Below are 72,089 nucleotides of genomic sequence, written 5' to 3'. Positions count from 1 at the left end.
TCAGCAAGCTGCAGCAGGCAGTGGTCTTGTGGTCATGTGATTTCCATATTGCTTGATTCATTTTTGTTTGTCACAGTGTGACAGATAATTACTCTTGTGTATTAAAGTTAAATATTATTCAATAATAATGTGTAAGTATGAGATGTTATTGGACAATGAATACACTGTAAAATCAACCATTATAATACTTAAATAATTGAACACTGCGTTCATACAGTACAGCTCCTGACTCCCCTGTCTTTTGTATAAAGTCTAGAGTGGTATTAATGCTCTATGGCTCCTGACTCGCCTGTCCTGTCTGCAGAATACAGTGGCTACAGGCTGGTGGGCGGCCCTGACTCCTGTTCTGGCCAGGTGGAGCTACAGTACCGCAGTGAATACAGGGCAGTGTGTGACCAGTACTGGGACCTGAGAGATGCCACTGTTCTCTGCCAGCAGCTGGGCTGTGGGGAGGCTGTAGCAGCTCCAGGACAGGCCTGGTTTGGACAGGGCAGTGGATACAGAGGGGTTGATGTGTTTGACTGCCGGGGCAATGAGACCCATCTCTCTCAGTGTGCTGTCTCTTCATGGGGCAGAGCAGATTGCCCTCACGGGCAGGACACTGGAATCATTTGTTCTAGTAAGAATTAACATATATTTATATTTTCAGAATTAATAAAGCTTCAAATAAAAGTAGGAGGTCAAATCGAAATCTCTCCCACTTACTCACAAAACAGCCAAATCTATTTACCTCCAACTCAGCTACACCAGACCAGAAGTTCAAAGTGCCACTGAAAGCAATCCTCTTACTGGAATCACCAAGCCTTCCCTTCCTTTTCAAACTGTCCTGACTTCCAGCACAACCATGGTCACCTCTCACTCAGACCTTTATTCCCATAATCCTCTCTCATTTACACAGAGGTCCAGCACAACTTCTCAAGACCTCAAGACCACCCATTATTCCATCATTTCCTCCATCCTTTTCTGCCCTCTCTTTTCCTTCCATTACCCACCTCTTCATGCTGTTCTACAGGAGCCTGCCCTGCAGCTAATTCCAGCTCCACCCTCCTTGTGTTATTAACACACAAGTCAGTCCACATTCACATTCCTCATTCACAGCCCTCTCCTCCACAGATGCCAATACTGCAGTTTGTGCACCATCTAGTGTCCCAGTCACCTGTTGAGGTGCTGAGAATCTCTCCATCCCCTTACACGTGGGCTCAACTGACCTGCCCAGCACTGGCACATCCTCTTCAGCCATGAGGAAGCTGCTGCACGGATGCAGTTGAAGTGAAGGAAGGGAAACTAGAAAAGATGTGCAGAGTTATGGGCACCCAGCCAGTATTTATACTGAACAGAGAGGAAGTTTGAGATTAGAACTTGTCCAACCAAATGTCTGAAACCATTTTGAAAATTATTAGGAATATGTTCAAAACAATGTGTTCTGATTTAATAAACTGGGATGTGTCATGCTAATTTAATATGAAAAAAATGTTGTTCCCGATAACCCTTATGTTTTATGATTCTGATGTGAGAATGACAGTAAACATTATGATTCATTTTTATAGGTTCCTCCCTGTCAGCTCTAGACGGTGGAGTCCGGCTGTCAGGAGGAGAGAGTCACTGTGATGGCCGGGTGGAGGTTCACTACAACAGCACCTGGGGGAGACTCCTCCAGCACTCCTGGGGCTACAGAGAGGCGTCTGTGGTCTGCAGACAGCTGGGCTGTGGATCTGTAGTGCAAATTTCCAACTCCTCTGTGTATGAGACAGGCGACAGTGCTGTGTGTCTGACAGGTATTCAGTGCTCTGTAGTACAAGTCTATAACTCCTGTCTGTATGGGACAGTGACAGTGCTGTGTGTCTGATAGGTATTCAGTGCTCTGTAGTACAAGCCTATAACTCCTCTCTGTATGGGACAGTGACAGTGCTGTGTGTCTGACAGGTATTCAGTGCTCTGGGGACGAGTCCCACCTGGTGAACTGCAGTTCTCCACATACAGTCAGCTGCAACACTGGACAGGATGTTGCCCTGATCTGCTCAGGTAGGAGCCACTCAAAGTAATTTTTGATTTTTAACATATACATATTGTAGGACATAAAACACAAACACTAAAATTCAAAACATATAATAACAGGACCTGGAAACAACAGTTAAAATATTGTAAGAAGTGATATTTGTACCTATTTAAAGTCTTAAGCCCATTAATTTGAACAGGTAAAAAGCTGGGATAAATGTTTCCTGAAATTTGAGTATGACTGTAGAAGAGATTCCATATGTTGTTCAATCGAATCATCCCATTCTGTAGAGATGCAGTGTTTAGTCATCAGGTTAATCCACTCCTGACCACAGATGTGAGGCCTGTACTTCTAATTCAGTAAGAGCTCCTTTCTTGCAGTTGTGAGCAACAGAGATAAAAACTAAGAATATCTGCATGACAAGTCAAAAGATTAGTTAAAACAGCTGGGAATGATGAAATCCTACAGCTTAAGGAAACAAAAATTGTATGCATTTCTTTTTTGAAAATGAATGATTGGTGGGCAATATCAGAATGTATGGATATAGATGCACTTCCTTCATCATGAGCAGAGTATTGAAAGGAACTGCTTTATTAGGTCCATAAAAACACTCTTCTTAGTTGTACTAATGATTGGTAATGTCTTATATTGATTGAGCTGGATTTCAGTGGATATCACAAGAAAATAAATATTAAAATATTCCGATTTCTAACAACTCTATTGAAGATAGAGTATCATGCTGTCACAGAATCCAAGTGCAATTTACGGCTGGAAGGATGTGCCCTTAAACATCTTGGGATGTAATATCTTGGGAACTATAGACATTATTAGAGGCCTGGTTCAGAGCTTGAATTGAAGCTAATCTCTTGGTTATAAAGCCTGAATCATCAGATTTCTTGTATGTCTTACTGTGTACAGTCACTTGAAAGAAATATGCATAACACGTTTCATTTTTCTTTCTTCAGAATTATTTTTTTTCATGTTGAGGCACTCTGAGAAAGATGAAAACATAAGCCTTGTCCTATGAGTCTACTACCTTAGATAGACATTTGAGACAGATTGAACAAATATCCCAAAAATGTCTGCGTATATTAAATGGAGACATAACCTGGAATGTTTTTTCACTTTCCCAAAAAAATAAAACAATATAAAAAACACTGAACTAGACAGTGCTGGAGAGGCTATATATATAGCATTTAAGCAGTAAAAAAGAAGACTTCTTCCTAACTGATTACTCGCTGATAAGAATCTGATTGATCTTCACTTGACTGACAGGCTGACATGAAAAGTAAAAGTAAGCTTGGCTTTTGCTAAGAATTTCCCTGAACATCTATAATAGGTCCCTAAGCCTGTGAATGGTCTGACTTCACTGACTGACAGCTTTTTATACCTCTGTTTGGATTTTCTATAGGAGGTATAATTATAGGCTAAAAATCTATAGTTTTTCCCTAGTTATAGAAAACTTTTTTTTATTATTTCTATAATATGAAATCCTCTATAATGCATAACCAGGCCAACCAGAGAATCACCCTGCATCCTAAATGAACAGAATATCATTAATATGATGCCTGAAAGAGAATGAAAACCTTTTATTTTAAATCTCCTTCACCAACTAGGGGAGAATGTATTTAGCCTGAGGACCGCACAAGGAAGGAAATCAGACTTTTCTTAAATTACAAGTCTGAGATCCCTCTTAAACAAGGTTCACGTTATTTAACTAGAATGTGAGCTCCAATTCTTCTCATCTCTTCTTTCTCTTATATTATATATTAATATATTATGCTTATATTTTATCCTGTGAATTTCGACTGATGACTCTAATGAGGAGGTAAACCAAAGATTCCCTTTGTTCCTCTGTGCTTACGAGTTCTGCAGCTGAGTAAACTACTACTTTTTAAACTCCTAATGTTTTTATATTCAACGATAGCTTGAATGGCACCACACCACCTATAATGATATATGTGTCTATATCACTGGGTATTGTCTCTCCTAGCCCAGCGCTCCCTCAGGCTGGTTGGGGCAGGTAGTGACTGTGCTGGGAGGCTGGAGGTTTATCACAATGGCTCCTGGGGGACAGTCTGTGATGACTCCTGGGACCTGGCAGACTCTCAGGTGGTGTGTAGACAGCTCCAGTGTGGGATGACCCTCAGTGCCCCAGTGCCGGTCTCCTTCAGCCAGGGAACTGGACCTATCTGGCTGGACGAGGTGGGCTGTCTCGGGAATGAGTCGTCTTTATGGGAGTGTCCTTCAGCAGGGTGGGGACGGCATGACTGTGGACACAAGGAGGATGTGAGAATCCTGTGTTCAAGTAAGTGGGCTAAATAATCCAGAATCTTAAATTCCACATTGGAATTGGATATGGTTTGCGTCTGGAGTGCTTAAATATATCTTATTGAGGAAAAGACTGAACTGGATGCAGAATTAATTTAAAAATAAATATTTATATACTGATGGAAAAAAGAAATGCAACATTTTCTGGAATACATATACTATAGTTATAATTTATGTACAAGCAATACAGCTTCTGCAGTGAGGCATTGCAACTTGCCAATCACACAAAAACCCGTTAGGTGCTGTTTTACCCAACAAGTTCCAGGTGGAACAAAGGCCTTAATTCAAAGGTTAGGTCACTGCATGAAAAAGGCCACACTTAGTCAGTTTTCTGTGCATTTCATAATGCCTCATATGTCACCAAAAGCAAGGAAGAGGGCCATTGGCATGCTGAAGGCAGGCATGTCATATGCCGGCTTTGCTAGACACTATGGAGTAAGCCACTCCACTGTGTCCCAGCTGCAGAGAAGGTTTCAACAGACTGGCAGGACAGATGACCATCCCAGATCTGGTCGCCCTTGAGTGACCACACCAGTGCAGAACCGACACATCAGACTGGTCCATCTGAGAGATCGTTTCAGATCTGCCACCCGTAATGCTGCTGAAACTGTTGGCAGACACAATGCCCACATCAGTGACAGACCCTCTGCTCACACCTCCTAGATGTCACACCCGACTGGCTTCGGCCAGACAGAGGCTGCGATGGACTTGTCAGCAGTGGCATCAGGTCCTCTTCACAGATGAGTCACACTTCAGCCTTTTCAACGCAGATGGGAGAGCCAGAGTATGGAGGAGGAGGTGTTGTGTTTCTTTTTTCCATCAATATATTTATGATACATCTGCACATATTGACATCCCAGTGAAAATAAATAAAGAGATAAAGAAACTCTGGCACTGAAGGTAAATATATGAATCTCGGTCCTCCAGTAAAATCTAGGTGCCAGGTCTCATGGCTCAGTCACTTAGTTGTGCTGCTGCTGAATAGGCAAGCTGATCAGAAAGTTGCTGACATTTTGGATCCAATTATTTTAATTCTCAAAGACTTAATGGAACATTTAATCCTACTGACACATCTCTCAGACAAAGCTTTGTGTATTACACTGTCCAGATTCTGAAATGAACAGGACCACACACTCCTGTCACCTTTATGTCAACTGTGTGATTGTACAGCTGTCCTTGTTTCATTATGTGAGTCAGTTATTACTGCATTAGTACAGGAAATGAGACTGGTAACTGTTCACATTTTTTGTATTCCGCCTCTAACCAGTTCAGAATGAAACTCTGGGCTCTCTTATTAGGGTTTGTTTCCATTGACTTTCCCTGCTGTCTTGCCAGATCACACTCTGATGAGGCTGTCTGCAGGCTGTTCAGGACAGGCAGAAGTTTACTACAATGGCACCTGGGGCAGTGTTTGTCAGAATGGGATGTCTGACATCACAGCTGCAGTGATCTGTAAACAGCTGGGCTGTGGAGACAAGGGCACCGTCAGAGAGACAAACTCCAGGCTGAGCCCAGATCCCAAATGGCTGGACTTTGTCTCCTGTCGCAAACACGACTCCACCCTGTGGCAGTGTCCCTCCTCCCCCTGGGGTCAGAATGAGTGTGAAGACAGGGAAGTGGCTGAGATCACCTGCTCAGGTACAGACTGGAGAGTGATGCTTTTTCAAGCAGTTCTTAAATTATTTTCACATGTTTAGGGCAAGGACTTTAAACAGAATTCTTGTCAATATATATATATAAACAAGTAAAATTAAATAAAAATAAATGTTACACCTTATTTTCAACAAGTTTCATTCTTATATGATTATTAAACTACGAAGGTCCTGGAAAAGAAGCTGACAGAAGCACTCCAGTCCCTCAGCAAGAGCAGCCTCAGCAGTACTGCCCAGGTGAGTCCAGTGAGCAAAACAGTCGGGCACACTCCAGCCCTGAGCTGAGGAACAGTAACTGTACTGTTCTCTTCTAGATTCACTCAATATCTCACTGATCTCTTTGGGAGTCAAAGTCATTAAGCAACAGCAACATTCTCTTCTACAGTCGCTCGGTAACCTCATTGCTCTCTTCTAGAGTCACTAAGCTGAGGACACTCCGTAAACTCACTGCTCCCTTCTACAGTAACTGAGCTGAGGGCACTCGGAAACCTTGATGCTCTCTTTCAGTGTCACTATTCTGAGGACACTCAGTAACCTCTCTGTTCTCTCTCAGTCCCACTGGCTCTGCGACTGGCTGGAGGCACAAACTGCTCTGGTCGGGTGGAGCTGTGGTATGAGGGCTCCTGGGGGACAGTTTGTGATGACTCCTGGGACCTGCAGGATGCCCAGGTGGTCTGCAGACAGCTGGGCTGTGGGGACGCAGTGAACGCAGCAATAGAGGCCTCATTTGGACCAGGGAGCGGCGCCATCTGGCTGGATGAGTTGAACTGCACAGGCAGTGAGCTTCATCTGTGGGACTGCTGTCACTCTGGACTGAATCAGAGCAACTGTCGGCACAAGGAGGACGCAGGTGTTACCTGTACAGGTGAGATTGGAGGGATAGAGGATGTTCAATACATTACAAATTTGAATTCATATCTCTGCATGAGTTTCTTGTTCTGTCATTGTCATTGCTTTAAATTAATCACCATTATAAACAGGGGTACCAATAAGATCCTGCTGAGCTATATACAGTAACCAGATATAATTAGTTCCCTGACAATCTAGTCTTCTAGTCTACATTTTGCTCTGTCTCTGACCCCCATTCATAAGCACTTTTGTCCTCTTGGACAAATGTGAAAGCGTTTCTGTTTGGACAGACAGTCAGACCATGTGTTTGTTTGCTCTAAAACAAGCTTTTTTTTCTTCCAAGGTTTGCCAGTTACAGAAGCTAATCTAACAGCAACAACAGGTAAATAACAAGGCTTTCCTGTCCCAAATCACCTCTTTTCTCCAATCCTGGGTTTTCAAAACTGGTCTGGTGGAGGAGGTGGGTTGACCTTCTGTTGGTTTTTGCTGACATCACAAAACGGGGACCCTGGAAAACTCTTAACAGATAGTAAGAGACGTCTGATCTAAGCTTCGAGGATTTGTATTCAACCAACACTGCATCTCCCCTTCTGAGTTCTTCTCCTTTCCTGGCTTTTCCAGTTGTCACTAAATCACCCAGACAGCCAAAGCAGGAGGCAGGAGGCTGGACTGTCCCGGCTGTGGTCTTCTTCCTGCAGGGAGCTCTGGTCTTTGTGCTTTTGGTCCTGCTAGTTGGGCAGCTGATACAGAACAGGAGACTGCGTAAAGGTAAGAAGTGAGTCCAATTGGGAAAACCCTGAGCAGAGCTTTGTGTTTATTACAGTGATAAGCTCATGCAGGAGGTCATGTATGTGCAATCTGGAGTTATAAAATCCATTTATTTGCAACTGTATATCCTGATAATTAATCTTAATGAGAAATAATCTATTCACATTGAATTTCAAACTATACATCGACCTTACAAGGTGAGAGATTCTTCCCAGGTGAAGTCAGGAAATCAGAGCTTCCAGACTGGGTGTCCAAACCTGTGCTATTCAGAATTCAGCTCTCATCATTTCACAATCAGGCAGTGAGATGTGTGCTGGCCTTCACAGAGCTCTTACCTGACAATAAACAATAAACAATGGTCCAGGGATTGCAGTCTAGTGAGATGATAGGCCAAGGTTCTGGGGATTTGAGTTTTGCATTTCTGAAAAACTGAGCTTCTTCTCCTTGTTCTGTGTGCTGGGAGTATTATAATCCCTGAAAAGTGATGCCATGTCTGTGTGGGGGAGAAGGGCGTAAGAAGATGTACAGTGTACGTTGTGTATTGTACACTAGCCCTGGTGCTTCAACGTGAGGTTCTTCAACAGTCCACTTCATTCTGTACAAGTGATTGTTGTTCTGGTGTGACAATTCTGTGTTCTCTTAAGGATCCACTTGGTCCCACTTGTCATTTTAGGTATTTGACAGACACTTCTGAGTGGTCACTCTTTTCACATTGAAATGACCTTCACCTTATTGCATCAGGAGACTGCTGCTGGTTTCTAGTTTGCCCCTTTTTCTGGAATGGCATGATTATGAATTGCATTGCTTTGTTGTTTTCACATTCACATTGTTTTCACATTCTATGTGGATGTAATCAAAGATCCGAGGTTCAACTCTGAGAAGTAATCAACCTCAATTATCCACAGAAGTATCACTCATGAAGTTAACCTGAGTGATTTGTGTTCCTTTAATGTATTCCTTTCTGCACTACATATGCACTATATAAGATATACAAATTAGAATTTCAAGAAGCAGCAACGGTCTTCCACATCTAAGTAGAAATGAAAAAAAGGAACTTATCCTTGAAAGATATGACAAATAATTTGTATTAAACTCAACATGTTGAATTGCATATTTGCTATTAAACAATAACAAATGGTTTTGTCTCCCTTCTGATAAAAAAATACCCATAAAAAATATAATATTAATAATAAAAATATGTTTTAAACTTTTTCTCAAGATATGCAGCAATGTGTCTGCTTGTCTGTTGTTTTCCAAAGCTTTAGCTGAAGCAAAGGTCAAGCCCATGAATGAAGCTCTCTACCAAGAAATTGACTTCACACTGACTGCAGAGGGAGCCCTCAGGAGAGGTGAGTGGACACACACACTGGCCATCAGCCAAAACAGCACCCTCTCTTGTACAGGAGGCAAGAGAACATGCCTCTCCGCACTCAGTATTACAGTCTCAACACTTGAAGAAACACACTGCCGCAGAATGTGTGTGCACAGGTTGTCATTGCTGACTCTGTGGACCAATTATTATAAGATAAGATCATTTTATTGGCCATATACAATTACTTGTATTAGGAATTTGTCCTTTCGCATACCCCAACTTGCTCTCCATGAGACACACATATACAGGGAGAGAAGCTTGGGATCAGAGCACAGGGTCAGCCATTTATATGGCACCCCTGGAGCAGTTGGGGTTAAGGGCCTTGCTCAGGGGCCATGGGATTCAACCGACAACCTTCCAGCCACAGGTTCAGATCCTTAGCCACAGACCCACCACACCGCCTTCACAGCAGCTGGAGAAAAATCTTCATTATTTTAATAACTGGATGTGAATTTCTTGATTAGCAGTGGATGCACAGCACTATTAAGCAACACATTTGAATATCACACCTCATAGCAACAGTGAATTTACTCTTAGGGGAACAGTGCATGAGGAAAGATAAAGACTTATTCTTGTTTAACTGAATAGAAATAATTCAGTGCAGCATTCATCCTGTCACTTTTTAAAAGCACAAACTCTGAGTTAGTGTTCACACCCTGGTTTTTCCCCAGTGGGAAAAGACATCAGATACAGTGAGGCTGCTATCTGACTGCAGGTATCTCTGCTCTGTCTTCCTTTTCACAGGGAGATTCCTCTCTGATGAGGTGCCCTCTGAATACGACGATTTGGAGGACAGTAAGGGAGACCCAGACCCAGGTAAACATAGCCCCCTTGCACATGTGTTTCTATCAACACCCTTAGAAGAAAACAAGTTTGTTGTTCGAAATCTCGGTAAATCAATTTGACAATGCAAAAGGCTCAGTGATGTCTTTGTAACATGCTTGTTATGTCACAGGAGTGGTAGTGTGATGTTGTTGGGTACATTAATGCCACCTTCAATAGTAAGTTCATTTTTGCAGTCATTTTCACTTGATCACTTTTTAAATATTTCTTTTCACTTAGTGTTATAACAAATCCTAAGTCAAAGTCATAATCCCACTTTCAACCCCAATGTCATAATTCTTTAAAATTGCAGTACATGATATGGGTCACTCATGGCTTTGTGAGTCTTATATCACCGAATCATATACTTGTCATACAGGGATGATGTGTCCCCATCAGTACAGTGGCACTAAGCATCAATCGGTCCATTTCACAGAAACTAAATAACTACTCATGAAAAAGTGTCACACACAGCTAAAGTAACAAATTGATTCCATTCCATCTTATATGTGTTTAATATAGTCTAAAACATTTTCATTTGTATGAAATCAAACTAAAACGTTGCCACTCTGTGGTCAACATAAGATACATATTTCCCCAGATCCTCCTCATTTGTATCTTCCTAGACACAATTCCACAGACACACACAATTATACAGCCACACATACAATTGATGACGACTTGCCTTCATATGTGTCAAGACTGTACTAAATGTGTTACACTTTTTTGCATATAAGTAATGATATTAAAATATTTTTTGTCTGAATAATGGACAGTTTCTCTACAAACCTTTTTTTCTTGGTTTCCTACAACCTATTGAGATATAGTGGGGAACAGATAGCTGCATCTACTAAAGAGTAAACTTTTCATTTTAGAGGATGAAATAGTTTGACGTAGTTAGGAGTAATTAAAGAAATTAAAATATAGAATCTAACCACATTCACAAGAAGTAAGAAGCAGAAGAAGAAAATGGCAGTGTGTTTATTGAAATTAATTTACTAGGTGAAACACATACTGTAAGTAATTGATCTCTTGTTCCCAGGAAAACTCCTCTGTGATGAGCTGCAGTCTGAATATGATGATGTGGAGAACAATGAGAATGATCCCATCTCAGGTGAGGGCTGTGGAAGCCAGGGGAGCTCACAGTAGGCGTGGGAGGTTCAACAGGTCTTCAGATAGTTCACAGGGAACCATTCTAAAGTCAACTAGACCCAGGACCAGACCTTAACTGTGGTTCAACTGTCAGGGGGTCTTCAGGGTTTAATCCCAGCACATTGAGAAAGAGGGTTTCTTACAGTGGGTCTGACTCAGTCTCTGGAGTCCCATCTGGAATCCCTGCTGAGAAACAATACATTTCTGAATAAACATCTATTATTCTATTAGTGTTTTCTATTCATATATTCTGTTTTCTATAGAGTTTATAACAGAAGTTTGGAAGAAAGATTTTATCCTAATCTCACTTGCTGTTCTTCTGAATTTAAATGTACCTATTGGGATGTTTTCACAATTAAACAATTACACAAATACAGCAGGGAATACCTGAGCATTTGAAAACCCTGGTAGGCATGTGTAACAATACTTATACTCATCTGAAATAGGGTATTAAACACAACAAATGTGTCATCATGGATAAAGTCAGAGAGCTCTCTGAAGACTGCATATGAGGTTATTCACCAATCTCCCCTCAGAAGTGCCAGATGCTAACAGTCTATTATAGGAGGTGTTCCGTAAGTGTAATCCCTGACAAGGGAGGATTTACAAAATATTACATGGATGTAAATAAATATGATTTCTACTGGACTTTATGTACAGTACTATAGAAATTACAATATAACATTTTTAGATGTTTTTAAGCGAGACACATGATCTAAGACATACATCTGTTTTTGATGATTCTGTTTCTGTTTCATGGGGGATATGAAAAAATCTGGAGTGCACATATTCTGTATTTTTTAATTTTCTATTCTTGCCCTGACATACTTCTGGGCTTTTTTACATTAAGGGCTACTAGGTCTGAAGCAATGTACCCAGATATCAGAAGCTAGTTACTAGTGATTTTTTGGAATAAACTTTTGTATTCCAAAATGTGTACACTCTAAACAAAAGGCGAACATAGCTATAATTTCCTATATATCCTTTCAGTAAATAATTAATAATTATTAAATTCTAGTATTGACTTCTTTCACTAACATTTTCACATAATGGCAAGAATGCCCATTGCAAGTTTCTCAGTGTTGATTGTGCCACATGTATTTTGTCTCTTGACAGATGCTTCACACAATTTATATCTTTTCCACAACCTTGTTTCTTTGAGTAATGAGATCTTGAGGGTCTGTTTCTGTATGAAATACTCTGTTTTCTGTACCCTGTTCACCTCTTCTGCTGACTGTGTGTCTCTGGCAGGTGTCTCTGCCATTTCTCCTGAAGTGCAGAGTCTCCTGGCCACACAGTCCATTGAAGATGGATGTGACTATGATGATGTCGGAGTCTCCTGACCACACTACCCTCTGAAAAAGGATCTTAGTATGATTATGTCAGAGCACTGTGCAGCTTTGTAGAGGATTCATCCTGAAGTCAGATTAGAGTTTTTAACTGAGTAATACCATTATGATATGCCTTGTGTTTCTGAGTCATCCCTGTTAAAATACTGTTATATTTCCCTTAATGTATGTAGTTCTGTAGGTTATGAGGTGTTTGATTTCAGATTATCCAGTAACTGTACAGCTGAAAACCTGTACAGTACCCACACAGTCACTGTCCTAGTGAGACCTTGTTACTGTGTCTCCTGCTGTGTCTCTCAGGCTGTAAGACTGACCTGCACTTTTATACCTTTACATTGAGAGACACTGCACTACAACAGAAGGTCTATATGTCCTGCAATTCTGAGATAAGAACTGAATTGTGATTGTTGTTTCCCATTGTCTACTGATTACAGATGTGTGTCATTATCAGAACAAGTAGATACAACATTAATTAATGATCAGTTAATCTGGCCTGATTTCATGTCACTGCCACTTACAGAGTGCTACATATGGAAAATAATCTGCATACATTATAATTGCATCTGTATATTTAGATGCATAAAAGCATCTCACACACAGAAAAATGAAGAAAATAACTCTTACCACCATTCAACCCAGGACACAGCAGCGAGGCTCAAATTCTAGACTTTTCAATCTGAACTGATGACCCTTCCTTTCTAATGAGCTTTTCAAAGACTGAATGTAACCTACTGTATATGTTGTTGTTTTTTGTGCTGAATGATTTTTTTTTTAAATCTTAATTACTCGGATAAGACAATAAGACTAGTGTTGATAAGATGATTGTTGAGCAGGCATCTGAACACACAGAATGAAAGTCTCATTCCTGCTCAGTGGCTTTTCTGGTTCTCCTTTTAGTTTAATTTAGCTTTTTATATTTGCAGAGGAAATGTTTAATATGTTGTTAATCTGATTTATTTACTACACATTGAATGTACTGTATCACTTTGAATTAACCTTTTAAATAAAGCTTTACTTTTCATTGATCTGGTAAAAGTCATTTTCCTGGTCAGTAATAAAATAGTGAAAATGACAGTAGAATCTTGCACAACAATGTATCAAGCTAAGATTGTTTTCCTCTCTAGCAATTTAGAATTATGTTTTAGAGTAGTACAGCTGTGAGCTTTTGAAAGGACGTACATTGTGTTTCCACATCATACTTCCTGATACAAATAATGTTTCCATGATGATAGAACTTCACAGATCCAGCAGCTTGGTAAAGAAGTATATTAATACTGTAGCCAGATGATGAATATCAAGGTATTGAGTGCTCAGTGCTTCGGGTTTAACTTCCCTGGCTGAGGAAAGCATAGTGCTGGTAAGAGATCAGTGTCTTCACATCCCCTCCCCAGGGAGAAAATCCTGCAGCAGTGGTGTTGCAGTGGAGGGAGGGGATAGAAAAGAGGTGCGCAGCACCCTCTGTAGCCAGAGAGCTGTTATTAGCAGGGAAGCAGAAGTACGAGGTTAGAATTTGACCTCCACCTAAACTTATCTGAATAACATTATATACAGATGCAGCCACTCAGAACACACAGTATTTCTTCCAGTTAAAGTTGTGCGGTGCCTTATGCAATTCACTGGCCAAAGACGATCAATAGGTTGCACTTAAATGTTAGTGAAACATTTACTTCATTTATTCTGTTTCTCTACTGTGCATGTTTGAATCTACTTAATATTGAATATTAATATGGAATTTTACAACTAAGGCTAAATTTTGGTAGCTGAAAATAAAAACAGAAGTACTATATAGCACAATTTTGTTTTGATTTGAACCAATGTTTGCATCTCAATAATCCATTCATCCTTGAAAGAAGCAAAGACAGATGTGTTTTGAATCTCACAATGATCCTGTTCTCAATCCAAAAGAAAGGTTTAATGTGATCCCACTAGAAAAAAAGTCAATTTCCATCTGAAATGATGTCCCTTCAAACAATTTGTAATATCTCTAGAAGTTTATACAGTAGAAGCCTGGTTAATTGCTTAAATTTAAACTAATCAGGACTATGAGAATGAGATTTGATTTTGAACTGGGATTTAAATAAATAGGAACACTGCACTCCATTGTGCTTTTTGTATGACAAAAGGTGGGATTCCTGTGTTTTTGATAACTCAGTTGTTAGAGCGGAGGAATATAGTGGGAACAGTGAGGAATCCTTCGGTCTCTGGTTTGAATCTGGCTGGAAGAAAGGTGTTTTTTATTTTCTTTAATCAAAAAGTGAAAATTTGTCATTCACTTAGACGTCCAACGAAAGCTGAGTGAAAGGTGAAGAGCCTTCTGTTCTGAATTCTCCTCACGTTTTCTGGGCTTGTAGACTCCTCACTCTTCAGACTCCAGACTCCAGACTCCTCACTCAGATAAAGGTAGTTGTCGGGAGTTCAGTTCAGTGGTAGAGCACATGCCACTCATGTATGAGGCTGTCTCCATTCAGCAGGGTCATCACCCTGGATTTCTTCCTAAACGCGATATCTTTCCTTACTCGTGTGGCTTCCCTCGTGTGTGAATTTCAGCGCGACACATACACATTTATCTGTTTTATAGAGATTCTGTTTTAAATCAGTTAAAACGAAAGAAGCACTAATTAAATACATGTAGAAAACAAAAAGGGGCGATGTATTACTAGTAGTGGAGCTGAGCTCTCAGTAGTGCAGTTGATGTTGTTAAATCACTTATTATGTTTTTAAACCACTATAGTAAGCACTGGCATGGTGGTGTGTGCAATCCTACCCAACCTTTCTATCGACTGTATGAGTCTCCTGTTCCATCTCCAAATCTTTCCACACATTTCGCCTGTTTCACCACCGTTATCATTAGACTATAGCCACTAATACGAGAATACTGTTCTGAAAGACTGTCTTAAATAATAATGTTGAAAAGGGTAATGATAACAGTTTCTTCATTAAGGTAACCATACATTTGCCTGTATAGTACAACTTATTATCTGTATCTCCAAATCCCCAATATTTTCTCATGAGAAACAGAAGTGTAGAGTCAAATCAAATTAAATAATACAACAAATCTATTCAATTAACACCCAGATGTAACAGAACTCATTTAAGACTTACACCCCTTTAAATATGTATTTCCTTAATTTCAGATCTCTCCACCGGGATACCTGGAAATTCACAAAAGCATAATACAGCTACTAAAGTACTAATGTTAAAGATAACATTAAACTTTATTATTTAGATATCACACTTTTATTAATAAAATATGTATTGATAAAATTCCTAATTGTAATTGTACAATTGTAGTGTCTGGAAAGCAATTTTAGTTAAATATAAAAATAATTTTCAAACAAGTGGTGCATCAGTTCATTACTTAAGGACGATATTATTTCCACTACATTCAGGACAGTTCCAATGTAATCTATTGTTCCGCTTAGTCTGCTACTTCAGTAACATCTAATGGGCAGCAGCTGTTATTTTAGGTTTGTTGCAATTGAGAACAGGTTCAGTACAGACCTGCTGACACATTTCAGAGGCCAAGTTTGTTGCAACTGACCCGCTGTAGCTACCAATCAGCAACAAGGAGAAACAAACATCAGTTTTGCCTTTTTTTTAAAAAAAGGGAAACAGAGTAGTAGTTATTGAGGTCATTTCAGGTACAATGTAAGAACTAAAGTTAACTAGTCCCACAGTAATGCGTGGGGTCCTATTAACAGAAAAAAAATAGTTGTAACCCAAAAACACAACAAACACAAAATGAGAAGTCTTCCGGGAACCTAGGTAAATCCCTGTAGTTGTCTAACAACTATAAAAAAACAACCAAACGCAACAACTTCAAAAGAAAAAGAACATTTAAAAACAAATCTGGGGAACAACAAAAACAGAATCTAATGCAAGAGCTTTATTAAGTCTTCAGTGCTCCACTCACCTCAGTAGACCTCTCTCATATATTTGTGTGCAGGTCAACTGGAGGTACACATTCCATGCTGAAAAGAGAAGGAAACACAATGTTTCAGCTGTGGAGCCTTCTTTGATTGTGACTCGAAATAAACCTTTACCTTTACTTGTTCGTTTGATGTTAATTTATCTCCATCAAATACCTAAGAGTATCTAAACTCGACAGTTGCTTTCAGTAGCTAAAGACACTGCGCCAGGTGAGGCTTGAACTCACAACCTCGACATGACTCCGCTGTGCACTGCTGTATAAGTACCGCGCGCTGACCGATTGCGCCACTGGAGCTGTGCGAGTTGTGCTCCTCATACAGACTGACGCTGCAGAAACAAAGGGTGAAAACGGTTTCGGTTGTGGATCCATCTCCTCATGGGGAAAAGCAACAGTAAAATAGCAAGGAAAATACAAGAAAAGAAACTGAAAGAATTGTGCTAACAGCAAAGAGGGACGGAGGGAGGTGGTCGGACAAGTAAATCATCCCGGCGGATTATTTGTAGGGACATTTTTGAGTCAATCAGCACACGGATCTCTTCATGTGCCTTAAGCTGTGCAGTTTGTATTTTCGATGTCGATAGGTTTCTTCAGAAGTCCAGTAAATTGACAATAATGGAGAACTAGCTGACGCACCCCGTCGTGAAGACCCTCTGTAAGGTGATTGCACGTTTCATTTTCAAGTCGCCTCCTTTACACGCAATTGCAGCCCCGACAATGAGAGAAAGCATGAGAAATGGCTTCAATTTCAATGTGAATCGCAGTACAGGCTCGATGGCTTCACATCTTCCATCGATCACATAAAATTGCAGTAAAGCGCTCTAAATATGACTCTGAAGTACTGGGAAAGATGATTATTTTGAGCGTGCCTCCCAGGGTCTGCTACGAGGCTGAAGTTGGCTTCTTATTCGCCAGCTTCTTCGCGTTTTTCGTTCCACCTTAAATGCTGCTGCTGTGATGTTATGTCGCCTTTCGCCTGTAGATGGCTCTCGTCGATCAGTACTAATCCGGCTGGAATACTGTAGACATCCTCAGTGAAAGGGGATATCCAAATAAATAGCGACTGTCCAAATTATATTTTTGTATGGAATATATTTCAGAAAATCGCAAACCAATTTTGAAAACTCACCATAACACGGACTTACACTGGGAAAAGGTGATTGCACTTTCTGCTTATTGCTACGGCCTTCCCCCCCAATTATGAAAATGTCTCACAGTTCTGACACCGACGTGTGAAAGACAATGTAACAGACTATCAAAATCCTGAAGTACAAAAAATTTTAATGCACCAGTTTTTTAAATATGACCCTCTGATCTTGGCATGTCAGAATACATTGGGAAAAAGTATGGCGCGAATTGCATGAATTGCAATGGCACACATTGTTGAGAATATCACTGACCTTGCCGATATTTGCAGGGGATACGAATATTTTGTACATGTTGAACTACAACATGTAAAAATTGAGCTCCTTAGTCAATATCACTGGGAATGTCCAATAATGACGAACATCATTAGCTCCAAGGAAACTTAGACTCGCACATGGAGTTTTATCTTTGAATGGAGGGTGGGAGAATTCATTTATACTCTCGTTGCTCATTAGCTAAATTATTTTAAAAATATGACACAGATTTGTTCGAGAAACTTGTAATCGCCTTAAAGAGAGTCTTCTTGAAACTGTTCTCATACAACCAACATACAAATTACACATCTTAAGGAACATGAAGAGAAATCCTTGTACTAAATAACCTAAAACTGTTGCTGCAAATTATCACCAAGCTGTTTTATGTGTCTGACCACCTCTTTCCTACGTTGCAAAGAGCACAATTCTTTCTGTTTCTTCATCGCTATTTTACTGTCTCTTTCCCCCACGTGGAGATGGATCCACAGCAGAAACTTTAGGTCAGTTCCTGTTACTCTGTCCGATTGAAAGAGCTGTATTAAAGGCACTCCCATCTCTGCAGGAAAGTTATTGCTGCTCTCAACACAATATACTGCAGCCAAATGTGATAGCGATACTGTCACTGCCTGTGGGCCACGTGTTCCTGCTGTCAGCCTATTATGTCATGTCCATCCACACCCAGAAACATTACTGCTGTAGCACAAGAGTTATATAGGTGTAGTCAATACAGCATGAATCTCTTAATCTCAGAACTGTGGGTTCAGCCCCCACATTGGGTCCCTCTGTGTCAATTTGATCCCCCCAATCCTCCTAGCAGGACCTGATGGCGTAACAGTGATACCCAGTGCCTTATATGACCTTTGCGTAATTCAACTTTCTTTCCACTTGATTCAGATTTTGATCTGAAATCATCGGCCAAACAAGAGTTTGTCTAAACAGAGGGAGATCTGCTCACAAGCAAGTATTAAACACTTCAGCATTTACTGTTCGAATACCACACTTTGTCAAAACACTGCCGCTTCTTAAGCTAATAAGTAATGGTTTTTGAGCACGCATTGTATTGTTAATGCTTATATTAAAAAAGCATAAATTCACATAATGGAATTTGGACTGAACAAAGTAGTCCAGCCCCTTTACAACATTACATACCCACTGATTAAAGCTTAAAACTACAGCAGCAGGAGTAACAATAATGGCAACAACATGTTTGGAGTTCGGCATTTCATTTATTCTGCGGAAACATCGTATCGGAATGAACTGCCCGAGATAAAAGAGTAATTGCGGCTTCAGATCGTTTTTACAGAGCATTACGTTGTTCTGTTCATACTGACTATACGCTTTAAATTTGTCATTTACTGCAAGCGTTGCTTTTCCAGGCTTTTCGGAAATTCCTCGCATTTGAGCCAGCACTAAAATATTTCATTCCCGTCGCTGAATACATCGTGGAAACGGTATTTGCAACGGAATGCTGTCACACATGAAACCTTTTTGTTATTCGGTTCTGAAGTTTGAAAATGAAAATAAAACGGGGGTCACTTCATAGGCTTGAAAGAAGTCCAAGCAGCATAAAAACCCGCGAATTCTCACAAAGGCTGCACCTTTCTTCTGCTGCTTTTATAAATCAGCCTTAAACATTTGAATGCATACCTTACTGCTGCTAATCACATTCACGTGTTTACGAAGCTTTTTTCTCTCCGTTATGTTTTTGCTAGTTTCTCCGTTTTCCTCGTACTGTGATTGTCAGCGAGCACAACAAGACTGAAACAGTGTAAAGGCAGGTAAAAAAGACAGGGTAAAACGCCTGACTGTCGGGAGTGCGATTTGAACCCGTGCCTCTATTTGGAGAGCGAAACACAAAGCTTAAAAGACACGAATATGTGAATTTGCTGTTTTAAACCGCTCGATTATCCTGAAGAAATGTGTGCTGATTGCAGTAGTTGCATCCGATTTTCCGTAACTTTAGGACGATTGATACGACTGGTTGAACACAATTTGTGGCGTTTAGCATGACATGGAAAACGGTACCGTAGCATTCGGGTCCGGACTACCAGACTCAGAAACAGTTTTTACCCCCGCACTATCAAACTATTAAACTCCCAGCCTCTCTCACTGTGACCTCACCTCTCACCTATGATCTGAATCTCACAGTGCCTTTTTTCTTACCAAAAACCCAAACACACATTGAAAATCTACCTCTACCATACATGTCAAAAGTTCACTCCCCATAATTTCTATCCCTTTATTTCATTCTTTTGATGCATGTTTTTGCACATAACCTGTTACCTTTTTGTTGTTTTGCACACTGCCTGTTGTTGTTTTTTGCACATCGGCTGTTGTCTCTGTCTTTCTTTTGTTATACAATTGTATTGTTGTTGTGTTTTTTTCTTTGTACTACTTATGTCCGAGAGCTAGCTAAATAGCATTTCGTTATACCATATACCTGCGTATGAGTATAATGACAATAAACTTGAACTTGAACTTGACATAGTCTTGCAGGCAGTATATTATTTTATCGTTTACTCGTTTAAAAAAACACGGTCTTCTCGTTCCTAAGTCAGATTTTTAGTGCTTTCGAACGTTACTTCCAACCTGGACTGACAGCTCACCCGATCTGTTTGTGATCAGACCATGGAGTGGGGGGCTGTACCAAGCGCACGTTCCTTCCCAATGCTGAGGCGATCATTCGGAAGATGGGTGTGAAGAGAGACAAGCTTTGTCGACTAAAAAACAAGGCAGGATATGCAAGAATACTAATCACTGGCGACAGTTATGCTCTCTTACTATTGAGACTCCTACATTGCGATTTTTTTGAAGACTTTGAAACTAAAGGAAAGCAGTGACAAAAGAAACAGGCACAGGCGGGGTTTGAACCCACGATCTTCGGTTTACGAGACAGACGCGTTACCACTTGGCCACCGTCCCTTTGAGTAAAGGGGGGAATAATGTTGTTCAAATTATTTTTTTCTGAATGTGGTTTACATCGCCTGGAGGCAGCAACAACAATAAAAGGGATACTTAACAAGGAGATACGCTGTAGCAGTGCGACTCCAACAGATGCTCCTGAAGAGACTGGAGGTTTAAGTCAGCTCCTTAGAACGCTCGGCCGCGTTACTCTCAACAGCGGCTCTTTAGCTCTTGTTGTTTGACCTAGTGGTTTTATAACGCGTGGAAACGACCGCAACTTCGTTTTCTGAGATGCTTTCTCTCACGTGGTGAAATCTCGACCTCTTTGGCATCTCTGGCTTTAGTTCTTCTGTAGAGCAGGCTTTCACACCTCTGCTTATAGTGCCCTTGAAGTCATTTTATTTTTACAGGAAGACGCATTCCCTAACGACCTCTCCTGTTTTAGAAATGCTTTATAAGGCGTGTTTGATTCAACGGACAAACAGTATACTAATTGTACAATGCAGATCTATGCGGCATTCGTACTGGATTTGACTGGGATTCTGAAATACTTCTTGCAAAGGTATTCAGACTTTCTAGAACCTATAATACAACCACAGACCTGAAACTCCCTAGCTTCCAATCTCTGATGTTGCTGTCCTTAAACTCGGACGTGATGTTCTGCAGACGTGCGGTGTCTCTTTACTCTCGTTGTTTTCAAAACGACCTCCATTGTCGGGCGCAGTTGAAGTGGAACTGACCTGACTGCACAGGAAAGTACGGAATGATAAAATGTTTCTACGGCTCAAAATGTCCCTTCAGACCCTCGTCATGTCTCTTTGAGGAACGGGCAGGTAGAGAGGTTTAACAGATGCTCATGATGTTTCACACGGGGTGTTACCTGTTGTAGTGTTTCAAAAGATGTGTTAACGGACCACAGATTATCTTGAAAAGATTTGGGTTTGTACTGGCTGGGATTCAAACCCGATTTAATTATTTGGAAGGCACCTGTAGCACCAACGCACTTCCGAGAAGCACCTGCAAATAATCACAATCCTCTCTCTCACCTACAAAGTTAAGGAGACACAGACGTCCAATGAAAACTAATTTTAATTCACTCAAGGCTCCACTCTTTTGTTGTGATGTCATTTTAATTAATATTAGCTTTGATAAGGTGTCGTTTTTGCCTCTTAAAGTAAAAGTCTGCTCCTTTCTTCCTGGTATAGAAATAACATGTTCCATCTTTGTTTAAAAACACCACTAAAAGTAAATTATTCAGCTCTAACGCCTGTGTGCATTGACAAGACATCTCAAAAGGACTTATCAAATAAGAACACGATCCTTCCTGTTACCATTCCTGTGGTTGGGGCGTTACAACATTTGCAGACAGGGCTTTATCACTCGAGTTGTACAGAACAAGTGTGCATCGGTCCATGAAAATCATCAGTAGTGCTGTTTTTCTATGCATAGTTTAATCAAGAGCACATAAAAGATGTAAAAAGCTTTCAAATAAAACAGAATTGAAAGACAGTCGAGTAAGGAGGTAGAAAAAAAGCACTCCCCCGTCTGGGAATTAACCACCGTCGCACGTGTGACTGGATACAAAAATAATATATTAATTTTTGCCCAGTCTCTTGAAGCTTCAATGCGATTATTTTTCCTTCCTTATTTCTTCATTCCCATTAATTTACTCTGTAGTAGAGGAAACGCGAAAGTAGGAAACTGCAGGCATTCTTCATGAATGGTGGATTGTGATCAGTGAGCATCTGCACATCTCTAAGTCTGTTCCACTACCTTTTCCATCGGGGATGTAGCTCAGTGGTAGAGCGCATGCTTCGCATGTATGAGGTCCCGGGTTCAATCCCTGGCATCTCCAGGTGCTTTATATTACAGTACTCACATTGCAATCTTCTGTTGAGTGAGAACTCTTTGCTCGTGTTCAGAGAGAGCCAGGTTTACACAATTAAACTCGACGTGCCGCAGAGTTGCGCTGCTGTTTTAAATGTACCTCATTTAGTTCTGTTAAATCCTAAATTATTTGAACTAGTAATTTAGTTCAAATTCAGGAAATCCAGAGATTGCTTCACACTTGTCGTGACTGTTGCAGAAAACACCTGTTGAATCTCACCCGGGATTTCTTGAGAGATCATTCAGCGAGCGAATCCTCCTTCTGAACTCCGCACTAAACTGAAAGCTTCACGAACTCCTCACTGCGTGTCCTGTACTGTTACAAATGCTCTCGTCTAGATGTGAAGCACAGCCATAAACACACTTTGAACTTTTTCCGTTTGTTTAGGTAAATGCAAAAGAGCATGACAAGTATTTATCGAATAAAATATCCATGGCACAACTCGAGAAAGTACTGAAGGACTACACATCGACTTTTGATGATTACAAGAGATTCAAGAAACACAACCGTCCGCACCTGGGTTTGGATCCTGAACGCTAGAGTTAAAAGAACATAAGCGACGGATATGACCTATAAACTCTCTTAATTGTCTTATAGTTTATGAAATAAAACAATTTCTTAATAATTTCTTACTGTTGATAGACGATTTATTGAATTTTAACAAAATCACAATTACAAACTTTTTCGGTTAAACTGTTATTCACATACTCTAACGTAAATAAACGTTAGTGTCTTCCGGTGTGTGAGCCAATTTCTCCAAAAAATATTTGTTAGTCTGTCAGGAGGCTGTGCAAGGTGTTAAGAAATAGAATTTCTAAAAGACAGGCTCCCTAAGCTTAACATCAAGGCAGAAAAAATGCTGTTTTCTCTACAGAAATGCTCTTTAAATTTCAGCACTGTTGCAACTCCCTTTATAAAGGGTGTGCACACATATACAACCAAGGCATTGAAAGTTTTTTTTTAATTATTGTTCCAAAAAATGTTCCATTTGTTTTCTTTTTAATGTTGTTGATTAAAAGATTGTATTAAATGTGAAAAAAAATCTGAATGTGAAAAAAGGTCAAAATGCTATTGAAAAAATCAGTAATGTGAGGAAAGATTAATTGCGGGAGCCCCTTACCTCCCCATGTCATGCTGTATTTCTCACTCATTCTACTGGGAGTGGTGCCGTCGCTTCTGGATAAAGTCTGTCAGTGGTCATTCCAGACGGGTCAGGTATGACTGCTCTTCGGCACAAGAGACACGTAACTTGCGAGGATCCCGACAGTGTCGAGTTTCTTTCAGAGCCCGGATAGCTCAGTCGGTAGAGCATCAGACTTTTAATCTGAGGGCCCAGGGTTCAACTCCCTGTTCGGGCGGTTGTACTGTTCTTAAGTCTATTGTGAATGTCATTCTAAATAGTCTTTTATCTTTCACTCTTCTAGCTTTACTGTGGTTATTTTAAATGTCCATTGCTTGTATTTTCTTTAGTGTTTCATTTCACAAACCGAAAATGTTCAAGTAGATCATGTTACTACACTCCACATAGATAATCTAATTGAAATCACAGTAGAGTACAGGACACGCAGTGAGGAGCTCACACAGTGAGTACTCTTGAATACGACAAGAGGAAAGGCACACTGCACATCTGCAGAACATCACGTCCGAGTTCACAGCGACAGCAGAGGTTGGAAGCGAAGTAGTTTTTTATTACTCGCTCGCTGAACGATCTCTCAAGAAACCTCGGTTGAGATTTAACGGGTGTCTAATAATCACGTTCAAAAAGGTGACGATAAGTTTTTTTTTTAACTAGGTAGCCTTAATGGCAACACGGTGTGAGTAGATATTAAAGCAGCTGCAGACAGAGTACCCGTAATGGCAACACATTTCTGCTTTGAGTTCGGCTTTTCTTATTTCTTCTGCAGAACCAGTGGTATCGGAATATACTGATCCGCATAAGAAGGCTTTCGGGTTCTGATCATTTTTATTGAGCGCTGCTCTAAACTTTACATTTGCTCGGGCTAGTTTTCCCCATGAAAAAAGGACATATCCCTAATTACATGATTTCACTTTTCTTATCAACGAGTAGAAATAAAATATATACTTCATTATAAGTACCACAGGCAAGATGGCTGGTGGTCTAAGGCATTGCGTTCAGATCGCAGTTACCCCTGGAGACGTTTGTTAAAATCTCACTTCTAATAAAGAGGTCTTTCTCGTTAGAGTAGAAACGATAGAAGCCTTAAGCGGGAAAAAAATCACAACATCTCGCATTTCACGTGTTCAATGTTAACTGTCTCAGTGGTTGCCTCGGTGATTGATGGCTCTTCTCCCTCGCAGGGTGACGGCAAACTTCTTCAGAGAGGGAGTCTCCCACGCACGGCTTTTCTTTATCAAGAGCTGAGACAACAGAAACAGACTTCAAACTGACATGAATTACTTCTTGAGCGTTTATGATCGTCTTTAAAAGCTGAGAGCAGGTGAAAAAGTCTTTGGAAATGAGGAAATGACTGCTGACAGTAAACAGAGCTGACGCTCAGCTGCAGACAAGCGCTCCTCGTTAGTATAGTGCTGAGTACCCCCGCTTGTTGTGCGGGAGACTGGGGTACGTTTCTGTGACAGGGCGCTGGTTTATTTTTTTAACAACCTGACTTTACTTAAAAAGTGTGTACTGTATACTACGTTTCGGACTAGTTACTGCGGTAGAATATGGAGATCATCTCCAGCTTTGAGCTCAACTGCAACAAGAAGTCATGCTAAATGTAGTATTGTGAGTAGACATCGTGAGACAACAGAACGAGAGAGTAGAAGGCGGGAATATAAGGTGTAAGGGCGTGATCTGTGTAGTTAATAAAATAGTTAAAATAATATAAAAACGTCTCTTTATTAAGATACACAACATTTATGGCGACGAGAGATGAGTGCTTGACGGACTCAAAGCGAGCAGAACACTGCAGATTTTAGTTCTCTTGCTGGTAGAAACGAGCTTCTGAATTTTCGGACTTTTCGTTTAGCTTGCGCCATGGAAGATATGGCAACCGCGCCGAGAAGCTTTGCTTATGCCCAGCTTTTTCCACCGCTTCTACTGAACCTCGGAGCTGCAGGAGGAAGGGCTGACTTTAGAAAGAGCTCTTAAAGTCGCTAGAATTCATGAAGCAGCTCAAGCAGAATCAAGAATGCTTTCTGACCACAGTGACAAAGTGACACTGAACGGGGCGCTCGCTCAAACTTTACAAACAAAAGCCGAGCAGCAGGACGCAGTCATGCTAGAGATATAGAAGAACAGGGGACGGCTGACATTACATGTTACAGGTGCGGACTAACAACGCACAAAGCAGATGAATGCGGAGCGTGAACAGCAAAATGTCTACACTGTAAGAAAACAGGACATTATGCACACGTCTGCAGAACATCACGTCCGAGTTTAAGGACAGCAACATCAGAGATTGGAAGCTAGGGAGTTTCAGGTCTGTGGTTGTAATATAGGTTCTAGAAAGTCTGAATACCTTTGCAAGAAGTATTTCAGAATCCCAGTCAAATCCAGTACGAATGCCGCATAGATCTGCATTGTACAATTAGTATACTGTTCGTCCGTTGAATCAAACACGACTTATGAAGCATTTCTAAAACAGGAGAGATCGTTAGGGAATGCGTCTTCCTGTAAAAATAAAATGACTTCATGGGCACTATAAGCAGAGGTGTGAAAGCCTGCTCTACTGAAGAACTATAGCCAGAGATGCCAAAGAGGTCGAGATTTCACCACGTGAGAGAAAGCATCTCAGAAAACGAAGTTGCGGTCGTTTCCACGCGTTATAAAACCACTAGGTCAAACAACAAGAGCTGAAGAGCCGCTGTTGAGAGTAACGCGGCCGAGCGCTCTAAGGAGCTGGCTTAAACCTCCAGTCTCTTCAGGAGCATCTGTTGGAGTCGCACTGCTACTGCGTATCTCCTTGTTAAGTATCCCTTTTATTGTTGTTGCTGCCTCCAGGCGATGTAAACCAGATTCAGAAAAAAAATAATTTGAACAACATTATTCCCCTGTTTGTTTGAAGGCGCGGTGGCCAAGCGGTAAGGCGTCGGTCTCGTAAACCGAAGATCGTGGGCTCAAACCCCACCTGTGCCTGTTTCACTTGTCACTGCTTTCCTTTAGTTTCAAAGTCTTCAAAAACTCGCAATGTAGGAGTCTCAATAGTAAGAGAGCATAACTGTCGCCAGTGATTAGTATTCTTGCATATCCTGCCTTGTTTTTTAGTCGACAAAGCTTGTTTCTCTTCACACCCATCTTCCGAATGATCACCTCAGCATTGGGAAGGAACGTGCGCTTGGTACAGCCCCCGACTCCATGGTCTGATCACAAACAGATCGGGTGAGCTGTCAGTCCAGGTTGGAAGTAACGTTCGAAAGCACTAAAAATCTGACTTAGGAACGAGAAGACCGTGTTTTTTTAAACGAGTAAACGATAAAATAATATACTGCCTGGAAGACTATGTCAAGTTCAAGTTCAAGTTTATTGTCATTATACTTATACACAGGTATATGGTATAACGAAATGCTATTTAGCTAGCTCTCTGACATAAGTAGTACAAAGAAAAAAACACAACAACACAACAACAATACAATTGTATTACAAAAGAAAGACAGAGACAACAGCCGATGTGCAAAAAACAACAACAGGCAGTGTGCAAAACAACAAAAAGGTAACAGGTTATGTGCAAAAACATGTATCAAAAGAATGAAATAAAGGGATAGAAATTATGGGGAGTGAGCTTTTGACATGTATGGTAGAGGTTGATTTTCAATGTGTGTTTGGGTTTTTGGTAAGAAAGAAGGCACTGTGAGGTTCAGATCATAGGTGAGAGTGAGAGAGGCTGGGAGTTTAATAGTTTGATAGTGCGGGGGTAAAAACTGTTTCTGAGTCTGGTAGTCCGGACCCGAATGCTCCGGTACCGTTTTCCATGTCATGCTAAACGCCACAAATTTTGTTCGTCCAGTCGTATCAATCGTCCTAAAGTTACGGAAAATCGGATGCAACTGGTGCAATCAGCACCCATTTCTTCAGGATAGTCGAGCGTTTTAAAACAGCAAATTCACAGATTCGTGTCTTTTAAGCTTTGTGTTTCGCTCTCCAAATAGAGGCACGGGTTCAAATCCCACTCCCGACAGTCAGGCGTTTTACCCTGTCTTTTTTACCTGCCTTTACACTGTTTCAGTCTTGTTGTGCTCGCTGACAATCACAGTACGAGGAAAACGGAGAAACTACTTAGCAAAAACATAACGGAGAGAAAAAAGCTTCGTAAACACGTGAATGTGATTAGCAGCAGTAAGGTATGCATTCAAATGTTTAAGGCTGATTTATAAAAGCAGCAGAAGAAAGGTGCAGCCTTTGTGAGAATTCGCGGGTTTTTATGCTGCTTGGACTTCTTTCAAGCCTATGAAGTGACCCCCGTTTTATTTTCATTTTCAAACTTCAGAACCGAATAACAAAAAGGTTTCATGTGTGACAGCATTCCGTTGCAAATACCGTTTCCACGATGTATTCAGCGACGGGAATGAAATATTTTAGTGCTGGCTCAAATGCGAGGAATTTCCGAAAAGCCTGGAAAAGCAACGCTTGCAGTAAATGACAAATTTAAAGCGTATAGTCAGTATGAACAGAACAACGTAATGCTCTGTAAAAACGATCTGAAGCCGCAATTGCTCTTTTATCTCGGGCAGTTCATTCCGATACGATATATCCGAAGAATAAATGAAATGCCGAACTCCAAACATGTTGTTGCCATTATTGTTACTCCTGCTGCTGTAGTTTTAAGCTTTAATCAGTGGGTATGTAATGTTGTAAAGGGGCTGGACTACTTTGTTCAGTCCAAATTCCATTATGTGAATTTATGCTTTTTTAATATAAGCATTAACAATACAATGCGTGCTCAAAAACCATTACTTATTAGCTTAAGAAGCGGCAGTGTTTTGACAAAGTGTGGTATTCGAACAGTAAATGCTGAAGTGTTTAATACTTGCTTGTGAGCAGATCTCCCTCTGTTTAGACAAACTCTTGTTTGGCCGATGATTTCAGATCAAAATCTGAATCAAGTGGAAAGAAAGCTGAATTACGCAAAGGTCATATAAGGCACTGGGTATCACTGTTACGCCATCAGGTCCTGCTAGGAGGATTGGGGGGATCAAATTGACACAGAGGGACCCAATGTGGGGGCTGAACCCACAGTTCTGAGATTAAGAGATTCATGCTCTATTGACTGCGCCTGTATAACTCTTGTGCTACAGCAGTAATGTTTCTGGGTGTGGATGGACATGACATAATAGGCTGACAGCAGGAACACGTGGCCCACAGGCAGTGACAGTATCGCTATCACATTTGGCTGCAGTATATTGTGTTGAGAGCAGCAATAACTTTCCTGCAGAGATGGGAGTGCCTTTAATACAGCTCTTTCAATCGGACAGAGTAACAGGAACGGACCAAAAGTTTCTGCTGTGGATCCATCTCCACGTGGGGGAAAGAGACAGTAAAATAGCGATGAAGAAACAGAAAGAATTGTGCTCTCTGCAAAGTAGGAGAGAGGTGGTCAGACACATAAAACAGCTTGGTGATAATTTGCAGCAACAGTTTTATGTTATTTAGTACAAGGATTTCTCTTCATGTGACTTAAGATGTGTAATTTGTATGTTGGTTGTATGAGAACAGTTTCTTCTAAAGTCCTGTCAATTGACAATGGAGAGCTAGCTGGTGCACATCTTCAAGAAGACTCTCTTTAAGGCGATTACAAGTTTCTTGAACAAATCTGTGTCATATTTTTAAAATAATTTAGCTAATGAGCAACGAGAGTATAAATGAATTCTCCCACCCTCCATTCAAAGATAAAACTCCATGTGCGAGTCTAAGTTTCCTTGGAGCTACTGATGTTCGTCATTATTGGACATTCCCGGTGATATTGACTAAGGAGCTCAAATTTTACGTGTTGTAGTTCAACATGTACAAAATATTCGTAACCCCTGCAAATATCGGCAAGGTCAGTGATATTCTCAACAATGTGTGCTATTGCAATTCGTGCAATTCGTGCCATACTTTTTCCCAATGTATTCTGACATGCCAAGATCAGAGGGTCATATTTAAAAAAACTGGTGCATTAAAATGTTTTGTACTTCAGGATTTTGATAGTCTGTTACATTGTCTTTCACACGTCGGTGTCAGAACTGTGAGACATTTTCATAATTGGGGGGGAAGGCCGTAGCAATAAGCAGAAAGTACAATCACCTTTTCCCAGTGTAAGTCCGTGTTATGGTGAGTTTTCAAAATTGGTTTGCGATTTTCTGAAATATATTCCATACAAAAATATAATTTGGACAGTCGCTATTTATTTGGATATTCCCTTTCACTGAGGATGTCTACAGTATTCCAGCCGGATTAGTACTGATCGAAGAGATCCATCTACAGGCGAAAGGCGACATAACATCACAGCAGCAGCATTTAAGGTGGAACGAAAAACGCGAAGAAGAAGCTGGCGAATAAGAAGCCAACTTCAGCCTCGTAGCAGACCCTGGGAGGCACGCTCAAAATAATCATCTTTCCCAGTACTTTAGAGTCGTATTTAGAGCACTTTACTGCAATTTTATGTGATCGATGGAAGATGTGAAGCCATCGAGCCTGTACTGCGATTCACATTGAAATTGAAGCCATTTCTCATGCTTTCTCTCAGTTTCGGGGCTGCAATTGCGTGTAAAGGAGGCGACTTGAAAATGAAACATGCAATCACCTTATAGAGGGTCTTCACGACGGGGTGCATCAGCTAGTTCTCCATTATTGTCAATTTACTGGACTTCTGAAGAAACCTATCGACATCGAAAATACAAACTGCACAGCTTAAGGCACATGAAGAGATCCGTGTGCTGATTGACTCAAAAATGTCCCTACAAATAATCCGCCGGGTTGATTTACTTGTCCGACCACCTCCCTCCGTCCCTCTTTGCTGTTAGCACAATTCTTTCAGTTTCTTTTCTTGTATTTTCCTTGCTATTTTACTGTTGCTTTTCCCCATGAGGAGATGGATCCACAACCGAAACCGTTTTCACCCTTTGTTTCTGCAGCGTCAGTCTGTATGAGGAGCACAACTCGCACAGCTCCAGTGGCGCAATCGGTCAGCGCGTGGTACTTATACAGCAGTGCACAGCGGAGTCATGTTGAGGTTGTGAGTTCAAGCCTCACCTGGCGCAGTATCTTCAGCTACTGAAAGCAACTGTCGAGTTTAGATACTCTTAGGTATTTGATGGAGATAAATTAACATCAAACGAACAAGTAAAGGTAAAGGTTTATTTCGAGTCACAATCAAAGAAGGCTCCACAGCTGAAACATTTTGTTTACTTCTCTTTTCAGCATGGAATGTGTACCTCCAGTTGACCTGCACACAAATATATGAGAGAGGTCTACTGAGGTGAGTGGAGCACTGAAGACTTAATAAAGCTCTTGCATTAGATTCTGTTTTTGTTGTTCCCCAGATTTGTTTTTAAATGTTCTTTTTCTTTTGAAGTTGTTGCGTTTGGTTGTTTTTTTATAGTTGTTAGACAACTACAGGGATTTACCTAGGTTCCCGGAAGACTTCTCATTTTGTGTTTGTTGTGTTTTTGGGTTACAACTATTTTTTTTCTGTTAATAGGACCCCACGCATTACTCTGGGACTAGTTAACTTTAGTTCTTACATTGTACCTGAAATGACCTCAATAACTACTACTCTGTTTCCCTTTTTTTTAAAAAAAAGGCAAAACTGATGTTTGTTTCTCCTTGTTGCTGATTGGTAGCTACAACGGGTCAGTTGCAACAAACTTGGCCTCTGAAATTTGTCAGCAGCTCTGTACTGAACCTGTTCTCAATTGCAACAAACCTAAAATAACAGCAGCTGCCCATTAGATGTTACTGAAGTAGCAGACTAAGCGGAACAATAGATTACATTAGAACTGTCCTGAATGTAGTGGAAATAATATCGTCATTAAGTAATGAACTGATGCACCACTTGTTTGAAAATTATTTTTATATTTAACTAAAATTGCTTTCCAGACACTACAATTATTCACAAGGAATTTTATCAATACATATTTTATTAATAAAAGTGTGATATCTAAATAATAAAGTTTAATGTTATCTTTAACATTAGTACTTTAGTAGCTGTATTATGCTTTTGTGAATTTCCAGGTATCCCGGTGGAGAGAACTGAAATTAAGGAAATACATATTTAAAGGGGTGTAAGTCTTAAATTAGTTCTGTTACATCTGGGTGTTAATTGAATAGATTTGTTGTATTATTTAATTTGATTTGACTCTACACTTCTGTTTCTCATGAGATAATATTGGGGATTTGCAGATACAGATAATAAGTTGTACTATACAGGCAAATGTATGGTTACCTTAATGAAGAAACTGTTATCATTACCCTTTTCAACATTATTATTTAAGACAGTCTTTCAGAACAGTATTCTCGTATTAGTGGCTATAGTCTAATGATAACGGTGGTGAAACAGGCAAAATGTGTGGAAAGATTTGGAGATGGAACAGGAGACTCATACAGTCGATAGAAAGGTTGGGTAGGATTGCACACACCACCATGCCAGTGCTTAGTATAGTGGTTTAAAAACATAATAAGTGATTTAACAACATCAACTGCACTACTGAGAGCTCAGCTCCACTACTACTAATACATCGCCCCTTTTTGTCAATTAGATAGATGTGTTTTCTACATGTATTTAATTAGTGCTTCTTTCGTTTTAACTGATTTAAAATAGAATCTCTATAAAACAGATAAATGTGTATGTGTCGCGCTGAAATTCACACACGAGGGAAGCCACACGAGTAAGGAAAGATATCGCGTTTAGGAAGAAATCTAGGATGATGACCCCGCTGAATGGAAACAGCCTCATACATGAGTGGCATGTGCTCTACCACTGAACTGAACTCCCGACAACTACCTTTATCTGCAGCACTTTTAGGAAGAGTGAGGAGTCTACAAGCCCAGAAAACGTGAGGAGAATTCAGAACAGGAGGCTCTTCACCTTTCACTCAGCTTTCGTTGGACGTCTAAGTGAATGACAAATTTTCACTTTTTGATTAAAGAAAATAAAAAACACCTTTCTTCCAGCCAGATTCAAACCAGAGACCGAAGGATTCCTCACTGTTCCCACTATATTCCTCCGCTCTAACAACTGAGTTATCAAAAACACAGGAATCCCACCTTTTGTCATACAAAAAGCACAATGGAGTGCAGTGTTCCTATTTATTTAAATCCCAGTTCAAAATCAAATCTCATTCCCATAGTCCTGATTAGTTTAAATTTAAGCAATTAACCAGGCTTCTACTGTATAAACTTCTAGAGATATTACAAATTGTTTGAAGGGACATCATTTCAGATGGAAATTGACTTTTTTTCTAGTGGGATCACATTAAACCTTTCTTTTGGATGGAGAACAGGATCATTGTGAGATTCAAAACACATCTGTCTTTGCTTCTTTCAAGGATGAATGGATTATTGAGATGCAAACATTGGTTCAAATCAAAACAAAATTGTGCTAAATAGTACTTCTGTTTTTATTTTCAGCTACCAAAATTTAGCCTTAGTTGTAAAATTCCATATTAATATTCAATATTAAGTAGATTCAAACATGCACAGTAGAGAAACAGAATAAATGAAGTAAATGTTTCACTAACATTTAAGTGCAACCTATTGATCGTCTTTGGCCAGTGAATTGCATAAGGCACCGCACAACTTTTACTGGAAGAAATACTGTGTGTTCTGAGTGGCTGCATCTGTATATAATGTTATTCAGATAAGTTTAGGTGGAGGTCAAATTCTAACCTCGTACTTCTGCTTCCCTGCTAATAACAGCTCTCTGGCTACAGAGGGTGCTGGGCACCTCTTTTCTATCCCCTCCCTCCACTGCAACACCACTGCTGCAGGATTTTCTCCCTGGGGAGGGGATGTGAAGACACTGATCTCTTACCAGCACTATGCTTTCCTCAGCCAGGGAAGTTAAACCCGAAGCACTGTGTCACGATTATAGTCCCCCCTCCTTAAGGGTGCTCCAGCCCTTTCACTCAAGACTTTATTCTCTGCACCTGTTTCCCATTCCCAGCCCACCTTAAAAGCCAGGCGCTGACGCTCATCCGGGCTCTGCATCTGATTTCCATATCGTGCGAGTCCGGGACCTGGAAGCGCCTGGTCCCGTTAAGGTTTTAACCTCTGTTCCCGTTCCTGTTCCCCGTCCGCCAGTTCCGACCCGGCCTTCGTGGTTTTTAATTCTTTGTTCTGATGGATCTCCTGGTTTTGGACTTACCCTTGTGTTTTGGATATTCCCTAAGGACTACTCTTTTGGATTGTTCGCCTCGGCCACACCTCCCCCGTGCACCAGCGCACCTTGGACACGCCCCCCTGTCTTCAGCCCCGTATTCCTGCATGACGTTTCCCTAGTGTTCCCCCACTTCTTCAGATTGTGTCGTCCGCATAGGGTCCGGAAAGAACTGTTCGTTACACACTGAGCACTCAATACCTTGATATTCATCATCTGGCTACAGTATTATTATACTTATTTACCAAGCTGCTGGATCTGTGAAGTTCTATCATCATGGAAACATTATTTGTATCAGGAAGTATGATGTGGAAACACAATGTACGTCCTTTCAAAAGCTCACAGCTGTACTACTCTAAAACATAATTCTAAATTGCTAGAGAGGAAAACAATCTTAGCTTGATACATTGTTGTGCAAGATTCTACTGTCATTTTCACTATTTTATTACTGACCAGGAAAATGACTTTTACCAGATCAATGAAAAGTAAAGCTTTATTTAAAAGGTTAATTCAAAGTGATACAGTACATTCAATGTGTAGTAAATAAATCAGATTAACAACATATTAAACATTTCCTCTGCAAATATAAAAAGCTAAATTAAACTAAAAGGAGAACCAGAAAAGCCACTGAGCAGGAATGAGACTTTCATTCTGTGTGTTCAGATGCCTGCTCAACAATCATCTTATCAACACTAGTCTTATTGTCTTATCCGAGTAATTAAGATTTAAAAAAAAAATCATTCAGCACAAAAAACAACAACATATACAGTAGGTTACATTCAGTCTTTGAAAAGCTCATTAGAAAGGAAGGGTCATCAGTTCAGATTGAAAAGTCTAAAATTTGAGCCTCGCTGCTGTGTCCTGGGTTGAATGGTGGTAAGAGTTATTTTCTTCATTTTTCTGTGTGTGAGATGCTTTTATGCATCTAAATATACAGATGCAATTATAATGTATGCAGATTATTTTCCATATGTAGCACTCTGTAAGTGGCAGTGACATGAAATCAGGCCAGATTAACTGATCATTAATTAATGTTGTATCTACTTGTTCTGATAATGACACACATCTGTAATCAGTAGACAAAGGGAAACAACAATCACAATTCAGTTCTTATCTCAGAATTGCAGGACATATAGACCTTCTGTTGTAGTGCAGTGTCTCTCAATGTAAAGGTATAAAAGTGCAGGTCAGTCTTACAGCCTGAGAGACACAGCAGGAGACACAGTAACAAGGTCTCACTAGGACAGTGACTGTGTGGGTACTGTACAGGTTTTCAGCTGTACAGTTACTGGATAATCTGAAATCAAACACCTCATAACCTACAGAACTACATACATTAAGGGAAATATAACAGTATTTTAACAGGGATGACTCAGAAACACAAGGCATATCATAATGGTATTGCTCAGTTAAAAACTCTAATCTGACTTCAGGACGAATCCTCTACAAAGCTGCACAGTGCTCTGACATAATCATACTAAGATCCTTTTTCAGAGGGTAGTGTGGTCAGGAGACTCCGACATCATCATAGTCACATCCATCTTCAATGGACTGTGTGGCCAGGAGACTCTGCACTTCAGGAGAAATGGCAGAGACACCTGCCAGAGACACACAGTCAGCAGAAGAGGTGAACAGGGTACAGAAAACAGAGTATTTCATACAGAAACAGACCCTCAAGATCTCATTACTCAAAGAAACAAGGTTGTGGAAAAGATATAAATTGTGTGAAGCATCTGTCAAGAGACAAAATACATGTGGCACAATCAACACTGAGAAACTTGCAATGGGCATTCTTGCCATTATGTGAAAATGTTAGTGAAAGAAGTCAATACTAGAATTTAATAATTATTAATTATTTACTGAAAGGATATATAGGAAATTATAGCTATGTTCGCCTTTTGTTTAGAGTGTACACATTTTGGAATACAAAAGTTTATTCCAAAAAATCACTAGTAACTAGCTTCTGATATCTGGGTACATTGCTTCAGACCTAGTAGCCCTTAATGTAAAAAGTCCCAGAAGTATGTCATGGCAAGAATAGAAAATTAAAAAATACAGAATATGTGCCCTCCAGATTTTTTCATATCCCCCATGAAACAGAAACAGAATCATCAAAAACAGATGTATGTCTTAGATCATGTGTCTCGCTTAAAAACATCTAAAAATGTTATATTGTAATTTCTATAGTACTGTACATAAAGTCCAGTAGAAATCATATTTATTTACATCCATGTAATATTTTGTAAATCCTCCCTTGTCAGGGATTACACTTACGGAACACCTCCTATAATAGACTGTTAGCATCTGGCACTTCTGAGGGGAGATTGGTGAATAACCTCATATGCACTCTTCAGAGAGCTCTCTGACTTTATCCATGATGACACATTTGTTGTGTTTAATCCCCTATTTCGGATGAGTATAAGTACTGTTACACATGCCTACCAGGGTTTTCAAATGCTCAGGTATTCCCTGCTGTATTTGTGTAATTGTTTAATTGTGAAAACATCCCAATAGGTACATTTAAATTTAGAAGAACAGCAAGTGAGATTAGGATAAAATCTTTCTTCCAAACTTCTGTTATAAACTCTATAGAAAACAGAATATATGAATAGGAAACACTAATAGAATAATAGATGTTTATTCAGAAATGTATTGTTTCTCAGCAGGGATTCCAGATGGGACTCCAGAGACTGAGTCAGACCCACTGTAAGAAACCCTCTTTCTCAATGTGCTGGGATTAAACCCTGAAGACCCCCTGCAGCTGAACCACAGTTAAGGTCTGGTCCTGGGTCTAGTTGACTTTGGAATGGTTCCCTGTGAACTATCTGAAGACCTGCTGAACCTCCCACGCCCACTGTGAGCTCCCCTGGCTTCCACAGCCCTCACCTGAGATGGGATCATTCTCATTGTTCTCCACATCATCATATTCAGACTGCAGCTCATCACAGAGGAGTTTTCCTGGGAACAAGAAAACAGTATTTTAGTAATTACTTACAGTATGTGTTTCACCTAGTAAATTAATTTCAACAAACTGCCATTTTCTTCTTCTACTTCTTACTTCTTGTGAATGTGGTTAGATTCTATATTTTAATTCCTTTAATTACTCCTAACTACGTCAAACTATTTCATCCTCTAAAATGAAAAGCTTACTCTTCCGTAGATACAGCTATCTGTCTCACACTATATCTCAATAGGTTGTAGGAAACCAAGAAAAAAAAGGTTTGTAAATAAACTGTCCATTATTCAGACTAAAAATATTTTAATATCATTACTTATATGCAAAAAAGTGTAACACATTTAGTACAGTCTTGACACATATGAAGGCAAGTCGTCATCAATTGTATGTGTGGCTGTATAATTGTGTGTGTCTGGGGAATTGTGTCTAGGAAGATACAAATGAGGAGAATCTGGGGAAATATGTATCTTATGTTGACCACAGAGTGGCAACGTTTCAGTTTGATTTCATACAAATGAAAATATTTTAGACTATATTAAACACATATAAGATGGAATGGAATGAATTTGTTATTTTAGCTATAAAGAAATTGTTTGAAAGAATGCTAAAAAATTACATTGGTATTCTAAGAAAATAAATATTATGAATCTTTTCGCCATTAACAGTTTCACGGTGACTTTGCAGGTAACACGTCCATTTTGAAAATCATCTTTCGAACGTGATCAATATCTGAACCGGAAAAAAATAAAAAATGGCGAAAATCGAGAAAATCGGCTCTTTAGAAATTGGAAATATATTCGCGAGAGGAGTCCTTTTCTCAACGATTTACACTTTTTGCAGGAGTCACTTCTCCCAACGAACATCTGCAGGTTTCCGTAGTGTTCCTGCAAAGAGTGATCAATTTGAGACTGGCACATGTCCCGATTTAATTGAACAAAGCTAGATACGCATATTCTAATGCAGCCTTCATTACAAAACAGTTTATTTATCGAAAGCGTTTTATGTGAAAAAGAGTAAAACAAAAAAATATGGATGACAATCTTTTAAAGCTGAAGATTTTACTTATGAGAAATTGTCATCTTATGTAGATGCTTTTCAACCGATGCTTTTAGAACTTTGCTGTCCTTCCTGCATCATTTTCAGCCTTATAAACTGTGTGGAGGTAGCAATCACTTGCTATTTCTCAAATGCTTCCATCATTTTTCTTTCACGCTAGGACGCGAGTGTGTGCATGTGTTTGGTTTTCGTTTCACTGATTCTCATTGAAGATTTGGGAATTAACGACGAAAGAATCAGTAGCCTCGGAAAGCGGAAGCTTTGGTTCACAACGATCTTGAAGACACGCCCATGTAGAGCAGCGTGTGATGATTTGTACTACAAAAGACCAAGTGCTCAAAGTGACGTCCGCGTTTACCGTTGAGACATTTCATCTCGGGCGCACTTTTAGAAAGCAAAGAAAGAGCAGTCGTGTTGAATCAGCAGAGTGGCGCAGCGGAAGCATACTGAGTACATAACCCAGATTGTCAAGGATTGTTAAATTCTCCACCAAATCTGTGATCTAGTTTTAAAATATTTTTGCGTAGTATAAATGAATTCTCCCGACAGCCAGTTAAAGCTACAATTCCTCACGTGAAAATGGTTTTCTTGGACATTGACTTAGGTACTTAATTTTTTACTTCTTGTAGTTCCACACGAGTAAAACACACACATTTCCTGCAAAGTTCAAGAGGGAACGTGTTGCGAAGAAATCCCATTAATTGTTAACGGAGATTATGTTTACATCAGAACAATCAGAAGCGCATCCCTGAGTGGGCTCGAATCACCAGCTCTTTGTTTAACAGCTGCACAGAGGGACACCCCCGTTGCTTTTCACCATTCACATGTTTGTAGTTAAAGGAAATAAAATACTGGCATTTTCCTGCCAGCCCGCAGTATTTCTTCTGCACTGACGAAGAATAACCAAGAACTGTATTTAATCTTTCGCAGGCTGTAATTTTCAGAAAAAAAGAAGTGAATACTTGTATTAAGCTAAATCAAGCCGACGGAGATGAACTGCTGTTGTTTTTCTCCACTTTTCTTTAAAAGGAGAAAAAATCACTGGCATTTGTTGTTTTTTTTTGCAATATTTCTTCTGTCCGGATAAGCAAGATTTGTATTTTATCTTTCAGAAGTTGTATGACTTTCTTGAAATTCAGAAACAACTTGTTCCAGAAAAGAAATGAACACTTGCTTCAAAGTTAATGAAGAAGTATATCTCTCTCGCTGCGTGTGCTCGTATCTGTCCATCTCTCTCTGGCAGTCTGTGCAGAGTATCTGAAGGGGATGTAACACCACTTGGCAAAGAAGAAAAATCCTCAGAGGCAGAATAACAAATCATTATTCTCTTCTCAGTCAGATTCACAGCTCAGACTCACACTCAGACAGAAGCAAAATTTGATTACCAATTTTTTGGAGTGGTGTCATCTTAACCATCTCCAGCTTAACACCAGCAAGACCAAAGAAATGATCTTCAACTTTCAAAGGAATAAGTCTCCGCTGAACCCTGTTTCCATCCAGGGTGAGGACATAGAGGGCGTACATTCCTACAAGTACTTAGGGGTACACCTGGATGATAAGCTGGAGTGGTCTGGTAACACTGACGCCCTGTACAAGAAAGGTCAGAGCCAACTCTATTTTCTTAGGAGACTCAGGTCCTTTAGTGTGTGTGGAACACTGCTACACATTTTTTATGAATCAGTGGTGGCGGCAGCCATTTTCTACGCTGTTGTGTGCTGGGGCAGCAGCATCATGACAAAAGATGCAAATAGGCTCAATAAACTTATCAAGAAGGCTGGCACTGTGTTGGGGATGAGCCTTGACCCCCTGGAGGTGGTGGCTGAGAGGAGAATGCTGACCAAGCTCACAGCCATCATGAACAACACCTCTCATCCGCTTCATGGGACTTATACTGGGCAGCGGAGCACTTTTAGCAACAGGCTGCTCCAGCTACGGTGTTCAAGGGAACGTTTCCGCAGGTCTTTCCTCCCGGCGGCGGTCAGGGTGTATAACGCTGCCCTAGGCTAGGACTGTTAGCCCTTCATTTGCTCCTCTATGGACAGCATGTTTACTCCATTGTACTTTTTGGACAATCAGTCTGTATAAACCTATGCACATTTTGCACATATTTTATTGTTTTTACAGTGACTATGATCATCACATTTTGCACACACCTATGTACTTATTTATTTTGTTGTCTTTTGTTTTATAACTATTCTGATGTCTATTTTGCTTGTCTTGGGCTGGACTGCTGTAACACATCAATTTCCCTACGGGGTTTAATAAAGTATTATCTATCTATCTAAGCTCAACTCCATACTGTTCTTTGTCCTGACAGTCCAGATCCAGAAGACATTCAGACAATCAGTGCTGCTACATGAATAATATCAGACAGAACAGCCTGAACTCAGGTCACATCTCCCCCTTTTCTCCTTCCTCCCAGCCTCTCAGAAACACAGAAGAGCTCCCAATTCTCCACTCTGTGAACTGGGCTCAGGGGTCACTGATCTGGCAGCTGTTGGCTCTGTTCCAGGTCAGAAGCAAGAAGCTTCTATTAACCCTTTCCAGGACCTCCAGCCCTTCTGTATTACTTTCTTTACTGTATGTCAGCCCCCAAACATGTTTCTAAGTGTTTTATAATGCAAGTGAGTGTGGAATGATTTTAGTATTTATTTTATAAACACCAGTATTGACACTCTGATCATCATATTGATTATTAGTAGCTGATGGTCCGATGGTTGTGACTACTATAGTGACCAGTTGACCAGTCTGTAGCTCTGAGCAGTGGGACTCAGATCACACAGAAGACCTGTCTGTGTGTGATCCACACCAGCCCTGGGATTCAGCTGCTCTCACAAGTGTCTCACAGACAGTCTTATGAATTTACAATTAGATGAAGTCTTGTAACAGTTATACAGTTCATTTAAATCATCAGACTACCTATGGAACTGAGAACTGGGTGGAAATAAAACCAGGATACACATTTTATCCTCTAGGATCAGGAGTCTGATCCTCCTGGCTTCTATACTCTGAAGATTCGTGTAAAACTGTTAAAAGCTCTTATTTCAGGGACTCGTGCTCGTTCTCTACTGCTCCACACGGGTACGCTTTGTAACACATTAATCTGCGAAGTAAACAAATTTTTTTTCCCTGTTTAATTAATTGCATTTCTTGGTTTGCCGCTCTCCTTCTCCAACTGTTATGATTCGCTTCTCTTCACAGCCCAGTATGTATTTTTTTTTGGGAGATGTTTTATCTGTAAGAAAAGCCCCCCGGGCTCCGGACAGGAGTCTCCTCCCGCGGAGACGCGCTCTGCTCTGTTAGAAAGAGCGCTGTGATGTCACAGACACCAGCAAAAGCGCCGGGATCAGAGAGGGAGACCGCGGGAGGCGCGCTGAGTGCACGGAGGAGAGTTATTGATCTCTGAAGAACCGTAGGATAAACGATTAACTTCACCGATTGGTGAGTACTGATTCATTTCCCATTCTTGACCCTGTTTTAAATATCTAGTAAACAGTCAATAAAGACTGTATCGATCAATTACCATACTGCGTTTAGTGTTAATAATGTTCAATCCAAAATTAAACAATGATTATTCATATTATTATTTAGGTAACTCTATCCTAGAGCTAGAAAATTATATTCCAAGTTGACACATGTATGTAAGTAACAGTTTAAATGCATTTTTTCCAGTGTTTATAAATCATAAGTATGGTAAACACGGCGACAGGCGTCACGTCACTGTGCGCGTCTAGGTGTCTCGCCTTCGTCACAAAGAGCGATGTGACGTCATGGGTAGCAACTAATACTAATACTAGTGTATTCATGTTAATATTAATGAGAGTACAACTGTTAGTTTTAATGCTAGTGTTCATGTGAGTATTAATGATGATAGCGCTACCGATAGTTTTAGTTTTAGTGTTCATATTCATGTTAATATTAATTATAATTATAGTGTTATAGTAGTAGTAGTGTTAGTTTTAATGATAGCATTAGTGTTATTATAAGTAGTTTGTGTCAGTGTTAGTAACAATGATAGAATAGTGTATGTTTTGGTGATAGTGTTACTGTTGCAATATTAGCAGTATCTGCACTAGTGTTAGTTATAGTGTATTTGTACCTAAGAGTGTATGCCGTGTCTATGTATGTATACGGTGTCTATGTGTGTGTCTGTGAATGTGTGTGAGTGTATATCTGTGAGTGCGTGAGTGTCTGATTGAATGTATAAATTTGTGTTGTGTCTGTGAGTGTGTGTAGTGTCTGTGAGAATACATGTGTGTGAGTGTGTGGGTGTATATCTGTCAGTGTGTGTGAATGTGTGTGTAGGTGGGCTTGGGCTCCACTGGTGTGTCTGACAAAAGTGGCCCATCAACAGGTGTTGAGGTCCAGAGCCACTTACAAATAGAAACACTTTCTAGAGTCCAGACCAACACCCAGAGAGCTGTGAGTCCTCTGTTTTTATCACTATTAGTAGTAATGACAGTAGTAATTCTAACACGAATAATTGTTAACCGAAACAGCCATCAGAAAATATCGCCTTTGCAATGATGTCACTCCTCTTCTTCATGAATTTACTTTAGTGACAGGAAAGTTTTTGTGTCTGAGTGCCTGCTGCGAATAGTGCAACAAGCAATTTCTCTTCAATATTTTCTGGTGTGGTTATTTTTATCACATACGAAACATTATTCTCCTTATTAATATTTTACCTGCAAAGTCACAGTGAAACTGCTAGGGCAAATGAACTTTTTATGGATGGAAAACATTCAAAAGGTTTAATGGCTCCAGTGAAGGCTTGAACTCACCACCTCACCATGACTCCACTGTGCACAGCTGTGCAAGTACCACACACTGACTGATTGTACCACTGGACTTCCCTAGAAAAGCTCCTACACAGATTGTAAAAGTGGCACAAACGCAGAGTGAAACTAGGTTTCGGATGTGAATCCATCTCCACATGGGGGAAAGGGACAGTAAAATAGCAAGGAAAATACAAGAGAAGAAACTGAAAGAATTGTGCTTACTGCAAAGTAGGAAGAGGAGGTTGGACAAGTAAAACAGCTTTGCGGATAATGTGAAGTGACATTTTTTGTGTCAATCAGCACACACATTTATCTTCATGTGTCTTAAGGTGTGCAATTTGTATGGTCGTTGAATGAGATTGGTTTCTTCACAAGCCCAGTCAATTGACAGTGGAACGCTACCCGACGCACGACTTCATGAAGACTCTCTGTAAGGCGATTACATCTTTCAGTTTCAAGTTGCCTCCTTTGCATACAATAGTAGCACTGACACTAAAAGAAAGGATGAGAAATGGCTTTTATCAAGCGATCATAGCATTTGTTTGCCTGAGGATCCTTGTGTGCTGAACTGGCCTCTGGAGAAGTGTAGTGCAGTAAAAGAGAAGGTTTGTGTCACTCAAGACTGTAACAGAACTCAACTTCTTTTATGAGAGTAAATATTTCTGTTGCATCACAGTTCTTAGAATGGTGAAAACAGGAGCACTTTCTCAACATTTTTGACTGAAGTATTTAAAAAGCAAGAAATACTATCACTATGCAATCTAATGCAATTGAGCTCCTACAAATGTAGCAGTCTGATGAAATGACATACAGAATTAGGTGACAATATCGGAAGATGAACACAGAATTGAAATGCACAAGATTCATTTTCAGCAGCAAAAATGCACTCGATTATATTTTACAAGAAAGAAACCTTACATTCACCCACTACATTAGGAGAGAACAGTAGGACAGATAGTTAGTGTCACTGGACACTCCATCACAGAGGCCGATCTCTTCTCCTTCATTATGCTTACTTACACACTCATGATGAACTGTCCTCCAGCGATAGTCAGCTGGCATCACTGTCTCAGACATGATGTTCATGTACATAATATACCTTAATTGTACCTGGCACTGCATTATAATAATTTGATCAAAACAACTGATGAACTAACAATAATCAAATTTTTCTTTCCTTCTTTTAGTGGAGAAAGACTTTGTCCAATAAAGATGCACCAGGCACGCGGACACAGAGAAATACATTGAAAAATCTTCAGTAACTGCAGGAGACACATGCCTGTATGTTTCAAACGTTACTGACAATTGTTCTGCTTTCAATAATCACCAAACCACAAACAAATATTATAATCAGTTACTGCAAGAGAGAACAAAATGATTATTTTAACAATTATTATTATAATTTTAACTTAATAATACTTCCTGTCTATTTACAGTATATTTTACATTAGTGTTTCCTTCCTTGAAAAAACAAATCTTGCTGGTAAGAATGGTAAGAGCTTTGCTTTGAAGCTGCAACAACCTTGGTTTGAATCAGTGTTACTGTAGGACAGGAGTAGACTGAAGAGTCCCCTTGTGCTGTTTGCTTATATATTGGATTATATAAATGCAGAAATCGAAGCCTATCTAATTTTCCTTTCTGCTAAAGACATTTATGTGTTTGGGAAGCATTTTCCTGTCCTTTATGTTCTTGCTAAGCAGTTTCTACATTTTCCTCCTATTGTGATTGTCAGTGAGTACAAGTAGACTGGAACAGTGCAAGACAGGGAAAAAAACCCTAGCTATTGGGAGTGATATTTGAACCCCCACCTCCACTTAGAGACCAGGGCACATAAGCAACATGGAAAGACAAGACTCAGCCATCCTGAAGAGTACTAGAAAGCACTGTGCTGAATGCACCCATTGTGTCCAACTTTCTGAAGCTTTAGGACAACTGCCATAGCATGACAGTCTTGAAGGCAGGCAATGATTTGTTCCAATAAATATTTTATTGTGTACTTGTTCAAAAAACACAGTCTGTGCGTCCCTAAGTCAGTTTTTCAGGGCATCGAATGATACTTCTAACCTATACTAACAGCTCACCTGATCTGTTTGTGATCACACCATGGAGTGGGGGCTGTACCAAACACACGTTCCTTTTTACACTGAGACGATCATTTATAAATTGGGTGTGAAGAGAGACAAACATTGTCGATTCAAAAGCAGTGCAGATTATGGTAGGACAACAGAAGGATTATGAAGTTATTTTCTTATTATTATAGAGATTCGTACAGTGCAAGACATTTAAAGACTTAGATAAAGGAACGTCATGATAAGTGAAACAAGCACGGACAGGGTTTGAAACTCCGACTTTCTGTTTACAAGACAAAAGCCTTAACATTTGGCTACCTTGCCTGCAATGCCACCTCCTTCCAATCAAGGCTAACACGTTTTTAAAATAAAATGAAATAAATATTTCGGTACAAATTGCAATGAGAAGAGGAACAGAACAAATATGATTATTACTTTTCAAATTAATTCTATTGAAACTGATTCAATTACATGGGGGCAACAACAACAAAACTGTGATTCTTAACAAGGAGATATTTGGCAGCAGTGGGATTCCAACTCATGCGCTCGAAGGGGCTGGAGCTTTAATCCAGCTCCTTAGACCACTTGGCAAGTTACTCTGTACAGTGGCATTTGTAGTCTGACCTTACGGTGTTACAGTATGTAGAAGCAACCCCACCTCCTTTTTCTGAGATGCTTCCTCTTACTTGGTGAACTATTTTCTTCTTTGGTCCTTTGAAAATAGTTCCTTTGTGAAGCAGGCTTCAGACGGTGCTTATAGTGCCCTTGAAGTGATTTTATTTTTACAGGAAGACGCATTCCGAAACGTATCTCTCCTGTTTTAAAAAAGTTTTTTATACAACGCACGAATAGTATTCTACAACGGCGTATTTTATACAACGCACAAATAGTATTCTAATTGCAGACTGCAGATCTGTGCAGCAATCTTACTCGATTTGACTGTGATTCTGAAATACCTTAGCAAACATATTCAGGTTTCCTTGAACCTTTAATAAAAAAGCTACATCGTTTCCAATCTCTGATGTCACTGTAAACTCGGACGTGATGCTCCGCAGATGTGCAGTGTGCCTTTCCTCTTGTTGCATTCAAGAGTACTCACTGCGTGACCTCCTCACTGCGTGTCCTGTACTCTACTGTGATTTCATTTAGATTATCTACGTGGAGTAGAGTGACAAGATCACCTTGAACAATTTCGGTTTGTGAAAGGAAACACTAGAGAAAATACAAGTGATGAACATTTAAAATAACCACAGTACAGCTAGAAAAGTGAAAGATAAAAGACGATTTATAATGACATTCACAATAGATTTAAGAAAAGCACGACTTGAATCCTGGACCCTCAGATTAAAAGTCTGATGCTCTACCAACTGAGCTATCCAAGCTCTAGAAAAAAAGACACTCTCAGGGTCCTCGCAAGTCACATGTCTCTTCTTGTGCCAAAGCGCAGTCATACCTGACCCATCTGGAATGACCACTGACAGACTTTATCCAGAAGCGACAGCACCATCATTCCCAGTAGAATGAGAGAGAAATACAGCATGACATGGAGAGTCAAGGGTCTCCCACAATCCATCTTTCCTCACATGACTGATTTTTTCACTAACATTTTGACCTTTTCACAGTCCGATTTTTTCACATTTAATAAGATCTTTTAATCAACAACATTTAAGAAAAAAATGGAACATTTCTTTGAACAATAATTAAAAAAAAATCTTTCCATGCCTTGGTTGTATAAGTGTGCACACCCTTTATAAAGGAAGTTGTAACTATGCTGAAATTTAACCAGTCACATTCCAGATCATGTAGAAAGGTTATTTGCCTTTGCCAGACATCAATTGTATTGATTCTGATTAGTCCTAATTTATATCAGCTGATCTCATATAACCAACTGATCTGGGAGAACAAACGTTCAAACTGCACGGCGGAACTTGAAGAGAAATCCATTCACCAAAGAATGTTGTTACAAATTATCCGCCGAGCTGTTTTATGTATCCAGCCACCTCTTTCCTTCCTAGTTTGCAGTGAGCACAATTCTTTCAGTTTCTTCTCTTGTATTTTCCTTGCTATTTTACTGTCCCTTTCCCCCAAGTGGAGATGGATCTGCAACCGAAACCCAGTTTTCGCCCTGTGTTTCTGCAGCTCAAGTCTGTATGAGGAGAAGGAGTTACACAGCTCCAGTTGTGCAATCGGTCAGCGTGCGGTACTTCTACAGCAGAGTCATGCCGAGGGTTTGAGTTCGAACCTCACCTGAAGCAGTGTAGCCTGTGTCTTAAGCTACCGAAAGCAACTGACGAGCTTAGGTGCTTTTAGGTATTTGCTGGAGATTTGGTCTAAATAAACAAGTAAAGGTTTATTCCAAAGAAGGCTCCACAGCCAAAACATTATGTTTTCTTCTCATTTCAGCATGGAATAAACCTTTCCTCATTCCTTTGCAGCCCATGCATGCTGACACAGCTACTTACTTAAGTTACCATCAGCTGTGGACCTCCAACTGACCTGAGTGATATCTACTTAGGTGAGAGGAGCACGATGGAGTACCGAAAACTTGAAAAAGCTCTCGCAGTTAGATTCTGTGTTTTTGTTGTTTCCCAGATATGTTTTTAATGTTCTTTTTCTTTATTTTTTGAAGTTGTTTCATTTGTTTGTTTGTTTTTATAGTTGTTAGTCCTCTACAGGGATTTACCTAGGTTCCCTGAAGACTTCTCGTTTTGTGGTTGTTGTGTTTTCGTGTTACAATTTTTTTTTTCTATTGATAGGACCCCCCGCATTACTGTGGGACTAGTTAACTTTAGTTCTTACATTCTACCTGAAATTGCCTCAATAACTACAACTCTTTTTTCTATATTTAACTACAGTTGCTTTCCAGACACCGCAACTATTCACGATGAATCTTATGAATACGTCTTTATGAATAATAGTATTATTTATTAATAATTAACTTGAATGTATATTTTTATTAGTAGCTGTATTACAGGTAATGCATGTACAGCCTTTAATATGCGATAGTGAATTTGCAGGTATCTTGGGGAGGGAAGAGAACTGAAATTTAGGAAATACATATTTAAAGGGGGTGCAAGTCACCTCTGTCACATCTGGGTGTTAACTGAATAGATTTGTGGCATTATTTATTGTGTTTTAACTCTATACTTGTGTTTCTCAGGAGACGGCAGAAATATTGGGGATTTGTGGCTACAGAAAATAGTTTGAACTTTACAGGCAAATGTAAGGTTATGTTTAAGAAAAAAAAAACTTATTTTCAACTTTTTCAACGTGATTATTTAAGACAGTTGTTCGGAACAGTATGTCTTCTCATATCTGTGGCTGTGGTCCTACAATAACGGTGATGAAACAGACGTTATGTGCGGAAAGAACTGGAGATGGAACAGGAGACTCACCCAGTCTATAGTAAGGTTGTGTAGGACCGCACACACTAGGAAGAGTGTTGAGTAGCGGGTGTAAAACCTTCACGAGCCAGACAGGAATCGAACCTGCAATCTTTTGATCCGAAGTCAGACGCGTTATCCATTGCGCCACTGGCCCCACTATCATCTTACTCAACTGCACTACAGTGAGCTCAGAGCCGCTACTAGTAATACATTGTCCAGATCCGCATTTTCTCAATTAGATTCACGTGTTTTTTACGTGTGTCTAATTACTACGTCTTTCATTTTGTCTGGTTTTATAAAAATGTCTCTTGAAAACAGACAAAGGGTTTATGTGTCTCCCTGAAATTCACACACGAAGGAAGTCACACGAGGAAGGAAAGATATCGCGTTTAAAGAGAATCCAGAGTGGAGACGCCGGCGAATGAAAACGAAGCTTCATATAGTACGAGCGCACTACCACTGAACTAAACTCCTGATAGTGAACTTTTTCCGCAGGTTAATTGTGTTAGGAAATGTGAACAGTCAACAGAGCGCATTTTAAAGGCCAAAGCAAGACAATTAGATGTGAAGAGAATTCTGCTTCTCTGTTTACTGAGCTTTCGGTGAACGTCAAAGTGAAAGACAAATTCGCTATTTTCACTTTTTAATTAAGGAACAAGAAAACACCATCCTTCGAGCCGGATTCAAAACAGCTACATAACAATCGTCCGCTGCTTTTTTAAACAGTTTTACGCTCTAGCAACTGAGCTATCGAAAGGTCGACTCCAAACGCACACGTTTTGTCATACGCGTAGCCCAATGTAGTGTAGAGTTCCTGTTTATATAAATCGCAGTTCGACATCAAAATACTCACTAACAGTCTCGTTTAGTAGAAGAAATGGACCAGGATTCTACTGTATAATCTTCCAGAGGTCTTACAAAACGTTTGGAGGGACATCAGTGCAGGTGGAAATTGACTCTTTTTCTAGTGGGATCAGTACCATATAAAACCTTTCTTTTGGATTGAGAAGAGGATCATGGTGACACTCAAAACATCCCTGTCTTTGCTTCTTACGAGGACTTTTGAGCTGCAAACATCGGTTCAAAACAAAACTCTGCTACTGCAGTTGCTTCTTGGAGAGTTTCTTCAAATCTTTCAACTGAACGTCTTGGGATATTGACGATGATATAATACAGATTGTGGTTTTCTTTTGATCGAAAATTTTATTAAAATATGAGCCTCTTTTACCTTTGTCTTGGATGTTTCGCAAGGTATAATACTTTCCCTTGCATCCTCAGATAAACATTCTAAATACCACAAAGTTACAATATATGGAATAGCATTTATTTTTACATATGTTTTAAAATGTACTCTTATTTAAAGCTACATTTAGTGCTAGGTAAAGATAACGTTGCTAATACTGATGTAGTAGAAATGTAAGATGAATTGATAGCTTTATCTGAGCTAAAAAAGTCCTAAAACGCCTCCTATAACAGGAAAGGACTCGTAGCAAGATTAAACTCCAAACGTTGCTATTACATTATGCATTATGTAAACACGACCCATTTCAGCTTCTGGTGAGTGCAGTTTTTCCAAATTGAATCAAAACTACAGCTCGAATGAAATAAAAAAAAGTTTATGTGTCTCTTTGCTGTAACAACTCTGCCAAAACTATTCAGATAAATCAGAATAGCATCAGAACGTGACTAGATTTTATTGGATATTAGGAAATTTATTTGTGTGCATTTCCCCCTACGATCATAATACCTTCCTGTTTTCATCGTGTTTATTGTTTCTGCCTGTGATCTCGGAAATAAAGTATGTGTTCACCGAAATATTCCGGGAGTTTGCTGTGGTTTGAGAGGAGTGTATGAAGGTAATGAATGAGGGAGGACACGCGCATTCAGCACGGGGAGCGCAGAGCAATGAGCCGCGCCTGCAGCTCGCTGAGTCTTTTCTTATATAACCACTGAGTCCGGACACACAGCGTTTCCAGCCCGTGTTGGAGATTTACAGTTCAGAAAACGACTGTCTCGAGCAGAAACTGATCTTCCTGCTTTAGTTAAGGTTATCGGAATCGGCGGCTGCTGTGGGGGTATAGCGCTTGTATCTCTCTTCTCTGGCTAAACACTATCTACTGTAAAGTATAGAAATAGACAGAAGATGAAATACAGCTACAAATACTTCAGTAAGGCCGAGCAGATAGGAAAGTTTAAATCAAATGTTCTATAACTCGATCTGCCTATATTTTCGAACTCTCTGTTCGAGCTCTGATATAATCCTCTCTGCTCCTGTCGTTGTCACTCTGCATTCCGTAGGGCTACAGGTTGATTTCACAATGCCACAATTAATTAAATACAGGAGAAACCGCACGGACAGCAATATGTTTTAAGAAATCTTCTTCTGGATTTATATTTCGGTCTTTCTCCTTTAAATGCATACCTTGCCGTAAATCTTTACTCGATTACAGGCACCCCAAACAGTTTTTAAGGCAGAAATCGAACCCCATTTGATTTTCTGCTAATAACGTGTAAGTGTTCACGAAGCATTTCCCTGCACATCGGGTGCCCACAAATCGGTTTCTCCGTTTTCCTCTTCCTGTCGTTGTTAGCGAGCACAAGAAGACGGGACAAATGCAAGAGAGGGAAAAGGGAGCGGCTGTCAAGAGTGAGATTTGAACCCACGCTTCTATTCAGAGACCAGGGGGTGAGTTTCCCGAAAGCATCGTAGCGCTAAGAACATCGTAAACTCGCTCTTAAGATCGATCGTTGATTTACGAGTGTTTCCTAAAACCTATCGTAACTAAAGTAGAACGTTATAATCCTTCGTAATCTACGTGCTCCCCGACCCACTCGTTAATCACTAAGTGCTTCTTAAACTGGCTACCTCTTGCGCCAACCTTAGCGACAGAGATCGCCAGACAGAGCACATTCAATTCACATCATGGGAATTCTCTGGAAATATAGAATACTAAGATTCTATATTAAGGATTTTGATATTTTGTTGTACTATGGAAGAGGAAATTCGAAAAAAGAACATTTATTTATACAGTTATGAATTTATTAGTCATCTTGGGTAAATTTCATATTCATAAATCAAATGTTTTAATAATACTCCCTCTTTTAGTACTTTTGGGGTGGGGTTTAAATTGTATTTAAATTCCATAAAGAACGTGAAACATGTAACATGTATTACAATGTAGCGCCACGCAGGGCGGGCTGAGAACAGCACCTGGGGACTACCGGACTGTATATAGTGGGACGGAGGCTGAGATACAGTCTCTTCCCTTCGTGTGTGTGTATGTTAGTGTAGGTGCAGCGCTGTAACCCCTGTCCCTGTGTGTGTACCTTTCCCGATTCGAGTTATTAAATGTGTTGTTCAACCCCATTCCCTGAGTCCTACGCCTGTTCCATTCCGTACCGAAACCCGCGGTCCATACAATATTTTAAGTTCGAATGCCGTTTTATGTTCTGTCTTGATTGTTGACGGTAAAGCTTAGACCTACTTGTTTTTAAATTTGATTATAGGTCCTGTATTTGTTGAGTGACACGTGCCAAGCTTAGTAGTTAATTTTTCCAGATGTCATGTTAATAAGACCAATTAAAAAGGAGTTCCAACACACCCAACAACTTTAAATAACAACAGTATTTTCTCTTGAAACACTGTGATTCCTAACGATGGCAGCGTGACAAAAAATATTGCTTTAAATCAAAGACGTCGTGCAGGACGCATACACTGTTCACACAGTTAAACTTGGTTTTCTTTTACAGCATGTCAGTCATTTATTTTATTACACCATATAATGAAAGTATTGTCAATCAATTGTTTGTCAATCGACTTCTGATGCTTTTTGCTAAGCGACTTCAGGGGCGGGGTTAACAAAGAAGTACTTTATACTCGCTCGTTAAATGATCGATTACGAGGGGTTTTGGGAAACCCACGAAAAAGTAGCTTGTATGTTACCTACGTACATCGTAAAGTTGCTCGTTCGTCTCTAAGATTCATCGTTTTCGGGAAACTCACCCCAGAACACCCAAGCGATGAAAAGACAGGAGTCCTTGAGTCTGGCGCCTTAGACCACTCGGCCATCCTGATAAGGTACTGTAGGTTTATTCCATGCTGAAAAGAGAAGGAAACACAATGTTTCAGCTGTGGAGCCTTCTTTGATTGTGACTCGAAGTAAACCTTTACCTTTCCTTGTTCGTTTGATGTTAATTTATCTCCGTCAAATACCTAAGAGTATCTAAACTCGACAGTTGCTTTCAGTAGCTAAAGACAGGCTATACTGCTCCAGGTGAGGCTCGAACTCACAAAGAGGGTAAAACGCCTGATTGTCGGGAGTGGGATTTGAACCCGTGCCTCTATTTGGAGAGTGAAACACAAAGCTTAAAAGACACGAAGCTGTGAATTTGCTGTTTTAAACAGCTCGACTATTCTGAAAAAATGTGTGCTGATTACACCAGTCGCATTCGATTTTCCGTAACTTTAGGACGATTGATACTACTGGACTAACACAATTTGTGGCGTTTAGCATGACATGGAAAACGGTACCGGAGCATTCGGGTCCGGACTACCAGACTCAGAAACAGTTTTTACCCCCGCACTATCAAACTATTGAACTCCCAGCCTCTCTCACTCTCTCCTCACCTCTCACCTATGATCTGAACCTCACAGTGCCTTCTTTCTTACCAAAAACCCAAACACACATTGAAAATCTGCCTCTACCATACATGTCAAAAGCTCACTCCCCATCATTTCTATCCCTTTATTTCATTCTTTTGATGCATGTTTTTGCACATAACCTGTTACCTTTTTGTTATTTTGCACACTGCCTATTGTTGTTTTTTGCACATCGGCTGTTGTCTCTGTCTTTCTTTTGTTATACAATTGTATTGTTGTTGTGTTTTTTTCGTTGTACCCAGTGGGCAAAAGACGTATAATATACGTCTATTAAACGCATACCTTAAACGTCTAAATGTGGTCCGCAATTCGTCTAGAATGAAATTCTAATATACGTCTATTGTTATACGTCAATTATACGTCTATGATTAGATGTTCATTATACGTAAATGGTTAGAGTTCTATTATACGGATAAATTTAGAAGACAATTATACATATATGGTAGGAGTTCCGGATAACTTTAGAGGTCTATTATACGGATAACTTTAGAGGTCTATTATACATCAAAGATAGGTTTTACAGGTGTAGAAACTAGTAAATCAACCCAATGATTTGGTTTAGAAATTTATTCTGAAAATACACATTCACACCTGAAAAATATGTATTTCAAATTATACATTGTATACAATCAATCAACAATCAACATACTTGTACATACTTTTGGTGAACAAAAAAATTCGCTCGCATTTCATCTTTCGCAAGCTATATGATTTTAAAAAAAGCAAGTTGTTCTGCAAAGGAAATGAATAAACGCATTAAACCAAATCAAGACCTCTTTGAGTGTCCCAAATTACATGTTCTGTAAAACAAGACAGGAAAAAAGGTACCGCTGGAATTCGGATCCAGGATCTCCTCTTTATGAAACAGGTGTTTTCACCAGCTTTACCACAGCGCCGGCAGAACACTATTCTTATATAGGTGGGTACCCACCCTCAAACCTTTGTTCTCCCGCTACTTTACCTTTGCCTACTGCCCTGTCTCTCTCACACCTGAAGAAGGCTCCACGGCCGAAACGTTGTTGTCTCTTTCTTCTTTTTTCCAGCATGGAATAAACCTATTACCTATTCTTATACAGCCGCTTGGACACACCGCTCTGAGACATCTGAGGTCGATGTGCGCTGAGCCTGGTCGCCGACCAAAATCATGCCCAAGGGTAGATAGCTTTCGTGCCGAGGTGGCCGAGTGGTTAAGGCGATGGATTGCTAATCCATTGTGCTCTGCACGCGTGGGTTCGAATCCCATTCTTGTCGGTTTATGTCTTCGACTTGTGATCCGTTTCTAAGTCTGACTTGCTTTCTTTAGCTGCTGTAGTAGAGCAGTAATATTTCTAGCGTTGGCTGAACATGGCTTACAGCAGTAGCTGACAGATATAGTCTCTTAATAGGTTAAATTTATGCTTTGTACTGCTTTCACCTGATATTAATAGTAGTCCTGATGAACGATTTAGGGACATGGCGCATCTTGAAAATGTTCTTGTTAATTTCAGTTTGGAAAAAATGCACTCACCAGAAGCAGAAACTGGTCGTATCTGCAAAATGCGCAATGCAATAGTAATGTCTTGCTATGAGTCCTTACCTGTTACAGGAGGCGTTGTAGGACTTTTTAGCTCAGAAAAAGCTATCAATTCATCTTACATTTCTACTCCATCAATATTAGCAATGTTATCTTTACTAAGCTCTAAATATAGCTCTAATTAAATGCAAATTTTAAAATACATTTTAAAATAAATGCTATTCCATATATTGTAACTTTGTGGTATTTAGAATTTTTATCTGAGGATGCAAGGGAAAGTATTATACAAATGTGAAAGAGGCTTGTATTTTAATACAATTTTCGATCAAAAGAAAACCAAAATCCGTATGATATTACCGTCAATATCCCTTGATATCAACGTTCAGTTGAAAGATTTGAAGAAACTCTCAAACAAGCAACTGCAGTAGCAGAGAGTTTTGATTTGAACCGATGCTTGCAGCTCAATACTCCATTCGTCCTTGAAAGAAGCAAAGACAGGGATGTTTTGAGTGTCTCCATGATCCTCTTCTCAAGCCAAAAGAAAGGTTTTATATGATCCTGATCCCACTAGAAAAAGGGTCAATTTCCGCCAGCACTGATGTCCCTTCAAACGTTTTACGTTAAGAACTCTGGACGTTTATACAGTGGAAGCCTGGTCCATTTCTTCTTCTGAACGAGACTATGGGAGTGAGTATTTTGATGTCGAACTGGGATTTAAATAAAGAGGAACACTAAACTACATTGGGCTACACGTGTGACAAAGCATTTACTGTTCGACCTCTCGATAGCTCAGTTACTAGATCTTAAGACTGTAAACAAAAACAGTGGGCATTTCTTATGTCCCTGGTTTGAATCCAGCTCGAAGGATGGTGTTTTCTTGTTCCTTAATCAAAAAGTGAAAATTGCGAATTTGTCTTTCACTTTGATGTTCACCCGAAAGCTCAGTATACAAAGAAGTAGAGGCTCCTGTTCTGAATAATCCTCACGTCTGACTGTTTTGCTTAGACCTTTAAAATGTACATTGTGGACTGTTTGCTCTTCCTAACACAATTAAAAAGCCGCCGACAAACTTACCGATCGGGAGTTTAGTTCAGTGATAGCGCGCACTTAAGACGCTCCGTTTTCTATCGCCGGCATCTCTGTATTCTTTTTAAACGCGATATCTTTTATTCTTCGTGTGTGAATTTCAGGGAGACTCATAAACTCTTTGTCTGTTTTAAAGATACATTATTTTAAACCAGACATAATGAAAGACGTAGTAACTAGACACACGTACAAAACACATGAATAGTAGCGGCTCTGAACTGAATGTGGTGCTGTATGGGAACGCGATGCAAACGCCAATGGCACACTGGATAACGTGTCTGATTACGGATCAGAAGACTTTAGGTTTCTACTCCTTCCTGGTTCGTGAAGAAGCTTTTAAACCACGCTACTCAACACTGACATCGTAGTGTGTGCGGTCCTACACAACCTTACTATCGACTGGATGAGTCTTCTGTTCAATCTCCGATTCTTTCCGCACATTCCTGCTATTTCACCACCGTTATTGTAGGATAACAGCCAAAGACACGAGAAGATATACTATTCCGAACAAATGTCTTAAAAAATCACGTTAAAAAGGGTGACAATAAGTTTTTGTTTCTTTAACGTAACCTTACTTTAGCCTGTAAAGTTCACATTATTTTCTGTAGCCGCAAATCCCCAATATTTCTGCTGTCTCCCGAGAAACACAAGCGTAGAGTCAAATCATATTAAATAACACAACACATCTATTAATTTAACACCCAGATGTGACAGAACACATGTAAGACTTACACACAGCTTTTAATATGCTATAGTGAATTTGCAAGTGTCCTGGGGAGGGAAGAGAACTGATATTAAGGAAATACATATTTAAAGGGGATGTAAGTCTTAAATGTGTTTTGTCACATCTGGGTGTTAACTGAATAATTTTTTAGCATTATTTATTGTGTTTTGACTCTATACTTGTGTTTCTCAGGAGACAGCAGAAATATTGATGTTTACATTTATTTTCACATTCCCGGTGATATTGACTTAGGTACTCAACTATTTACTCGTAGTTTGACTCGTGTCAAAAGTTGAAAATCTCTGCAAACATCAAGATGGCTAAGGACGTGGAAAGAAACTCAATCACATTTAGAGAAGGTAATGTTTAGATCGGATTAATTCGAAGTGTGTCTCTGCGTGCCTTTGATCTACCAACGTTGTGTTTAACTGAAGGACACCCTGAGTGTGGCATAGAAACTAACACATGTCGTATTTTTTCTACATTCACAGATTTTTGTCTAAAGTAAAAACAAATCGTTGTCATTTTCTTGCCAGCTGGCAGTAATTCTTTTGCATTGATAAGAAAGATGAGCACTTTATCTTTCGCAATGTGTGGATTTCTTGAAAAATAACCTGTGCCAAAAAGGAAATGAACACTTCTTTTAAACATAATGCAGAAGCATGTTGTCTATATCAATAAACGGTGCGAGAAGACAGGAAGAAAGGCACCGCTGGGATTTGAACCCAGGATTTCCTGTTTACTAAACAGGAGCTTTAACCAACTAAGCCACAACGAGGGCGAAGCAATATCCTTTTACAGCCAATTGCACACACTGCTCTGTCACATCTTCGTTCGGTGTGCGGTGAGCCTTCTCGCTGAGCATGTTGAGAAAGGATGTGAAATGGCTTTTATCCGGCAATTTCATTACCAAGGAGCTCAATATGCTTTTGATGATCTACAGGGTGTCCAGTGCAACACAGGCGATGGACTGCTAGGATTTGGAGCCAGGATTTCCCGTTAGCTAGACAGGTACTTTAACCAACTAAGCCACGGCGCCGGCAGAATTCTCCTCTTTTACTGCCACTTGGACACACCGCTCTGAGACACCTGCGTTCAGTAAGCGCTGAGTCGGCTGGCTGAGCACGTTCCCTCCTTTACATTCAATAGGAGCCCCGACACGAAGAGAAATGGCTTTTATTGTGCACTTTTCATGTCCAATGCGCTTGACATCTCCCAAGGGCGACAGAGTTCATTTACGACACTTTTCCTTTCTTTCTTTCTTCTTTCTGTACTCTTTGATGAAACAAAACGAGAAATCATGTAAGGGAAAATGTCTTTTTTCATGGAGAAAACATGCACCAGGAAATGTTGTGTTTAGAAGAAGTGAGTTAACATGAAAAGTGACCTAATTTACCGGAGCAAATGCTCACCTAGCAAGATCTGCTTTACTACTAGAGAGAAGTAGAGTGAAAGACGTGATCATTTCACGCCGTTGTGGAACAAAACTCTTTTTTCTTGGAATTCTAAATCAATTAGAAATTCAGAGCAACACATAAAGGCTTTGTCTGCTTAAAAGTGATGATTTTTTAAAACTGATAAAAATGTACAAAACACGTTTCTCACGTAGAAATTTAAGATGGGGGTGGGGTATTACTAGTAGCGGCGCTGAACTCACCATGGTGCAATTGAGTTACGTGACGGGCTAGTGGTTTAATGGATAACGCGTCTGATTTCGGTTTATAAGATTGTCGATTCGACTTCTACCGGGGTTGTGTGATTTAAATCAGGCTCCTCAGAAATAGATGTCCGTTATGTAAATGAACCGCACCTGAAAGCAAACGTTGGGTCTGGGTTCCTTTCTTTCCTGCATGAAATAGCAAATAGTTACAAAAAAAACACCAACTAATGTCCAATAGTCCAATAGTTAGTCATTTAAGTAAACATGAATATACTGTAAGGTCTTGGTACATGGGAGTGGATTTCAACCACAATTAAAAAAGGGCAAATTATAATTACAGGCTTCAGACACTTTTTCATACAAAAGTGACCAAACACTCCCTAACTTTCAGGTTTGCTTGAACCTGTAACAAAAAAGCGGTCTGAAACTTCCATTCTCTGATGTCACTTTCTCTAAAGTCAGACGTGATGTTTCGCGGATGTGCAGTGTGCCTTTTCTCTTGTCGTGTTCAAGATGAAACGCTGCATAAGCTCCTGACTGCGTGTTCTGTACTGTTCTGTTATTTCGTTCAGATTACCTATGTGGTGTACAGATAAAACTGAACAGCGTGGTGTAATTTCCGGGTTTGGCACCAGCAGCACCTGCAAACCCATCAGCTGACCTTGACGTGATTTGAACACGCAACCTTCTGATCTGGAGTCAAACGCGCTACCGTTGCGCCACGAAGTCACTCGCTATACATGCTTTTAATTCCCTCAAAGAGAAAAATCAGCGTCCCTGAAAAATATATATTTTTTTCATTCTCTCCTGTGTGGAGCGCCTCCGAGGGTCTCTTCTTCCCAGACCACAGATTATTCTTCCCGCCCGGCTCTCTCACAGAGACCAGACACACCGTCTCCACTAATGTGTTTACTACATCTATAGATCTGACCCCCTACAGCCCCGATATTCCTGGACAGGATATTTACCACCCTTTTATCGTGAACTTCTCAACTTGACCTCTCCCAGGAGAAGCACAATTAACACAGAATCCTCTCTCCATTTAGCATTTATCAAATTGCGTGGATGCAGACATCACTCAGAATCACCTGTATGATTCTCCAGAATTCAAACTGGCTGTGCTTTAGTGCTTTCAAAAATGTATAGGTGAATAGCTTCCTAACAGTTTTCAACAGCATTTGAAAACGGCTGTCGATGCATTGGGCTTGAACCGACCCCAGCTGTCTTGGGGTCTGTCTTGGAAGACAGCTATGCCCGACACTACACCATCAACGCACACGCCACAGAGTCCCTCAGAACATCATACGATAATGCCACTGATATCGGAAGCTTTCTCCAGCATTTGTGCTGATTCCACATATCGCGAAGGAATCATGATATTGTTCAATACTGTCGCTAGACGTTCGAATGGGTTTCAGGGCCAGGTGGACTGTTTCCTAGAGAGTCACGAACCGCAGTGGTATTGTATTGCAGTGACACAACACAATGCCTGCTAGACTATTCATGCTATTCGTGCTAAATGCCACAGATTGTGTTTGTCCAGTCGTGTCAGTCATCCTGAAGCTACGGAAAGTCAGACGCAAATGTGCTGTAATACTTTCAGGAAGTTAGGATTTGTTTGTGCAAAATCCGAGAACATTGCTCTGTTATCTTATATCTTTGCTCTGTCATCATCATCAAGGCTCTGTCATCTACTGCTGAAAATGAGCAGTGGTTTTCTCAGAATGCCCTATGTATCCAAAGGATGTAAACTATGAAATAGTTAAACCTATGTAAACCTAAAGCTATAAGGGGAAGACAAATGTGAAGCGTTACAGCAATGGCATATCATGAGATGGTTAATCGCAATTTCCATAGGAGCCCCATGGTTGCCTGGCAACCGTCAGCTTTGCGCAGTGGCAGTATCGTCGCCTATGAGGTTTAGCAGAGGCGCAGTTATTGCTAATTGAAAACATTTCCCAATACCCCGCTTCCTCTGATTTGAACTACAATCAGTGGGAGCAATTTTTGACAGTCTCGTGAGAGGCTAAGCAAGGTGTTTAAAGACAAATTTTGTCATTGTATCATCATAGCACAAAGAAGCGTGTTTTTGTCTTCTCAACAGAAATGTTCTTCAGCTCTTTCAGCGTTATGCAGGGAACAACGTCCGTTGAGATCACCTTTGAGTCAGTGCAAATGTTTGTGAGCTGTCAATTAAATTTTAATATTGGTTGTACTGGTGTGCTGCTTGTCTGTGAAAAATTAATCTTCTGCTTCTTCATGCCGAATCATCTGCAAAGGTCGAGTTTATTTAATGTTTGCGCACAGCACTCCATCAGGAATATTTTGTCCTAGTTCAATAAGGACTTACTGCACGCATTCACAAACCTCACAAACCGATAAAACCGGTTTGCTGGTTAAAAGATTTTATTAAATGTGAAAAAAGGTCTGATTGTGAAAAGGTCAAAATGTTAGTGAAAAAATCAGTAACATGAGGAAAAATAAACTGTGGGAGCCCCATGACTCCCCATGTCATGCTGTATTTCTCTCTCATTCTACTGGGAGTGGTGCCGTCGCTTCTGGATAAAGACTCTCAGTAGTCATTCCAGACAGGTCAGGTATGACTGTGCTTTGCCACAAGAACCTCAGAGATTGTAAGCTGGGTAGTTTCAGATCACTATTTTATTAAAGGTTCAAGCAAACCCGAATACCTTTGCAAGAGACATTTCAGAATCCCAGTCAAATCCAGTATGATTGCTGGATCCTTCGAATTCGACTGAACTATAGCACAGATCTGCAGTCCACCATTAGAATACTGTGGGTGTGTTGTATAAGCCATACCACCCAAAATAGTTCTAAAACAGGAGATGCATTCTCGTTTAGGAATGTGGTATAAAGTGAAATGGTCTGGGAAGAGTCCTACGTTTGAACAGTTCAAAATAGATGTAAAGGGGTATTTACAGACTCTTTCGAAATGTAAGAACAAGCTGTGCGGACCTTATCTTTATTTACCTTGTGTAATCGTTTTTCATAAAGTGTAATTGTATTATAGCATGTGCCCCTGATGATTTTCTTGATACGTTATATGTGCTCTTGTTTGTATTGTATGTAGTTTTGTTGTTCAAATAAAACGTAAAAGACACAACTTTCCGGATGCGGCTGCTGTAAAAATAAAATGACATCAAGGGTGCTGTACGCAGAGGTCTGAAACCTGCTCCACAGAAGATCTTTATCCAGAGGTGTTAAAGAAGTCGAGATCTCGCCATGAGAGGGGAAGCATCTCAGAAAAAGCAGGTGCAGTCGGTTCCACGGTCATAACGCCACTAAGTCGGGCGACAAGAGCAAAACCCACCCGGCTTCCTCCCGGCAAGTAATGAGACAAAGAGAGAGCGCACAGCGGGTAGTGTGGCCGAGTGGTCTAAGGTGCTGGATTAAGGCTCCAGTCTCTTTGGGGGCGTGGGTTCGAATCCCACCGCTGCCGGGTGCTTCTGTCGAGACCCCCTTTCAGCTGACTTCAGACGAAAGGGAGGGAGCTGCTTTTTGGCAGTCTCTCGAGAAACTAAGCAAAGTGTTTAAAGATACTTTCTCAGCTTGACATCAAGGCACAAAACAAAAACCTTCTTGCGTCCTCTCAACCCAAAAGCGCTTTGCCACTTTTTGCGTTATGCAGGGAACGACGTCTGCCCAGATCACTTTTGTGTCAATGCAAATCGTAGTGTGCCCTCCGTTTTAATGTTGGCTGTGCTGGCGTGCTGCTTCTGTCTGTGAAACTTGAATGTTCTGCTTCTTCACACCGAATCGTTGGCGGGGGTTGAGCTTGTTAAATCTTTGCGCATAGCGCTCCTTTGGAAGTACTTTGTCCAAGTTCAAAAGCGATCGTGGGATTTACTTCATGCGTTCAAAAAGCATGCCTCGCACGACAGATTTAAATGGGGAATGGAGCCTGCTTCTTGCTGTTTTTCCTGTGGTTGCAGTTACAAAGTTGATCGTGCTTTCACATTCTGTTAACAGTATTCACTGGCTGAGCTTTATCAGTTGGTTCGTAAAGGAATCTCTGCTTCGGTTCCAGAAAAGTCATCTGTAGTGTGTTTTTTTCCGTGCCCATGGCAGTCTTTTAAAGCTGGTAGTAATGGCGGCAAAGTTAATTTTTTATCCTCTTTAAAAGAATAAGGACGGGCTGGGGCGAGCTCCATTTACCACTCTTTCAGCTAACCGCCGAACTCGCGAACTGATTACACTGCAGAGCCACAGGTGCCTCGCTTTTCTCCAGTCTCTGGGTTAGGGTGAAAAAAAAAACTTTGCTGGTATTAGCTGGCCTGCTGGGAGTACCTCTTCTTCACTGATAAGCAAGATTTGTGTTTCATCTTTCGCAAGCTGTATAGATTTCTTTCAAAACAAGTTGTTCCAGAAAGGAAACGAACACTTGCATTCACCTGAATTAAAAGGCATGGGATTTGCCCGTAAGGATAAATTCTGTACAGTAAGACAGGAAGAAAGGCACCGCTGGGAAACGGACCCAGGATCTCCTGTTTACTAGACAGGCGCTTTAGCCAACTAAGCCACGGTGCCGGCAAAGGGCCGTCCTTTGACAGCCGCTTGGACACGTCTCAACTGCTCTGAGAAATCTGCGTTCGGTGTGCACCGAGCCTGCTCGCCTTGCAAGTTGCCTCATTTACATGCGATAGCTCCAGCACTAAGAGAAAGGATGAGAAATGGCTTTTATCTGGCACTTTTCATGTGAGAGGATCTCAATCTGCTTTCCGTGTACAAGAGGATGTCCAACTCATGTAGCTAAAGACGTAGACGACAGTGCTCCACTGAAATCTTGATCTCACAACCCTCGGCATGACTCCACTGTGTTCTGCTTTAGACAAAGGGGGGAAAAGACTTCTTTCATCACACGTTTTGCACTGTTTACGGTGTTTGCAGTGCTCTTTCTTAAATGAAAACCAGGAATCGGCACCATATGAGGTGAGACTAGATAATATTGGAACAAGTAGCCTCGCCATTCCATGCGTGACGTGAGCAAAGTGTAATTCCTGTCTTTATAGTGTGCTTGTTAGAGACTTAGCTGGCACCCAGAGCGCTTTAAATCCGGGAGTCAGCAGCCCAAGACAAGAGAGCTTCCTTCGTCTATGTTTTTTGCGTGAAGGGGGGAAACCATGTGTGTGCTGAAAACGATCTTAGTATCGAAGTGCCGTCCCACATAACCGATCCGAACAATCTGCTTTACAGAGGAGCACTGCCGGAGCTTATCGTTGGCAAACTGAAGACCAGGCCGACCTCTTCTGTGACTCTTGAACACTGAATCTCAAGGTTGTGAATTCAAGCTCCACGCTGGCGGGAAATTCCATAGGTAATGATCACATTTTCTTCCATGCTAATCAAAAGAAATATTAAGAAACTTTTCCCGATACCAGTTTTTTACAAAAGTAAAGGCACATGGCACATGTGTGCCACACCACGTCCGAGTTTAGTGACAACTACCTCAGAGATTGTAAGCTGGGTAGTTTCAGATCAGATCACTTTTTTTATCAAAGGTTCAAGCAAACCCGTGTAGCGGCAATGCTTGTTAATAAGACAGAATTAAGTGTTGCGGTGCTTTCCCAAATGAGGCCTCATCTCTCTGTTCATCTCTGTGGTGCAGCCACAGAGAAACTATTCATGCAGGCTGATTTAAAGATGTTTTCTTTTGATAAGGGACAGCTCCCAAAGGGGGATGCACTTAGCTAAGCCTGGCTATCATGATCAATGGTCATCCATTGGCGCCTATCTGTCTAGGGAGTGCCAGATGGACATCTGGACTACATTCCTAAGTGTCAGGAGTAAGTGACTCATATCTCACCTTGATCAACCAATCAGGGACTGGTAGGGCCGAGTAACCCACGTGGGACTCTGATGCCCATGGAACTTTCAGCCAATGAACGAGCTGAAGTTCCTCCAGGTAACAACAGGCAACACAGAGAGCCTGAGAGAATTCTGTGAACTTTTTCGGACAATTCAAAGGAGAATTCCAGGGCAGGACAGCCCAAGAGCAGAAGGCTCCCAAGGGAAAGGCATTCTCGCAGCGCGCCTCCTGACCATCCTGAGACTCAGCCCGGACAACCACGGAACGGCCAGTGTGTCCGAGTGCCAGAACTTTCCTTTGCTCTAAGAGTCTAGAGCGGAGGTTGCCAGAGAGTAACCAGAGGATCCACCCGAGGTTGGCAACAGCAGCAAGCCTCGTGAACAGGTCGGAACTGTGGACAGCTGAATCACTATTCAGAACTAGCGCTTCATCAGGAACGAACCGGTCCTCTTCCTGACTTGCTGGGACCCACAGTAATCTTTTCTCCTGTGCACAAACTTTGCTAGTTAAAGCCAACACTAACTAGCCGGTCAATGAGCGTCAGCAGCGCACCGTCGCAAGCCGCACAGCACAGCCTGGCACGGAGCCAGAGAGCCCTCAGGAGATCTGAATCCCCAGAGATTGGATGAGTATTCAACTTCAATGCATTACAGCTCGAGAATTCAATTGTTATCCCAACCAATTGATATCGATTTAATTCCTAAGAGTTATGTACTTGTTTTGAGTATCCAATGTAGAAGTTATAACCAAGTTCATTTACGAAACGGTCTAAATGAATGATATACTGAACGTATGTCCTCTTGATATATGTAACTCTTCGTAACTCATTGAATATATACCTTTTGGATTCTGATAACCCTCTCGATAAGATCTGTTAGGGTTTACATGCATATTCTATGTATTAATAAATGTATCCTCCTGTATTAGTACCTGTGTGTGTGCGTTGTTTGAGTTATATCGCATGGTTGGATTCTAAAGCCATTAAAAGAATCATTTTGTGATTTACTGCTACAATTAATAATTGTCCCAGTAAATGCCCAAACCCTACAGAACTGGTGCCTTCAGAGAGCACACTACACCCGAATACTTTTGCAAGAGACATTTCAGAATCCCAGTCAAATCCAGTACGATTGCTGGATCCTTCGAATTCGACTGAACTATAGCACAGATCTGCAGTCCACCATTAGAATACTGTGGGTGTGTTGTATAAGCCATATCGCCCAAAATAGTTCTAAAACAGGAGATGTATCCTCGTTTAGGAATGTGGTATAAAGTGAAATGGTCTGGGAAGAGTCCTACGTTTGAACAGTTCAAAATAGACGTAAAGGAGTATTTACGGACTCTTTTGAAATGTAAGAACAAGCTGTGCGGACCTTATCTTTATTTACCTTGTGTAATCGTTTTTCATAAAGTGTAATTGTATTATAGCATGTGCCCCTGACGATTTTCTTAATATGTTATATGTGTTCTTGTTTGTATTGAATTTAATTTTGTTGTTCAAATAAAAATTAAAAAACACAACTTTTCAGATGTGGCTGCTGTAAAAATAAAATGGCATCAAAGGTGCTGTACGCAGAGGTCTGAAGCCTGCTCCACAGAAGAACTTTATCCAGAGGTGTTAAAGAAGTCAAGATCTCCCCATGAGAGGGGAAGCATCTCAGAAAAAAGCAGGTGCAGTCGTTTCCACGGTCATAATGCCACTAAGTCGGGTGACAAGAGCAAAAGCCACCCGGCTTTCTCCGAGCAAGTAATGAGACAAAGAGGCCTACTATGACAGGTAGCATGGCTGAGTGGTCTAAGACACTGGGTCGAGGTGTAAGTCTGTTTTGGGGTGTGAGTTCAAATCCCACTGCTGCTAGCTGCTTTTGTTGGGACTCCTCTTCATCTGACTTCAAATGAAAGAGAAGGAATTGCTTTTTGACAATCTTAGGGCAATGGATGTTAAGTTTCTGCAGCTGAAAACACAGGCAAAACTGCTCCATGTGAGTCTTGAACTCACAAGCTCGGCATTACTCCGCCGTGTACTGCTGTATAAGTACCGCGCTTACTGGAAGGTTGCAGAAGCTTGGAGAGAACTGTGCTGGAAATCGAAATTACAGATTTCATTATCTGCACATTTAATAACTAGGAGAGATAACTCCTTCGGGTTCTAAAGCTCAGAAGTGCACTTTAAGAAGTCTTTGCTTTTGTGAGATGGATCTCCGAGGTGCACCTTTTTTCTTATTACTAAAGATACCTCTACATTGTGAATTATTTGAAGACCTAGAAAAAGGAACGTGGCATTAGTTGAAATAAGCACCGAATGGTTAGAATTCAACCTACATACTTGCACAGGTCACTCGGCCACGGACAAGAATGATCAGCTACCACCACTATTATTATTGTTATTATTATTCAACCAGTTGGGGAACAACACAGTCGAACAATCCCACTGTTCTTATTGCAAGAAAAATAACATGAGACCACTGTAAGAGGAAGAGTGTTGTAATTCTTTGAACAATGGATGTCTATTTTTCACTCTTATGGGCAACCCTGTGGTATTTCTTTTTCTCTTCGGTGTTGTGCACAGGCAAGTTCTGCAGCGATATTTGCCGCAGACATTTCTCCGCAGCTCCGTATTAAATCCGTTCTCAACTGCAATGGACAGAAGATTGTCACTTCCCTACTACAGCAGCATCAGTAAAAGACCCTCTGAAAACAGTAAAGCACTAAAGCACTGCAAAACTGAATTCGGAAGAAACATATTAGGGATTTTGAGTGATGTCCGCATACAAGCAGTCCAGTACAGACACTGAAGTCTTTGAATATCGACTCTCTATTTTGCGCTGCCTTTTCCTTGGAGTAAAACTATTCAACTGGAAGAATGTTTATCACAGGTTTAAAACTTGCCGTTGCTATTTGGAGAAATCCACAACCTCGTGTTTTCACATGCTTTAAAAGTACACCCATACACACAGAAAAAAATAACGACACTGCTAATGATTTTTACAGAGCCAAATCACAGTTGACCTTTCTGAGCCAATTGATAAAGCCGACCCAGTGAGTAGTATAGCAGAACATCAAAGAGCGTTCAACTTTCTAACTACCGCAACCACAGGAACAACAGCAAGAAGCGAATCAATTTCCCATTAAATGGTGTTGTTGTTTGAGGTATGCGTTGTAAACACATGCACTAAATCCCAATCTCTTCTAAATTTGGACAAAGTATTTCTGATGGAGCACTGTGCGCAAAGATTAAATAAACTGTACTCCTACCGACAATTGAGCGTGAAAAAGCAGAGCGTTCAAGTTTCACTGACAAAAACGCTACCACAGAAAAGCCACACAAAAGCACTATTAAATGGAATTGACGGCACACTACGATTCGCACGGACTCAAAAGTTGTTCCCTGCATAATGAGCAATCCAATGAGCATTTCTGTTGAGAAGAAAACTAAAGCTTTTTTCTGCCTTGACATTAAGCTTACAAAGACAATCGTGAAAAACCTAGCTCAGTGAGCAAGGCTTTAACACAGAAAGACCTGGTAGTGGTAGGATTCAAACCCACACCTCTGAAGAGACTGGAGCCTAAAACGCACCACTCAGCCACACTACCATTGATGAGACCCTCCATCCTCACATTACTTGGTCGGAGAACGCCGGGTGGCTTCAGCTCTTCTTGTCCGACGTGTGGAAACGACTGTACCATCGTTTTCTGAGATGCTTCCTGTCACTTGGTGAAATCTCTACTTCTTTGGCAGCTCTGAATATAGTTCTTCTTTGGAGCAGGCTTCAGACCTTTTATTTAATGTATAAAGGAGGGCACATTCCGAAATGTGTAATTCCTGTTTTAGAAATGCTCTGCTCTGACACATGTCAGTGTGGGGAGTGGGCAGGTAGAGAGCTTTTACAAATGCTCATGATGTTTCTCACTTGGTGTTACCTGCGGTATTATCTCTCTCTGAGCCTTTGGAAAGAAAAGAGTGGCTCCAGTGTGAGGTAACTTTTTGAACAGCCGGTCTCCTTGTCTTACAAAACAAGAAAAAAAAATCAACTGGGAAACTGCCTAGTGGACATTTTGTCGTCTTCTTCTGACCTGTATTTGATGCGATTCTCTGAAAACGTGGCACATTATATCTGTGCTACCTGAATGGAGGGTGACTGTACTCATAAGGATCATAGATTCGATGACAAGCATCTAAAAATGAGCATGAGAAAATGACATCATGCTATACGGTTGAATGGCACAAGTTCTCCTGTTCCCTCCACAGAAAATGTGTGTTTTAAAGGAAGTGTCATGTTATTTTTTTGCCAGACAATGCCATGCCATAAGAACAGCGTGGTTGTTTAAATTAATTGGTCTGAAATTGGTTTAAACTGCAGGGAAATAACAACAAAAAAAGAAGTGCTTCTTAACACAGAGATAGTTGGAGATATTTGGCAGCAGTGGGATTCCAACTCACACCCCCAAAGAGACTGGAGCTTTAATCCACCTCTTTAGAGCGCTCGGCTGCATTAGCCTCGACTGCCTCATACCTCACACTGGCTCACAGAAAACTAGGTGACTTGTAAAGGCTGGTAGGAGATGAAAGGAATAAATGCTTCTTTTTTGGACAAAGTCTTTATCTACTAAAAGAAGAAAAGAAATATTTGATTATTATTTTTTCACCAGTTGTTTTGATCAAATTATTGTAATGCAGTGCCATATTAAGGTATAATATGTACATGAACGTCATGTCTGAGTCGGTGATGGCAGCTGACTATCGTTGGAGGACAGTTTATTATGAGAGAGTAAGCCGGCATAATGAGGGAGAAGAGATTGGCCTCTGTGATGCAGTGTCCAGTGACACTAACTATCTGTCCTACTGTTCTCTGCTAACATAGAGGGTGAATGTTTATTTAGGTGAATGTAAGGTTTCTTTCTTGTAAAATATTTTCGAGCGCATTTTGTTGCTGAAAATTAATCTTGTGCGTTTGAATGAATTCCGATATTGTCACCTAATTCTATACACTGTTTCATCAGAGTAGAACATCAGTCAAAAATGTTGAGAAGGTGCTCCTGTTTTCACCATTATAAGAACTGTGATGCACCAGTAATATTTACTCTTATAAAAGTATTGTAATTGTAGTGTTCTATTACAGTCTTGAGTGACACAAACATTCTCTTTTACTGCACCTCTACAACACTTCTCCAGAGGCCAGTTCAGCAAAAAAGGATCCTCAACAAACACTGCAATCGCTTGATAAAAGCCATTTCTCTTAGTGTTGGTGCAACTATTGTATATAAAGGAGGTGACTTGACAATGAAAGGTGTGATCATCTTAACGAGAGTATTCATGAAGGTGTGCGTCGGAAAGCTCTCCACTGGCAATTGACTGGGCTTGTGAAGAAACCAATCTCGCTCAACAACCATACACATGAAGCTGAATCCGTGAGCTGATTGACACAAAACAATGTCACTTCACATTATCCGCAAAGCTGTTTTGCTTGTCTGACCACCTCTTCCCACATTACAGTGAGCACATATCTTTCAGTTTCTTCTCTTGTTTTTTTCTTACTATTTTACTGTCCCTTTCCCCCATGTGGAGATGTATCCACAGCCAAAAAACCCTGTTTCACCCTACGTTTGTGGAAATTTTACAATCTGTGTAGGAGCCTGGCTTACAGAGGTCAAGTGGTGCAATTGGTCAGTGTGTGGTACATATACAGTTGTGCACAGTGGAGTTATACTGAGGTTGTGTGTTCAAGCCTCCCCTGTAGCCATTAAGTCTTTTGAACGTTTTCCACCCATAAAAAGTTCATTTGCCGTAGCAGTTTCACTGTGACTTTGCAGGTAAAATATTCTTAATGAGAATAATGTTTCGTATGCAATAAATAACCACACCAGAAAATATTGGAGATCAATGGCTTGTCGTACTTATCGCAGCAGGCACTCAGACACAGATATGTCCTGTCAGTAAAGAAAATTCATGAAGAATTCAATGTCAAGAGGAATGACATCATTGCAAAGGCAATATTTTCTGATGATTATTTCGGTTAATAATGATTCGTGTGGGAATTACTACTGTCATTACTACTAATTGTGATAAAAACAGAGCACTCACAGCTCTCTGGATGTTGGTCTGGACTCTAGAAAGTGTTTCTATTCGCAAGCGGCTCTGGACCTCAACACCTGTTGATGGGTCACTTCTGTCAGACACACCAGTGGAGCCCAAGCCCACCTACACACACATTCACACACACTGACAGATATACACCTACACACTCACACACATTTATACTCACAGACACTACACACACTCACAGACACAACACACATTTATACACACAATCAGACACTCACACACTCAAAGATATACACTCACAAACATTCACAGACACACACGTAGACACTATATACACACATAGACACCGCATACACTCTTAGGTATAGATACACTACAACTAACACTAATGCAGATACTGCTAATATTGCAACAGTAACACTATCACCAAAACATACACTATCATGGTTACTAACACTGACACAAACTACTACTAGACTAATAATACTTATAATAACAGTAATACTGTCATGAAAACTAACATGATGAGTACTCTGACTCTAACAGTATAATTATCACTAATATTAACATGAATACTAGCATTAATACTAAAACTATCAGTAACACTATCATCATTAATACTCAAATAGACACTACACACACTGACAGACATACCCACACATACACTTACAAATAAACAACTACACACTGACAGACACCACACACTCACAGACACACACCAACACACATATTCACAGGCATGCATTTACAGAAACAAAGAGACACTACGCATACTCACAGACACACATTTATAGAAACCACACACTCAGAGACCCCACACATTCACACCCTAACAGACACAACAAGCTCACAGACACACATCTACACACTCACAGACACACACCCACAAACAGACAGATATCACACACTTAACAGACACATGCACAGACACCACATACACACGTATCTACAGATACACAATAACTAACACTAAAACAAATACTCCTCATATTACAACAGAAACACTATCACTAAGACATACACTATCATTATCACTAACACTGACACAAACTACAAATAATAACAGTAATGCTATCATTAAAACTAACACTACTACTACTGTTAATACTCTAACAGTAACACTATAATTATAATTAATATTAACATGAATTCGAACATTAAAACTAAAACTATCAGTAGCGCTATCATCATTAATACTCACATGAACACTAGCATTAAAACTACCAGTTGTACTCTCATTAATATTAACATGAATACACTAGTATTAGTATTAGTTGCTACCCATGACGTCACATCACTCTTTGTGACGAACGCGAGACACCTAGACGCGCACAGTGACCTGACGTCTGTTGCTGTGGTTACCATACTTGGTATGCATGTAAACTGTTACTTACATACATTTATCAACTTGGAAAATAATTTTCTAGCTCTAGGATACAGTTACCTAAATAATAATATGAATAATCATTGTTTAATTTCAGATTGAACATTATTAACATTAAACGAACTATGGTAATTGATCGATACAATCTTTATTGACTGTTTTCTAGATATTTAAAACAGGGTCAAGAACGGGAAAAGAATCAGTAGTCACCAATCGGTGAATTTAATCGATTATTCTACAGTTCTTCAGGTGAATTAATTGTTTGTCGACAGATAAGTGATCAATAACTCTCCTCCGTGCGCTCCGCGCTCCTCCCGCGGTCTCGTTCTCTGATCCCAGCGCTCTGGCTGGTGTCTGTGACGTCACAGCGCTCTTTCTGACAGAGCAGAGCGCGTCTCCGCTGGACGAGACTCCTGTCCGGAGCCCGGGGGGCTTTTCTTACAGATATAACATCTCCAAAAAGAACACACCGGGCTGTGAAGAGAAGCGATTTATAACAGCTGGAGAAGGAGAGCGACAAACCGAGGAATGAAAATCATTAAACAGGAAAAAAAAATAGTTTACTTCGCAGATTAATGTGTTACAAAGCATACCCGTGTGGAGCAGTAGAGAACGAGCACAAGTCCCTGTAATAAGCGCTTTTAAATGTTTTAAACGAATCATCAGAGTATAGGAGCCAGGAGGAACAGACTCCTGATCCTGGAGGTTAAAATGTGTATCCTGGCTTTATTTCCAGCCAGCTCTCAGTTTCATAGGTAGTCTGATGATTGAAATTAACTGTATAACTGTTACAAGACTTCATTTAATTGTAAATTTATAAGACTGTCTGCGAGAGATGTGTGGGAGACGCTGAATCCCAGGGCTGGTGTGGAATCACACACAGACAGGTCTTCTTCTGTGTGATCTGAGTACCACTGCTCAGAGCTACAGACTGGTCAACTAGTCACTATTGGAGACACAACCATCAGACCATTGGCTACTAATACTCAATATACTGATCAGAGTGTCACTACTGGTGTTAATTACATAAATACTAAGATAATTCCACACTCACGTGTGTTATAAAACATTTATAGAACATGTCTGGAGGCTGATATACAGTAAAGAAAGTAATACTAAAGGGTTGGAAGTCCTGGAAAGGGTTAATAGAAGCTTCTTGCTTCTGCCCTGGAACAGAGCCCACAGCTGCCAGATCAGTGACCCCTGAGCCCAGTTCA

The 72,089-nt window shown here is 40.4% G+C and overlaps 1 protein-coding gene and 9 non-coding genes across 10 annotated transcripts in view; 7 read left to right on the top strand and 3 right to left on the bottom strand.

Moving 5' to 3' along the window:
* The window catches only part of LOC148806029 (antigen WC1.1-like), a 16,750-nt gene extending 4,465 nt beyond the window's left edge, over positions 1 to 12,285 (top strand). The window contains exons 3-15 of the mRNA XM_088909687.1: positions 305 to 619; positions 1,548 to 1,775; positions 1,924 to 2,022; positions 3,990 to 4,304; positions 5,663 to 5,965; positions 6,148 to 6,216; positions 6,533 to 6,844; positions 7,172 to 7,210; positions 7,450 to 7,596; positions 8,856 to 8,945; positions 9,713 to 9,784; positions 10,833 to 10,904; positions 12,194 to 12,285. Of these exons, the coding sequence (XP_088765813.1) occupies positions 305 to 619; positions 1,548 to 1,775; positions 1,924 to 2,022; positions 3,990 to 4,304; positions 5,663 to 5,965; positions 6,148 to 6,216; positions 6,533 to 6,844; positions 7,172 to 7,210; positions 7,450 to 7,596; positions 8,856 to 8,945; positions 9,713 to 9,784; positions 10,833 to 10,904; positions 12,194 to 12,285 (2,153 nt within the window). The remainder of the gene's footprint in view (positions 1 to 304; positions 620 to 1,547; positions 1,776 to 1,923; positions 2,023 to 3,989; positions 4,305 to 5,662; positions 5,966 to 6,147; positions 6,217 to 6,532; positions 6,845 to 7,171; positions 7,211 to 7,449; positions 7,597 to 8,855; positions 8,946 to 9,712; positions 9,785 to 10,832; positions 10,905 to 12,193) is intronic.
* Positions 12,286 to 16,422: 4,137 nt separating this feature from the next.
* trnai-uau (transfer RNA isoleucine (anticodon UAU)) lies at positions 16,423 to 16,516 on the bottom strand. Its single transcript has 2 exons — positions 16,479 to 16,516; positions 16,423 to 16,458 (listed from the first exon to the last, which is right to left on the bottom strand). It is a non-coding gene; the product is annotated as a tRNA-Ile (tRNA).
* Positions 16,517 to 22,306: 5,790 nt separating this feature from the next.
* trnaa-cgc (transfer RNA alanine (anticodon CGC)) lies at positions 22,307 to 22,378 on the top strand. Its single transcript has one exon. It is a non-coding gene; the product is annotated as a tRNA-Ala (tRNA).
* A 1,318-nt stretch (positions 22,379 to 23,696) lies between these two features.
* Positions 23,697 to 23,769, top strand: trnak-uuu (transfer RNA lysine (anticodon UUU)). Its single transcript has one exon. It is a non-coding gene; the product is annotated as a tRNA-Lys (tRNA).
* A 2,672-nt stretch (positions 23,770 to 26,441) lies between these two features.
* Positions 26,442 to 26,513, top strand: trnat-cgu (transfer RNA threonine (anticodon CGU)). Its single transcript has one exon. It is a non-coding gene; the product is annotated as a tRNA-Thr (tRNA).
* Positions 26,514 to 48,056: 21,543 nt separating this feature from the next.
* On the bottom strand, positions 48,057 to 48,129 carry trnar-ucg (transfer RNA arginine (anticodon UCG)). Its single transcript has one exon. It is a non-coding gene; the product is annotated as a tRNA-Arg (tRNA).
* A 5,675-nt stretch (positions 48,130 to 53,804) lies between these two features.
* Positions 53,805 to 53,886, top strand: trnas-gcu (transfer RNA serine (anticodon GCU)). The gene has a single exon. It is a non-coding gene; the product is annotated as a tRNA-Ser (tRNA).
* Positions 53,887 to 58,275: 4,389 nt separating this feature from the next.
* trnaw-cca (transfer RNA tryptophan (anticodon CCA)) lies at positions 58,276 to 58,347 on the bottom strand. Its single transcript has one exon. It is a non-coding gene; the product is annotated as a tRNA-Trp (tRNA).
* A 1,155-nt stretch (positions 58,348 to 59,502) lies between these two features.
* LOC148806021 (U4 spliceosomal RNA) lies at positions 59,503 to 59,644 on the top strand. The gene has a single exon (XR_016089847.1). It is a non-coding gene; the product is annotated as a U4 spliceosomal RNA (small nuclear RNA).
* A 1,352-nt stretch (positions 59,645 to 60,996) lies between these two features.
* Positions 60,997 to 61,078, top strand: trnal-aag (transfer RNA leucine (anticodon AAG)). Its single transcript has one exon. It is a non-coding gene; the product is annotated as a tRNA-Leu (tRNA).
* The last annotated feature ends 11,011 nt before the right edge of the window (positions 61,079 to 72,089 follow it).

This window comes from Atractosteus spatula, unplaced genomic scaffold (assembly GCF_055471065.1).
Source record: "Atractosteus spatula isolate fAtrSpa1 unplaced genomic scaffold, fAtrSpa1.hap1 Scaffold_61, whole genome shotgun sequence".
Lineage (NCBI taxonomy): Eukaryota > Metazoa > Chordata > Actinopteri > Semionotiformes > Lepisosteidae > Atractosteus > Atractosteus spatula.
The sequence above is the reverse complement of the archived record's forward strand: the minus strand, read 5'-3'. Positions and strand labels throughout refer to the sequence as shown.